Source organism: Rhinopithecus roxellana, chromosome 9 (genome assembly GCF_007565055.1).
Source record: "Rhinopithecus roxellana isolate Shanxi Qingling chromosome 9, ASM756505v1, whole genome shotgun sequence".
Taxonomy (NCBI): Eukaryota; Metazoa; Chordata; class Mammalia; order Primates; family Cercopithecidae; genus Rhinopithecus; species Rhinopithecus roxellana.
In genome coordinates, this window is record NC_044557.1 from 83,437,326 (window position 1) to 83,509,414 (window position 72,089).

The 72,089-nt window shown below is 38.0% G+C and overlaps 1 protein-coding gene across 1 annotated transcript; it reads right to left on the reverse strand.

Moving 5' to 3' along the window:
- Nucleotides 1–19,149: 19,149 nt before the first annotated feature.
- Nucleotides 19,150–47,580, reverse strand: TNFRSF11B (TNF receptor superfamily member 11b). Its single transcript, XM_030938252.1, has 5 exons — nucleotides 47,172–47,580; nucleotides 28,428–28,797; nucleotides 24,234–24,425; nucleotides 21,992–22,216; nucleotides 19,150–20,356 (listed from the first exon to the last, which is right to left on the reverse strand). The coding sequence occupies exons 1-5, from the start codon at nucleotides 47,280–47,282 to the stop codon at nucleotides 19,968–19,970; spliced, it is 1,287 nt and encodes a 428-aa protein (XP_030794112.1). The 5' UTR covers nucleotides 47,283–47,580; the 3' UTR covers nucleotides 19,150–19,967.
- Between the last annotated feature and the right edge of the window lie 24,509 nt (nucleotides 47,581–72,089).

Sequence of the window (72,089 nt, forward strand, 5' to 3'; positions counted from 1 at the left end):
GAAGAGCATATTATTTTGCTTAATTATGGGCTGTGAGGAGATGGCATAGAGCAGTGGAAAAAGCCTGGGCTCTGGAGTCAGAGAGACCTGGGTCTGAATCATGGCTCTGCCATCCACCAGCTACAGGACACTGGCCTGGTGGGCCTGTTTCCTTGTCCATAAACTGAGAATAATCTTGCAATAATTAACTATCTTGGAGGGAGGTTGTTAGGATAAGATAATAAATGCACATCAAGAATCTTGTTCTGCTGTTCAGATATTTAATCATCAGTCGCCATTATTAATAAAGTATCTGACTTTTAATACAGTAATATTTAGCATATTTCTCATTCACTCTAACAGTATGGGTATAGTGGTATACATAATCTCCTTTTGCTCGTGAATACTGCTAATATTAAATTCCCATTTCTCAAAGACATTTTCTTATATGGAGTCTTACTGATGACGATTTTCAGCACCCTGACAATTTGTTGTTTTTAAATACTTATAGTTTATTTTGTAATCATCTATGCCATAACTAATTACACTTTTTTTTTTCAAGGAAAGGGGCATATCCAGAAAGGAGATAAGATCGGAAGCCTTTATTTCCATCATTCAGTCACTCACTGCCTGAGACTTAACTTCATTTCAAGTAAAGGGATAATATTTGGCTCCTATGTGTCTTACAAGGGTTTTGTTTTCCCTAAGAAAAAAAATTAGGTAAGATCATAAGTGAGAAAGGAGTTTTTGAATTAAAAATATATTCAAATGCAAGTTATAACAATTTTTGTTCTGGATATTTTTGCAGTAGATAGAAAAGTTCTTTGTCCTGTGGCCACCTGCCTAATGCTGTTGACTGGCTGGTAATAGATGCCTGGGAGTCATTTTGAGGTTACTTAGAGCCTCTTTCCACCACCAGATGGAAGGAAATTGGGCAACTTCTTAAGTAATTGGCTCTTCTGACTCACGTTTCTTGCATTGTGACCTGGGTGCTACCCAGGATGAGCAAGGAATTTCCTCTCTGGAGTTGTTTAAGGAATAGCCCTAAACATTCAGCTTCATCTTTTTTTAATGCCTCCTCTAACACTACCTGAGCAGCCACAGAAAAGTATTTGCTGCTGCCATATTTCAGATCAGCTGAGATATATTTTGAGTATGTACTCTGGGAAAGGCACAGAATACCATTTCTTTACTGAGGTTCTCTTCAAGGATTTCCATCCCCCCTTCAAGACCTAATTGGGATGGAGCAATGTATTTAGAACATGATGTGAGTACCAACAAGGAGTCAGGAGACACCTTTTAGCTGTACTTCTTTATCTTTCCCTCCTTGCTTCCTCTGTCTCTGGTTTGCCCTTTTGCATCTCTTCTTTTTCCTTTCTTTTCTTGTATTACTTTCTCTTGATCAATAGACCTGCCATAGCCTTCCCAGACATAAATTATCAGCTTCCTTAGAAGTCCTCGGAATGTGAACAGTTGTAGCCAGTTAGTCCAGGTCTTAGATTCTCACCCCTTGCTGTGTATGTAATTATCCAGGGAGCTTAAAAGGTACTGAGCCATGGGCCCCAATGGAATCATTATTCCTGGGGGGTGGGATGGGCCCTAGACCTGGTATTTTCAAAAATTTTCAAAAATGATTCTAACACATATGCAGGTTAAACTGGTTGCAGACAGGAAGCAAAAATATGACAAAACTATCCTAAAAGTAAAATAAGATTTTTGGCTCAAAGTGCAGTAATCCTGTTATCTGGCCACCTTATTTGTGTCCTATTCATCAAATAAATGGATTTGTTTTGTTTTTTGAGAACCACAGAAAGAAGAATTGGTCATGCCCAGGCAAATCTTTCAGGTGAGTTCTACATTTAAGGCAAGTGGCCATAAAACACTTCTACAGCTAATACTTGTTGAGAGTATGTTCTGAGTCATGTGCTATGCAGAATATGTTTACCATACATTGTCTCATTTAATCCTCTCAACAACTCTGAGGCATTATTATTATTCTGGGTTTACAAATGAAGAAAGAAAGGTTCCAAGCAATTGCTTAACTCGCTCAGCACCTGACCACTAGTTAGAAGTGGAGCTGGGAGATTTGAGTACAAGCAGGTAGACTGCAGAATCTTCCTGTTAATCATCATGTTATATCTCCTTTACACTGTGACAATTAAGGTAAAATTACAAAAATTCATGAGAGCAATAGTTCTCAATCTTGCCTGCATAGTAGAATTGTTGGGAGAGTTTTGAGAAAAAAAAAAAAAATCCTTTGCTCAGGTCATGTGCTCAACCAATTTAATCCATATCTGATACGGTTCTGCTGTGTGCCCATTGAACTCTCATCTTGAATTGTAGCGCCCATAATTCCCACGTGTTGTGGGAGGGACCCAGTAGGAGATAACTGAATCACGGGGGCAGTTCCTCTCATACTGTTCCGGTGGTAGTGAATAAGTCTCACGAGATCTGATGGTTTTACAAGGGAAACCCCTTTCACTTGGTTCTTACTCTCTCTTGCCTGCTGCCACGGAAGACATGATATTTGCCTTCCGCCATGATTGTGAGGCCTCCCCAGCCACATGAAACCGTGAGTCCATTAAACCACTTTTTCTGTATAAATTACCCATTCTTGAGAATGTTTTTAGCAGCATGAAAACGGACTAATATTATATCTCTCAAGAATGTGACTCTTGGGAGGCTGAGGCAGATGGATCACTAGGTCAGGAGTTCTAGACCAGCCTGGCCAACATGGTGAAACTCTGTCTCTACTGAAAATACAAAACTTAGCTGGGCATGGTGGTGGGCGCCTGTAATCCCAGCTACTTGGGAGGCTGAGTCAGGATAATCGCTTGACCCCAGGAGGCAGAGCCTGCAGTGAGCCGAGATTGTGCTACTGCACTCCAGCCTGGGTGACAGAGTGAGATTCAGTCTCAAAAAGAAAAAAACAAAAAATTAGACCCAAGCATTTTAAAAGTGTGCCCCAGGTGACTCCATCTTACAATCAAGGTTGAAAATTACTGGATTAGAGGAATGAGAACAATACAGATGAGAATCATCAGGGAAAGCTTCATGGGTGAAGTGTTGCCAGAACTTGTCCTATGGCAGGCAGAATAATGTTCTCCCTGACCCAAGATGTCCACATCCTAATCCTTGTGACCTTTGAGTATGCTACCTTCCATGACAAATAGGAAGTAAGATTGCAGATGGAATGAAGGCTGTGAATTAGCTGACCTAAAATGGGAAAGTAGCTTGGGTTATCCAGGTGGACCCAATGTAATCTCATGGGCCCTTAATGGAAGAGGGAGACAGAAATGAGAGAATCAGAGTCAGTGGCCTCAGAAGGACTTGGCCCAATATTGCTGACTTTGAAAATGGAAGTGGACTCTAGGAATGCAGGTGGTCTCTAGAAAATGAAGAAGGTCAGGAAGCAGATTATCACCCAGAGAGAGTAACCAGAATGGACACGTTTTGGCCAACATGATTCTAATCCAGTGAGACCCATTTTGGGCTTCTGACCTGCAGAATTATATGGGAAAAAAAATTGTAGTGTTTCATGATGTTATTTGGTGTAGAAAATAAGTTGTATTTTTAAGAATTTGTATGAGACTGTTAGTGTTAATCAAGAATAACTGGTTGAAATAAAAATAATAAAGGTAGTAATGATTTTGAGAAAAAAGTATTGTTAAAGCCACTGTTCGTGGAAATTTGTTTCAGCAGGAAATTAGTACAGTGGCTTAATAAAAAGGGAGAATTTAGAGAAAATATATGGTGGGAATGAAAAATATGCATTTAGCTACAGATTAGATTTTTCTGTTGAAGCACAGTGTATATTTTGGAGAATTACATGAAGCCCTTGATAGCTAAGCAGAAAAATGTGGTTATAAGAACAGAGGAGGCAAATGTACTGGAGTTTACTAATAACAAGTTATGTTGTGGATCGTACATGTACTAGGCACCTACATATCTGCTCTATGAAATCCCTCTACAATGTAGACATTTGTAACTTGTAGCTGAACCATGATTCAAACTCAAGGCTTCTGGACTCCAGAATTAGTGTTCATTCCAGTTACCACACTGTGTGCCTTTCCTCCTTGCTAAGACCATTTGGAACGCTAGTGATTTTTCTTATCTCCCTGAAGCACATGGCAAGGAACTGTGATCTCACAGAGGACCTCATGGTGCAGAGACAAAGGGTTTTTGTACAAGTTTCTTAGAGGAACAAATAAGTGGTGATAACTAGGATGTTTAAAGAAAATTGACCTGACAGTTACGTGCAAGAAGGATTGTAGTTGGTGAAGCTAGAGGTAGGCAGAACAGTCAGGAAGTTGGACAATAACTTAGACTCCTGAGGGTTTGATCTCTGAGTGGCAGTGGATGTGGGAGTGAAGAGGAGATGAATTCAGGAAACCTTGGGAAGAAAATCAGTTGAAGGGAAGATAACCTGCTTGAGAAGGGCAAAAAAATGGCATAGTCAAAGACATTTCCAGGTTTTCAAGTCTGGCAAGATGAAAAGATGTTTGGTGGTGTCCCTGACAGAACTGGGAGTGTTGGAGAAGGTAAGAAGTTTGGGTGGGTCAGGTGGTGTAAGGTGGTATTACATAATAAAAGGTTTGCCTGACCTCTGTCCCTGGTTTCTGGCAGGGAGACTCTAAATCCTTGGACCATCCCAGGTGATGAAGAGTGTCTTTGTTATGCTAGTAAGATAACTTATGATAGACTGGTAGATGATTTTGAACAGGGACTGGTCAGCAGAAAGACCAATGACGTTGATTAGAATATTGGAACTCTGAGTTGGCCTGACTTCTGAGGAAAGAGAGGACTGGAAATTGAATTCAATCATGTGGTCAATGACTTAATCATGCTCATGTAATGAAACTCCGATAATAACTAAAAGGTGTAGCTTCCTGGTTGGTGCACACATTATTGCTGTGCTGTGGAGGTAATATGCTGATTCTATAGGAATAGGGGTATGGAAGCTTTACATTTGGGAGCCTCCCGGATCTTACCGCTATGGATATCCTTTATAATAGAATTGTAATCACAAGTATAATGCTGTTCTGAAGTCTGTAAGTCGTTCTCATGAATTATCAAACCTGATGGAATTGTGAGAACCCCCAATTTGTGGCCAGTCAAAACTGTGGTGGCCAGGGGACCTTCTGAAACCTGTGGCTGGCATCTGAAGTGCGGGCAGTCCTGTGAAGAATTTTGCCCTTACCTGGGAGATCTGCGCATACTCTGACTAGTTACTGTCAATTAAATTTTAGTTCACTCACTTCGGGGTGCAAACAGAATAGGTGGACGTTAAGATGACGTTAATTCCTGTCTGTGGGCAAAATACAGTTATGTGAAACCAGTTTCCACTTAATACTGAGGCAAAAAAAATCAGAGAAAATTAAATGCAACTTTTAAATACTCACTTCTTGATTTCTGATTGACCTCTCTCTGACTTCCCCAATGACTTTTTGGCCCAGTGTGATGGAATAAAATATCAGGGGTTTTAAAGACAGAATTGAGTTCAGATTCTTTGTCAGTTACTTGCTGTGAAATAGCGGGCATATAACTTATTCTTTTTGGATCATAGCCACTTATCCTAAAATGGGAATATTAATGCCTAATTTGTAAAGCTGTTAAGAGGATGAACATAAAAAGGTAAGCTCTTGGTACATAAGAGATGCACAAAGAATGTTATTTTCTGCTGTCCTTTAAGATTATTTCCAATTGCAATGGTTCTTTCTGAGAGAGATTCTTTTATCCAGATTTATCAGAAGGGAGTCAAAGTGATTGATGTGGTTTCACTGAGCTTTCAGCGAACTCTCTGACTTTGGGGGATATGCTAACTCATCCTCTCAAAAGTCGGTGGCTGTTAGAGAGTTTTGTTCTAAGAAGAGTTTTACAATAATTGAAGAATTTGTAATCTCTGCCATGCATGTGAAGAGAAAACATCTCTGCAATGCCTGTATCAGCTTGGCACCACATTTGTTACTGACTAGCTGAGCTACAGGTGTTTTGTTGAATGATCTCAATGGCACCATTGCAAGAGTCATACTATATACGTAAGTGATTTCTCCAAAGAGACCAAACAAGTCTGAAGCCCAGAACGACAGCCAGGCCCTTGGATTTGTCCTTGTATCCTCAGCTTTCCTCTCCTTACTTGCCTTTCTTCCACTTTGTGGTGAGGTGGTTACAGCTGTGAACCAAATAACTGGCATAGTTATCTTGAGGAATGCTCCTGAATCATCACCCTCAAAATGATTACATGAAATGGTTGGGCACCATCTCTTTTGTGAATTTATCTCTTGTGAAGAAATGTTAATACATGCTTTAACTATGAAATACTGTGATAGAAACTTGTAGGGAATGTCCAAATAGGCTTTTGAGGTTTTATTCCACCTATTAGGCAGATAGGGAGACTGAGCCCCAAAGTAATCACGTGACCTGCCCAAGCCGTACTAGTTAAGAGAAGAGACAGGATTTGAAATCAAATGTCTTACTCTGAAGCCGTTTTTGAAAGACTGTAACTTATTTCTAGGTGGAATCTGCTCCTGTTTTCTTTTTATTCTCAGACTCTATCCGATTTTATTTTTTCTAGACAATTTATTATGACTTTTTTTATTCTTTAAATATAGCTTAGTCAACAGAGCTTATTTTCAAATTGTTTGTAAATAATATAGTACTAGTTACACCAAAGTGCCAGTCTGCTGGCTTTAAGGTTTTTTGTTGTTTTTGTTGCTGTTTAATACCTAGTTTCAAATTCAGGGTTTGGGTTTAACTGAAATTTATTCTGGAGGTTTCAGCAAGATTTGCTTCTTTTGCCATCTCCTCTTAATAAGCAAATCCTGGAGACTTTCCTTGCCACAAGTGCTTAATGGCAGAGAACGTCTTCTCACCATCCAAGGCATATCCTTTTGAGTGATATATTCTTTTGGCTAGAGAGAAAAATCTGACCCAGACCCCACAAATAGCAAATTTATATTACATTTAAAACCATTACTCCTGGATTCCTGGCTAGTAGATTTCTGTTTTTCAGAATTTTTACTTTTTCTCTTTTGACTCTTGATGTCTTCACATTTCAGGGGTTATACTTGATTTCTGAAGCTTAAATCCAAAGGTATAATCAAAATAGATAATTGGTAGTATGTATAAAACTTGAGATGGTTGAGACTAAGAGATTAGGCAAATGTTGTGCCCAGTCTAAGCAGTAAACAGGTGTACAAGTCCCAATAAATGGGTGGTGGATGTCAGGGGAAGTCAGCTGCTGAAGCTGTTAGGATTTAATGAAGTGATAATGATGTAATAAATGAGCAGTGGAGGTCAGGGAGAGTCAGCTAATTGGGTCATTGAGATTTAATGAGATGATGTCTATAATTGTCTTAAGTGTAGGGCTGTGCTCCTTGCAAGTTCTCAATAAATGACATTTACTGTGAGTACCAAAGTCAATGAGGGAGCAATAGCAAATCAGTACAAGATGAATCGGTAATCTCTTATTTTTTGACTTTATAAAACATTGCTTTCTAGGAATCTAGCTGGGCCCAGAATATGGGGCTACAAGGAAAGCATTGAATAAATGATGTAATGATGATTATTTTCATTACCATACCAAAAGTATGGTAATGGTTATATACCAGTGGTAACCTTGGCATTTAATCAAAGTTATATACCATATACTGTTGGTATATTTAACTTTTGGTTAAATACCAAAAGTATGGTAATGGAAATAACATGGTATCAGGTAAACTGATAAGTACAATGTCAGATTATAAAGTGCAACAATAGATGCATACACCCAAATAGGAAAGACTAGTTTTTCACCACCTTTATTAAGAGAAGTGCAGAGTTAAGTGAATCTTAGTTGGACTAATGGGTTCTAAGTTCTACTGCTAGATGTGTAATTTAATTTCTTGCAGATTTATCTGGATCCTTAAAGATAATGCAAAATGATAGTTCCTGAAATTGCCCAGTGAGAATCCCAGCAACCCACTTCTGACCCATAGAATCAAAATCAGCTTGGAAGACAAATTAGTAACCTCTTGAACAAACATCCCAAATGGTTCATATGATCAGTTAAGTTTGAAAAACACTGGGCTAGTTTTAGCTAGAACTGGGCTAACATCTCCCCTGCCATGCTGTAAAATTTCAAGAGAGTGGAAGTTTTTACTAGTTAGGAAGCCATTTTCTCCCAGTCCCAGTTCCAGAGTAAGAGCTATGGGTTCCACCGGCACACACGCTCTGTTTCTCTCTCTCTGTCTGTCTCTCTCTCTGTGCACATCTATGTGCTTGTGTGTGTGTGTATGGAATCAATATAGTAATAAGATATTTAAAATTGTTAAATCCAAAGTTACCACCCTCCAAGATGGTTTTGGGTATGGCTGGAGCAAAGTAGGAGAAATGAACAGATGACCTCATTATCTCTTAGAAACCTATGATTCCATGAAAATGATACAGGTTTTATGCATGATTTGCCCTGTTTACCTTGAAATGTCTGAAGTCAATGAGTCATAAAAGACCAAAATTGCTATAGAAATGTCAATTTGGAAGACATCTTTGTTTTAGTTAGAAGGATTTTTGTGGAAATATGACTTAAGCCTTTGTGTTTCAAAAGATGAGGTATATTTCCCTGGGAAGAGACTCAAGAAAACACAAGGAAATGGAAGATTTATTTTCCATTAAATACTTGGAAAAAGACAGAAGTCTCAATCCATTAGTCACAACCAAATGCCCAGTGATGAAATTGCTCCTCTTATGACTCTTCTGGAATGATTAATGGCTGTTTAATCTGACCCTTCCTTTCCACTCTGTGCTTCCACCTCCAGTCTGAGTTGTCTGTTTACTCATGACAGCTCTAATAGTCAACCACCTGTTTTAATTGTCTCCAGCTTATTTCTGCTCCGATCCTTCGACACCCCTGTGCCAAAAGAATCTTTCAGAAAAGCTGCTTTACAACTAATATCAACTTCAATAGTTCCCATTGTGTTTATAGATAAATATTATAGAATTAAAGATTCTCAGGTGGATAGCACCTCACAAATCATGACAGTTAACTCCTCAAACCCAAAGATCTGTGTCTGACATTCAAGGCCTTCTTATGTACTCCGTATATTAGTCAAGACTCTTGTTTACAAGAGAGGGACAGAAACCATCTTGGGTAAAAAGGCAAATTCAAAATGATTCACAAAACTAAAAATGTGGAAGAAAAGATATGGCTAGAACCAAGGGCCTGAACATTAGGATTCTTTGCCTGTCTCTTCTCCCTAGTTTCAGATTTCTCTCTCTTTGGCTCTGGCATCTTTAGGTTGAACATCTTTACATCTTTTCATTAAACAGAAAAAAAAATCATTTTTAAGTAATTCCAAATGTACAGATCCTAAGAAAGTTCTCTGATTGAATATCTTGGGTTAGAGTTGGGGAAAAGTTGAGAATTATCAGTCCCCATTGGAAATATATGGTTAAGTTGAAAGGATGTGAGAGAGCAGTTTATTAAAAGACAAAGGTATTTAGCAAACAGAAATGAAGGTTTCTGGATAGATAAAGCAATTACTTTTATCTACTACAACCCGCAGTGTATTATCAATCAGCTTCTACAAGCTTATTTTATACTAGTCATTGAATTTTTTTTTTTTTTCTTTTTGAGACAGAGTTTTGCTCTTGTCGCCCAGGCTGGAGTACAATGGTGTGATCTTGGCTAACTGCAACTTCCGCCTCCTGTGTTCAAGTGATTATCCTGCCTCAGACTCCCAAGTAGCTGGGATTACAGGCACCTACCACCACGCCCAGCCAATTTTTGTATTTTTAGTAGAGACGGGGTTTCACCATGTTGGCCAGGCAGGTTTCCAACTCCTGACCTCGTGATCCACCCGTCTCGGCTTCCCAAAGTGCTGGGATTACAGACGTGAGCCACTGCACCCAGCCCTTATTGAATTTTTACACAAACCACATGGATCTAACGAGTGTTTCCCTAACATGTTATATATATTTTTCCTACAAAACCTAGCTGAAGTTACTGCTTCTTGGTCTGTCCTAAGGTTCAGAGATGACATTTGATGACTGTGCCCTGTTTATACAACTCAATTGGCACTAAGCACATACCATCTGGTATTAGTAAACATTCTTTCATGTGTATATCCTGTTTCCCCAGCTAGATTATAACCATCTTCAGAACAGATATATTTAAACTCAGGTAGAGAGAGAATTACTGCTGGCTATTATTAAGGTTAAATCCCTGTTTTATAATTTCCTAGTTTAGGAAAGAGAAATTTGAAACATAACAGCAAGGAAGTCATAAAAATTGGAGCATAGTTGTATTCAACACGAACAATTGGAATTACACTAATTGAACAAATAGTAGCCATTGGGAACCCTTGATCAAGGTAAGAGAATAGTACAAGTTTGTCCCTCAGATTGAGTTTAGGCATTAATTCAGGAAACAACTCTGAAGGTACTAAGTATTTTAGAAAGGAGATATTTCCAGGGCTATAGAGCTCCACATTGGTAAAGAAGGTCTTAGAATTCTCTCCTATCAGAGCGCTCGCTCTCTCGCTCTCATACACACAAAATCATCTCTATACCCATTTGTAAATAACTTCTGTTTGAGAATAATTTTACACATTACAAATTAAAGCAACCTAAAACTCAATGCTCTTGAATGTAGTAGTGGTTTGCAACTGTATCTCTTGCTTAGAACTACATTGTCTTGAATACTCAAAAAACCTTTTCTTTTCAATAATTAACAAATGAGATTTTCAATGTATGAATCAAAAACTGAAGATAGTCTATTGAATAAGATAATGAAAATAACAAATAAAAATAGTGGACTTCATAAAATGTTTTGCTAACACATCTAGAATAAAGACTTCAATATTGTTTCTTAGTTTTGATATTTTAGACTCTAATATTAATCCACAAAATATTTCACAACTTGCATAGGTTTCTAGATGAACGAGAGGACACAGTAGATCTGGACTCATGGAAATAATTTTAACTCCAAATCAATCTTTTACATCAAGTCTTTAAACAATGAAATTGACTTGATATGTTCTGGTTCCCACCCTGGTATGTATAAAACTGGAAAGCGTAGACAGCAAATATTAGTGATGTTCCAAAACTAATGACAGAAAAAATCAAATTCAAGTTCAAAATCATGACTTTCAAAAACTCATTGGAGAGCTGAGGTCACAGAACAAATAACAGTCCCCAAATCTATGGGACAGTGACTCTGGGGAGAGAGGAGGTAAAAATGTGTACCTATCTGAGGTTGATACAACTGGACACCAGTAGGAAGAATTCAGTAGACTAGCTGAAAAATCAATATAGACCTAGTATGGGTTGGTGGAACAGCATAGATATCCCTGGGTATTAGAAAAAATGTGGGAATCTGTAGCCTTTTGCAGGATCTTTCTCCATTAACCCATTAAGCACTCAAAATAAAGATCAGAAAGAGTCATGCCGTCTTGGAGAGCAGTCACCCTGCATGAGAGCAATAAATATCACTCGAAAGTGTTTATGGAGGGAAAGCAAACTACTGACTTTAGGATATTGGTGACCACTCATTGCAGCTGAGGAAAGGGAACAGGATGGAGGAAATAGAAGTGTATTCCTAGGAAGAGCAGCTAGATTAAGTGCGGAGCCCACAAATATAACCAAGAGAAAGGCAGGAGAGCTGAAAAGGCCACGCACCCCAGGGAAACAGATATAGTTAACCTTAATGAGAACAACAGAGACTGTACCTAACACCCTTTACTGTGAAGTTAAGAATCTTCGAATAACAAGTAACAGCATAATGCCATTGAGAGAGGGATAGAAGAACAAGAATGTACAAAGAGAACCTCTTTGATGCACAGTTCAAAGGTAGACCTAAAACTCAGAATCAAGCAAACATTGCTCTGGTATATATCCACCGCCCTAGAAATAAGTTGTGTATAGGAATTTGAAATCTGTAGTTCACTGAGTATAACCATAGCAACAACAACAAAATCATAAAACCTGTCCAATTTTCACTTGGATTAAGGCAAAGCCCTCCATTAAGGTTCTAGAAGGAGGAAAGAAAGGCATGCCCATTGCCAGGTATAAAAATTATCTCCCAGACTTTCCTAACCTGCCATACTTTTAACAACAACAACAAAATTATGAGGCATACTAAAAGGCAAGAAAAAACAACACATTCCCAAGTAACCAAGCAACCACTAAATACCTTCAAGACTTACTATAAAGCAAGTGTCATTGAGATAGTGTGGCATTGGTGAAAAATACAGACTTACTAAGTTAATGGAATACAAAACCCAGAAATATACCCGCACAAACATTTCAACCAATTTTTGACAAAAATGCAAAGGTAATTCAATGAAGAAATGCTAACCTTTTCAACAAATCACACTGGAACAATGGGCCATCCATGTGCAAAAAGAAAAGAGAAGAATTTCAACATATATTGTACAAAAATTAACTCAAAAAGGATGTTATACCTATATTTGAAATGTGAAGCTATGAAAAAACAGAAGGAAATCTGTGGGTCTGCTGATGAGTATGTAGATATGACACCAAAAGCACAATTCATTAAAAGAGAAAGATCAACTGTACCAACATCTAAAACTTTTGCTCTGTAGAACACACAGTAAGAGTATTAAAAGGTAAGCCCCAGATTAAGCAACTATGTTTGTAAATTGCACACTTGAAAAAGGTCTTGTACCCAGAATATGCAAAGTACTCTTAAAACTCAACAATTAGAAGAAAATAAACAATATAACTTAAAAAATGGGCAAAAGATCTTGACTGACATTTCACCAAAGAAGATATATAGATGGCAAATAAACATGGAAAGATGCTCAACATTATTAGTATTATATAATAAACTGTCCTCAAAATTTATATGTTAAAGCCCTAACCCTCTTCATGTATTTGGAGATGGAGGTTATATGGAGATAATTAATTTTAAGCAAAGTCATAAGGGTGGGATCCTAATCACATAGTACTGGTGCTCTTACGAGAAAGAGACATGACGGATCTCCCTCTGCATGTGCACAGAGGAAAGGCCATGGCCAGACACAATGCGAAGGCAGCCATCTATAAACCAGGAAAAGAGGCTCTGCCAGAAACCAAGCCTAAAGGAAACTTGACCTTGAACTTCTGGCCTCCAGAAATGTGGGAAGTAAATTTCTGTTGTTTCAGCACCCAGTCTGTGGTATTTTATTATGGCAGCCCCAGTAAACGAATTCAATTAGTCATTAGACAGATGCAAATTAGGAGCACAATAAGATCCCACGAAACAATGTAAGAATGGCTAAAAATAAATAATAAAACCTGACAAAATGAGGTTCCAGCAAGAATGTAAAACAATAAGAATTCTCATTTATTGTTAGAGGAAAAGCAAAATAGTACAGCCAAACTGGAAAAGAGTTTGGCAGTTTCTTATAATTAAACATAAACTTATCATATAACCCACCAATCTCATTCCTTGGTATTTACCCAAGTGGGTTGAAAATTTATGTTCACATAAAAATTAGTGTGCAAAATTGATAGTAACTTTATTCGTAATCATCTCAAATAGCAAATAACTACGATCTACTTCAACAGGTGAATGGAAAACCAAAACAATGGTCATCTAATGGAATGTTAGAAAGACAAAAGAGCAAACTATTAATTCACATAGCAATATAAATGGAATCTCTAATGCATTTTGCTATGTAAAAACAGTCACAAAAAAAGGCAATATATTGTATGATCCAGTTTATGTAACATTTTAGAAAAGGCAAAATTATAAGAATGGGAAACAGTTCAGTGGTTGCTAGAAGTTGATAGGGGGGCACAGACTAACTACAAAGGAACTACCCAGAGACCTTGTTAGGGTAATGGAACTGTGATGTATGGCAATATGTTGGAGAATACATGATTTTATGCTGTTGTCAAAACCATTGGTTTGCCACAAAAAGTATTTAATTGTATGCAAATTTAAAAAATCATTCAGGTTATAGGTGGATTCTCCAGGATAGAATGTAGACTGTAAGAATTAAGTATAACTATTTCAATATATGACATAACTTCACAGAAGGGGTGAGGACAAAAGAGCTGGCCCAAGTGACTTTGAAAAACGTTTTGAATGCATACTGTAATGCTGAAGATGAAAAGAACTGTAAAATAATACTGTATTCTAGTTGATAAATTTGTTTCTCACAGAGATACCTGTTAGAAAATCTGAAAATACTTTACATGCATCTGTGGTTAACAAATAAATAAATTACATATAATGTGAGCCATGTTATTCACTCTCAGAAGGATGACACAAAATATCAGGGGGAAGGAGAGTGAAGGCTGGAATGAACCCAGTGACTTATATAGTTGTGTGTATTACATAGAATATATATGTATATAGATATAGAAATAAGTATGTGTAAACATACATGGATTAACATACATATTATTTATTAGCTCTGTCTACTGAGATGGCCTAGAAGCAGTGATACCTCAGTAGCAAAGAGCACACCTAGCACCTGGATTGTGGTTTTTTAAATACCATTTTAGAATGAAAAGAAAAATGTCTGGTTCTAGAGTTGGGGAAGAAGAAGTGCAAGATAAGCATGGAGAATCTACTAGTGTCAGAAAACACGAAATGCCCAAGAAAATAAGGATGGGGAGGGCCATGTTGAAAGGGCACAAGAGTCAATGGCCAAAGCTGAAACAATTTGAGCAACATAAATAGTGATATTATTGGAATATAATCCAAAGAATAACATTAATATTCTTGAGTCCATAAGCATATAAATAAATGATTGACACAAATAGGAGGAAGAGAATGAAAACACTTAAATGTAGGGGGCATGAGGGAAATAAGAAAATCCCCATTAGAAATTCACAATAACAGTTGCTGCAGGCAAGATTGATTGATGAATGCTAAAATTAGTAGAAGAATCTTTAAGGAGAAATGGTATTTTCGGAGCCTCCAAGACTCTCTTCCCTAAAGTGACTAAATCTGTGGTAGTTTCAATACATTAACGCAAATTCCTTGATATCTCTTTCTCCAACATGAAGAGTTTAATTCTCCTTTCCTTGAGTGTGGGCTAGATCTAATGATCTAACAAATAATTCTAATGAATAGAGTATACAAAGGGAAAAATAGTAACTTTACAGTGGAAAAACCTGGCAAAGCCGTTTTAACCAAGTCATCACGTTTAAATTCACATCAACAGTAATTAGTCATGCTGATACGATTGGCCCCTGATCGGATGCAATGAGAAGAGTTATGGATTTCACAATATTCTTTCCCAAACTCATAATCTCAATCTATTCATGAATGTTAGACCTAATACCATAAAAACCCTAGAAGAAAACCTAGGTAGTACCATTCAGGACATAGGCATGGGCAAGGACTTCGTGTCTAAAACACCAAAAGCAACGGCAGCAAAAGCCAAAATTGACAAATGGGATCTAATTAAACTAAAAAGCTTCTGCACAGCAAAAGAAACTACCATCAGAGTGAACAGGCAACCTACAGAATGGAAGAAAATTTTTGCAATCTACTCATCTGACAAAGGGCTAATATCCAGAATCTACAAAGAACTCAAACAAATATACAAGAAAAAAACAAACAACCCCATCAAAAAGTGGGCAAAGGATATGAACAGACATTTCTCAAAAGACGACATTCATACAGCCAACAGACACATGAAAAAATGCTCATCATCACTGGCCATCAGAGAAATGCAAATCAAAACCACAATGAGATACCATCTCACACCAGTTAGAATGGCAATCATTAAAAAATCAGGAAACAACAGGTGCTGGAGAGGATGTGGATAAATAGGAACTTTTACACTGTTGGTGGGATTGTAAACTAGTTCAACCATTATGGAAAACAGTATGGCGATTCCTTAAGGATCTAGAACTAGATGTACCATATGACCCAGCCATCCCACTACTGGGTATATACCCAAAGGATTATAAATCATGCTGCTATAAAGACACATGCACACGTATGTTTATTGCGGCACTATTCACGATAGCAAAGTCTTGGAATCAACCCAAATGTCCCTCTGTGACAGACTGGATGAAGAAAATGTGGCACATATACACCATGGAATATTATGCAGCCATAAAAAAGGATGAGTTTGCATCCTTTGTAGGAACATGGATGCAGCTGGAAACCATCATTCTTAGCAAACTATCACAAGAACAGAAAACCAAACACCGCATGTTCTCACTCATAGGTGGGAACTGAACAATGAGATCACTTGGACTCGGGAAGGGGAACATCACACACTGGGGCCTATCATGGGGAGGGGGGAGGGGGGAGGGATTGCATTGGGAGTTATACCTGATATAAATGACGAATTGACGGGTGCTGACGAGTTGATGGGTACAGCACACCAACATGGCACAAGTATACATATGTAACAAACCTGCACGTTATGCACATGTACCCTAGAACTTAAAGTATAATAAAAATAAAAAATAAAATAAAATAAAATCAGGAAATAAAAAAAACACACACACACAAAAACAAAAATTGAAGGATATTTTACAAAAGAACTGACCGCTTCTCTTCAAAAAGTGCCAAGTTGAGGAAAGACAACATAGACTGAAAAACTGTCACAGATCACAGAAGACTAAGAAGAGATGATAACGAAATGCAACATGGGCTCTTTATTTGGTCTTAAAACAGAAGACGAACACCACTGGAAACACTGGGAAAATCTCAGTAAAGTTAGCAGTTTAGTTAATAGTATCAGACTAAGATTTTTTTTTTTAATAAGTGAATAATAGTTATGAAAAATGATAATTTTAGAGGAGGCCAGGTGAAGGGTATACTAGAAAACTACTATCTTTTCAGTCGTTCTGTAAATCCAAAATGAATCCAGAATTAAATTAAAAAAAAAAAATAGAGGCCAGGCATGGTGACTCACGCCTGTAATCCCAGCACTTTGGGAGGCCGAGGCGGACAAATCACGAGGTCAGGAGATCGAGACCATCCTGGCCAACGTGGTGAAACCCCGTCTCTACTAAAATACAAGAAATTAGCCAGGTGTGGTTGCACGTGCCTGTAGTCCCAGCTACTCAGGAGGCTGAGGCAGGAGAATCACTTGAACCTGGGAGGCGGAGGTTGAAGTGAGCCAAGATCGTGCTACTGCACTCCAACCTGGTGACAGAGCAAGACTCCATCTCAAAAAAAAAAAAAAAAAAAAAGCACTGGTACGATATTTACAAATTTTATCTCCCTAGGAAGAGAAGTTCAAGGTAAACTGAACCCAAAGGAGCATCCAGGGAGGCTGATCAAATAAGCATTTGAATAATTTAGCCTTGATGCCATGAATTTTCAAACTTTTCTTAAACTTCGTGGAGTTGCGTAGGCCATTTCATTTTCTGCAAAGAACTTTGAGGGAAGAACTAGAGCTGCTGAAGGGAAAATGAGGCCTAATAGTTAACTCTTGGCCTTCTGCTTCTACTATCAGCATGTAATTTCCACCACTTTTGTAATGTCCAGTATTGCAACATTGGGAGGCCTGTTACCCAGGTTGGAGCCTCTTGACTTCACTTTCACTTTTAAGTTTTCCAGGTTTATGAGTCTGTGATATTTACCTAGACATACTCTTCTATCAAGGTGGCCATAACTGATCTAATTTCACAAATCTGCTTTCACAGGGATGGTCTGTGTCAACTCTAAATTCTAAGTCATAGTAAAGTGAGGAAGGTGATAATACACTAGGAACCGATAGGAAGTAATTTCTGGGCCCCATTCACAATGATATCTTCTTCTCGGGAAGTACAACTGATAAACAATGACAGACACTCAATGGCCATGTCTTTACATCAATCAACCTAAGATTGTTAGAGTCTCCTTCCTGGGAAATTTGGAACTAAAAGATACAAAGATGTTTGACTAGGAGGAAGAGTTGGACCTTCTGCCCCAAAGGACCCAGAGTTCTAGAGAGGCCTGTTTTGCGCCTACTCATCTCCATCCTCTGGTGCCAGCCTCCTTACCATCTTTGCCTCATTGAGGCATAGCTAGGTTTTTCTTATAACAGTCTCTCCCCTCTTACTTCAACTTCCTCTTCTAGGGGTACGGGGAACCGGTGATATTGAAGATGACTAATTGCTATGTTATGGGTTTGAGTTGCATTTGGCTATAAAACAATCTTGTTTGGAAAAGTATATGGGGGAGAGGACCTCTTCCCACACACTTCTTGAGACAGATCCCAAATGATCTGTGATCTTGTTTGCAAGAGATTCTGCTGGCCAAATGCCTAAAGATAAAGGTGGGATGGCCTTCAGATTGTATCAGCTTAGCTAGCATTGCTAAGCAACTGTTGCCAGCTCTGAAAGTAAAAAATTTTGAGCCAACATGCCCCGGCCCCCTGCCACACACAAAAATTGATTCTGCTCTTTCTAAAGCTTGGATGCCATCTTTGTTAGTGTCCTGTGGCTGCTGCAGCAAATTACCACAGACCACATGGTTTCAAACAATAGAAAGTTATTCTCTGACAGTTCTGGTGGCCAGAATTGCAAAATCCAGATGTCAGCAGAACCCTACTCCCTACAGAGGCTCCAGCAGAGTGAGGGCAGCCCGTTACTGGCTGCTGTTAGCTTCCTCGACTTACAGCTATATGACTTCCACCTCCGCCTCTGTCTTCACTTCATCTTCTCTTCTGTTTGTCTACTCTGTGTGTCTCATAAAGACACTTGTCACTGGATTTATGGCCGACCTGAATAACCCAAAATGCTTTCTTCATCTAAAGATCTTCAACTTAATTACAATGACACTTTTTCTAAATAAGGAAATGTTCACAGCTTCTGCAAATTTTGAAAATATCTTTTGGGCGACCACCATTCAACTCAGTCAATATACTACTCTTCCAATTATTATTATTTTTTTTTCTTAAACTTAATAGTGCTAGTTTCTCTTATTTCCTACCAAAATAGCTTACATAGCTTGGTGTCTCAGGGTTAGTGGCAGCACTTATAAGTAGCTTGCACTATCTGTAATCTAAGGCTGACTTCAGAAGTACTCCAATTTTATTGTAATACGAATTACTTTGGAACTTGTTAAAAATGCAAGTTTCTGATCTCATTGCCAGAGTTTTTCAACAAATTGGTCCAGGAATCTGCATGTTTAACACTTCCCAGATGTTCCTGGTGATAACAGGGATATTATGAAAGCTCAGACCCATTAATGTCCCATTCAAATAAAAGCAATAGAAAAAGCAATAAAAAATAATTTGAAAACTTTAATAATGTCATTTATATAGTTATAAAACCATAAAATCTTTTAAATAAGGTACATTCAATTTCTCAGAGCATCTAATATTCAGATAATTTATATTTCATACGTTTTCTAACATTAAACAATTGACTAAATAATGCATTTTCTATAAAATGATATTACAGCTTATACAGATAAAATTATAAAAATACTCCACACAGAAAAAAATGGCAGTACCTATTAGAAAAATGCTACAAACTTTCCATTAAAAATATATTTTTTATCTCTTTCATTTGTCATAATAAACAGAATATAATTTTTTCTTTCTAAAATTAAGTCGTACCATTTCTTTATAGGATATGTACAAATCTTGTATCTGAATGAATATAAATAGCAATACTGTAATAGTGTTACAGATATATTAGTAACTTTTACGGAAAAAAAATATGGCTTTCTAATAAAAGCCTCTAGCATAGCTGAACTCTCAAAGCTATTTAAGTTAGACATTCCCATATTTAGTAAGGCACAATGGAGTCTAGTTTTTTTTTTTTTTAATTTCCAGTTGAATTACTGCAAGCAGTAATAAGGCAAAATATAGTCAGTAGATAACGGACCAGATCTGACAGTTGGATTAACCATTTGGGGTTTATTGGAGGAGATGTTAGTTCTTTCTCCACGTCATAGTTTCTTTTAGTACCCCGTGGCAAAATTAGTCATTGGTAATGAGAAAGATATCACCGAACGCCTCAAGTGCCTGAGAAACAGTTTACTCATCTATGGGATCTGGCCAATTGTGAGGAAACAGCTCAATGGCCATTTCCAGTTATAAGCAGCTTATTTTTACTGATTGGACCTGGTTCCCTATCATTTCTAAAAATAACTTCTGATACAATTTGTACATTGTGAAGCTGTGAAGGAACCGGATGGTCTTCTTCAGACTCTGAGTGACAGTTTTGGGAAAGTGGTACGTCTTCGAGTGCTTTAGTGCGTGCATTAGGCCCTTCAAGGTGTCTTGGTCGCCATTTTTTATTCTCCACAAGCTGAGCAGCTTCAGGATCTGGTCACTGGGTTTACATGCCTTTGTTGTTTTTTCAATGTCTTCTGCTCCCACTTTCTTTCCAGGTAAGCTTTCCATCAAGATACGAAGCTGCTCGAAGGTGAGGTTAGCATGTCCAATGTGCCGCTGCACACTGTTTTCACAGAGGTCAATATCTGCATAAAGCAAAAGCCCAAAGAAGTACTCACATCATTTATATTCATCCAATGCCATCATAAAACCAGCCTGAGGCAAAAGGTTCTCACAGAATTTCATAATTATATTTTAATGATAACCTTTTCTTTTTTTGAGAGGGGATTAAGTGACACCATTTATTTCTAAGAACTGAGATAAATATCTTTTGTTATAATAGGATAATATGCTATATATTCTTGGCATCCAACGAAACTTTGGAAGAAGCCCCTGAGTTTGAAAATTAACAGTAGAAAATAAGATACATCACTCTCAGTTTTCTAAGAAAAAGTTTGAGAAATTAAAACCATAACATTTCAGAAAAAAAGGAAAGTATTCAAGTTAGCTACTTCGTAATATAAAGTTTCATTCGTAGGCGCTAGTTGATAAGTTCATTGCTCTAACTAGTCCTTAAAGAATACACATAGCACCAGAAGACTACCTCCATGAGGAGGATATCTGAAAACCCAAAGACATGAGGTCAAGGAACTAAAGGAGACACACAGCCTAGAGAATATTTCAGTAATAAGCTAGGGTACAAACCTAAGAGGGAGGAACTAACATTTCTATTAATGATGTGAGTTATTTAGTATCTGTGAGCCCTAAGGCAAATCAGTTCATCTTTCTGGGTTAAAATGTCCTCATTTATATAATAGGGAATTTGGTCGCTTCCAATTCTAACTGTCTCTGATTTTCTCTTTTCTTTTGGCTTCAGGGCTAATTATACGTTCAAAGAATACTTTTGGTTTGCCTAAAACAATAAAAATTTACTCTTTGCATAAACAAAAGCATTCAGCTCTCAAAGATGTTGGTCTCCTGAAGTCTGTTACCTCGGTTTCAGACACTTGAAGTTTTTTAGGGTAGTGCAAGACTATACAGTCACTTAACTACTGGTGAGGACCAGAATGAATTTCTCATTGACCCTGTCTGCATTATGGAAACCCTCCCTCCTTTTTCTTCTAGCATGTCCTCCCAGTGCTTACTGAATTTAGAACTCTTTCCATCATGTGTCCTAAAACTTACAGTCCACACTGGATGGAACTGCTTTTCTTCAGATTCTTTCCCACTTCTCTCCCTATCTCTCTTTATTTCTCTCTTTCACCATTTCTAAAGGAGAATCTTTATATAAACCTATAAAATGTGAGAATGTTTTGCTTTAACTAGCTTTTTCCTACAAGAGTCTCATTTTTCAGACTTTATCTCATTAATTCTCATAACATATGCTATTAAAATAATTTTAATACAGGCCATATCATGAGGATTAATAAGAGGATATTTGCAAGCTACCTAGAGCCTACCTGGAGAAAATTACCAAGTGAATACGACAGAGCTGCTTGGTAGAGATGCAATGTAAGATTCAAAGTTGTTATAGAACTTCTCCTTGGTAGTCTAGAGGGACGGCTTACAGAAGAGTTAAGGGATCTGAAAGCAGATTCCCTGAGATATAGTCCTGCCTTCAAATGCATTTCTCTTCTCTTAGAGTGTTCAACATACTTTACAAGGAAACTGAGTTGCAGGGGTGAGAACAAAACCTTGTATAACTATTTTTGGAATCACATCTACATTATCAGTTGGTGGAAACCTTTTCAGATTGATCTTTTTATTTTAGATTATCATACCTTGGATGATCTTCTTGACTATATCTTGGTCTTTGTTTTGATGTTTCCATAACTTCAGCAGCTGGAAAGTCTGTTCCTGTGAGCTGTGTCGCCGTTTTATCCTCTCTACACTCTCTGCATTTACTTTGGTGCCAGGCAAATTGTCTACCAAGACACTAAGCCAGTTAGGTGTAAACTTTGTAGGAACAGCAAACCTGAAGAATGCCTCCTCACACAGGGTAACATCTAAAGAAAGGTTAGAAAACCAAGAAGACTTACTCAACAATTGGATTTCTGAAAGTCTATTCAATACCAACAAAAACAAAAAACCAACACAATTGAATTTTCCAAGATAAAATATGCTAAAATGCAAAGTTTGAATAAATCAAGCTTCTGTTGGCTGGTCTTAGTGGCAGAGACCAGCTAAGCTTATGTGCCTTCTAGTGTTCTTTGTTGGGTATCGTTTTCAAGAGAAAGTTTAGTAAATGTCTAATTAGAATGACATATTGCTGTAAATAAGTAACAGCCAAAAATTCTTATAAAGAATACAAATATTAACATTCTGTTAAAGGTTTACCTACTACCCACAGGGAACTTCACGATTAATGTCAAAACAAATATTATCACTGACTTAAAGAAATTTGAACAGTAATTTGGAATAGTATGTTATTTTATGCCCACATCTAGACATATAGTTTACCTTTGGAAATAAGGCAAGAGATAGATACAGATATATAAGTAGACATTACATAGGAAAGTAACCAAACATAAAACTATGTTATTTACATAGCCATTACAAAAGCCAGAGCATCTGGGTAGAGTAAGTATATCCCAGAAAACAGGAGTAATGGGGGTTTGTTTTTGGATTCATCAGACCTGGCTTTGAATACTAGTTCTGCCGTTCCACTACCTATATTCATCTGAAGCAACATCCACAGTGTTTTTGTAAATATTAAAGCCTCTATAGCACAGTACCACATAGTAACTGTGCAATACATGAAAAAAGTAAAATTAAAAATGAATTAAAGAGAATGTTAAAATTTGATCACTCCTTTTAATGCCCCTTCCTTCATTTTTTTTTTTTTTTTTTTTTTTTTAGATAAGAAAACAGGCTAAATGGCTTGTGTATGATTTCAATTACACAATGAAAAAATGTTGGAACTAGGTTAGAATCTCATATATATATCAATTCACGTTCCTATGCTTCATAAACTTCTTTGTAGTACAAAAAACTGTTTGGGGAGAGTCAAGCTGGTTTATACCATTGCTTAATTAAACACAAAAAAACAAATGATCTTTAGCGTGATGCGTCTTTGAGTGAAGGTCTGAGATTAGTCTAGCAGTGGGAGTGACAAGGTGAACACACACACTAGCCTGAAGAATTGTCATCACTACCGTGGAATGCATTCAAATAACCTGAGCTTAATACTAGTGACCTGTACCCAGTGAAGAGCTTAACACAACCAGAGTACCTTGGAACTTCCATGCAATTGATATACTAATACCGTAGGTAACAAAGCCAAGTACACATTTCTAATTTGTCTTTTTTTTTTTTTTTTTTTTTTTTTTTGAGATGAAATCTCACTCTGTTGCCCAGACTGGAGTGCAATGGTACAATCTCAGCTCACTGCAACCTCCACCTCCTGGGTTCAAGTGATTCTACTGCCTCAGCCCCGAGTAGCTGGTACTACAGGTGCCTGCCATCATGCCCAGCTAATTTTTGTATTTTTAGTAGAAATGGGGTTTTACCATTTTGGTCAGGCTGGTCTTGAACTCCTGACCTCAAGTGATCTGCCCACCTTGTCCCCCAAAAGTGTTGAGATTATAGGCATGAGCCACCACGCCTGGCCTGATTTGTCATCATTTTTATATCACTTTGCTTCTTAGTTGCCAATTTATACTTTAGCTAATAATACAGACATTCTTGAAAGTAATAACATGTAACTTGAATTCTACAATTTGGACTCTCCTAATTCCATCTCAGTGGCAAACTTGACACTGCCCATTGCTCATGGGTAAGATTTGATTTCAGTGTGAAAGGAGAGAAAGTCAAGCTTTGAGGTGTTATCTGTGAGAAGATGACTTTTTGAGAGATTCTGATTTGTAGCTTTAGCAGTGATCCATCAAGAATAGCCTTAGCTGGTTAAGGTTCAAGAAAGGGAAAATGTGAGTTTGACCAAGAATGTGGTCGGAGGCCTTGTGTTCAATTCAGAGAGAGATGATATACAAAATCGTACTAAGACATATTTTGGAATGTAATTACCTATTCCACACTTTTGAGTTGATTCACTGTTTCCAGAACATATATTGTCGTGTGTTGCATTTCCTTTCTGAGTTAGCAGGAGACCAAAGACACTGCAATTTGTGTGTTTTCTACAGGGTGCTTTAGATGACGTCTCATTTGAGAAGAATCCATCTGGACATCTTTTGCAAACTGTATTTCGCTCTGGGGTTCCTACAGAAAATACCAAGCAATTTAGTACCTTCTCCTCAAATCCTTTCCCAGCAGATGCCCTCTTTAACACAGTTTTGGAAAGGCTTTTCACTTGGTTTTTACTGCTACTATTATGTTGCACAAAACTCTAGGCATTTTCATTTTTCACTTCATTAGACAGAGAACAAAACTTCCACTGTCATCCCCTTTGGCAGTTTCTTCTCCTTGTAATACAAATGCAAGTCAGTTTTCTCGTTACCTACAAAACACTCATGAAATGTTAGAGGAAAGGAAAGAAGGGTAGGGTGTTCATTAGTCCAGCCTCTGCTGAGTGGCAGTGAGGGCTTGTTGTCAGCCATATTATTCATACAATTATTCCTAGAAAATCATCAAGATAACTGCTGTGTGTCTGCTGTAATATCATTCTTCGAAATTAGTACCCATTGAATGCTGCATCATTAAATTCCAATCAGTTCCTACTGAAGTTCTTTCTTTCCTGAATCCTAATTGTGAAGCAACTCATAAGTATGCTAACCTTGAGAAGTAAAAATTTACAACATTATAATAAACTTTTGAAGGTGGCAATAAAGTTGGCCGCTGACTCAAAAGCGTAAGCCTACAGTTAAGTTACATAGTAAACGGAAGATGATATACTATTTGCTTAAACTGTTTGAAAGAGCAGAGTCGTTAAAACTTCAGGAAGGGTGACTGCAAGGGCATTTTACTTCATGATGCAAAGATATTTGATAAATTTGAAGAAAGCTTTGGCAGAAAAACTTGAACCAGTCAACAACTAAAGATGCTATTAAAAATAAATACTTTCAAGCACTTGAGTCTATTACACATGGCTAGATCATACATTCCAGTGTATCTGAACATGAAAATATCTCCATCTAGTGTAAGCTAGTTGAACAGGTTTAGACTTCAATATTCAAATGTAGATTTTACAGGCCAATTCTGGCTTATGCAAGATAACAAATATGAAAGAGACAAATCAAAGCTACAGAAAGTTATTAAACTTCATTTATAAAAAATGTCAGCCTCCTACCTCATTGTATCTTTTACCAAAACCAGAAAATAAAAAGGGGGCAAAATGGATTGGTTCTAGTTTCATCTCCTGTCTCTTTCCTTTCTGCATGATTCATTGACCTGTAAAAATGACAAAGGGCTGGCAGGAAAAAAGAACAGGAGGGGAAACCACAGCCTAAAACCTTCACATATTAAATGTTATTTCCAGCATTACACTGACATTATCTTAGGAACCACCTTACAAAGCAAAGAGAGGTTTTTTGGTTGTGTGTTTGTTTTTAGTACTTTCCTGCTACATCCTACTCCTTAAATGGGATCCAACTCTACACCGAATTCTACCATATCATAAGCAGAGGTATTTGGGCAGGGATTCCATGGTGTTCTTTCATTGTTAATTTACTGGAAATAAGTGACTTGAACACCTGGACCCTGGTCTCCCTTTGTTGACTGCCATATGTTCTGCATGAAGAATAATCTTTTGGGGGAGGAAAGGGAGGGGGGACCACAGTGGGGACAGAGTTTCATCTCTGTCACCCAGACTGGAGCATAGTAGTGGGATCTCAGCTCACGACAACCTCCGCCCCCAGGGTTCTAAGCAATTCTCCTGTCTCAGCCTCCTGAATAGCTAGGATTACAGGCGTGCACCACCACGCCCGGCTAATTTTTGTATTTTTAGCAGAGACAGGGTTTCATCATGTTGGTCAGGCTGGTCTTGAACTCCTGAGCTCAGGTGATCCACCCGCCTTGGCCTCTCAAAGTGTTTAGATTACAGGTGTGAGCCACTGTGCCGAGCCTAAGAATCTTGTCATTCTTCAGATACATACCTGTCATGCATCCTAATGAAAAGTTCATATGTGTCAGAGATTTCTTTTAAGTAAGTTAGCTTTTAAAGTTATTTAACAAAAAGAATCTAAGAATGACAGAACTAATGTTTCATAATATATTCAGAAGCTTTATCTAATGACCTTCCTGAACATGACTTCCCTCTTTATAACTGATGGTACTTTTTATGAAAAAGATCTATCCATCTAAGCAATGATTTTACCTTATTACTATCAGTGGAAATATAAAAATTATAACCTGGCAGGCAAAATGTGAAATTATAATGATGGGAAATTTGGCTTTACAGTTGAGAATTCACCATGGTTGCTATAAGTAATTCCACAGGAATTAACAGAATGAAGTAAATAAAATATGGAGAGGAGACAATCTGATTTCAAAACAGCAACAGCAACAACAAAACGGTTATTAAATACTTTTTAGAGTAACACCGCATAGTCTTTCCTTCTCTTTGGGCTGGAAACCTCTTATTTCCCAAGAGGAACCACTGTGTGGGTTTTTAGGGAGGGAGAGGTAAATAAATCCCACTGTGGTGCCAGTGTACACAGAGTAAAATGTGTACTTTTGTTCTGAGTCTTCTGGCTGCCTGCTTGCTTTATTCTACAAACAGATTTTCATACTTATTTAAGAAAGATCCTTGTTATTTCCATTATTTTTCAAAATTTTCTAGTTTCCAAGCTGCATAGCCTACATTTAATTTTTCTACATATGCAACTTACTGAATGAATTACATGGATTTGCTTTTATCGGATGGGATTCCACACCCCCACAACACACACATGATTTAGCTTAGCTTTTGAGTCCCAAAGTACCATCCAATAAAAAGTAGGAAATAACACCAATTTCTCCCTCAAATACTCATACCAAGAGAAATTTTAAGAGACTCTGATGCAATTTGCATCTTCTGTGATTAATTTTATAAGATTCACTATTTGAGAAACTGAATAGATTTTGATTTTTGAATATGTTTCATTTGTATGCCTTTAAACCTAAAATATTGGTCATCTAATAATTTAGACTTTGTATATCACAAGTTTTGAGAGTTAAAATAGTTACAAATACTTAGCATTGATGACTCTGCTCAACCAGGAGTGATTTTGCCACCTGACGACATTTGACAATGTCTGAAGACATTTTTGGTTGTTGCATGGGGGAAAGATGGCTGTTATTGGTATCTAGTGGCTAGAGTCCAGGGATGCTGCTAAAATTCTACAATGCACAGGACAGCTATCCACAAAAGGGAGCCCAGCCCAGGAATCCAGATATTTCTTAAAATATCAGTAGGGCTGAAGTTGAGAAACACTGCTTCAAATTGAGTCATCAGAATCTATACTGACTACTTCCTCCATCTAAGTAAGTGGATACTCTTAATTTTCTCAAGCTATGAAAAGTTATAGACTGCACTGAAGCTTCACAAATGTGGTAGAAAAAAATGTGGGTTACTGGTTTAAAAGATTCAATACACATGAACCCTACCCTATGCTGTTCAAGATGCAAAAGAGAAAGCATTTTGTTTATAGACAAGTGCTTGCTCCTGGCTTGACAATCTGTTTTGTCTAAGATAAAGAATAAGCTCATTGAAGAGATGCTGCTATAGTCTTTATCCTCCCAGACACTAAGCTCCCATGCTAAAGGAAGAACTAGCCTTGTTTTTAATAATGAAATGCAATTCCCCTCACCATTCTCATTTTTACATAATTAATTATAACTGCTTATTGTTAGCACTCCAGAGTCTCATTAATATCAGCATAATTACTCTCTTGGTATAAATTAACATTTCTGATGTTTGTCAAAAAGCACTGCAGTTTGAAGGTGTCCATGCTGAAGTGAAACACAGAGGTATAGATCAACTATCAGCAGTGCAACTCGAGTTGGTTTCTTCAAAAAACAAACAAACAATCCATCATGCATCTCATGAGAGAATAATTTGCTGCATTTGAGATTTGTCACTAAATTGCCCTGTAGTGGCAAAGTATTCCTCTGAGCAGTGGTCCTTTGGAAGCACTCCAGACATATAGTACCTACCTGGCAGATTCCATTACCTTTGCAATTTGCTATCCTAGAATGTCATCAGAAGAAAAGTGTTCTCCTAAACTGTCACAATTATCTGACTTTGCACGATCCTAATTAATTTTGCTGCACATTGACACGTACCAGCTTGCATCACTCCAAATCCAGGAGGGCAGCTCCTATGTTTCAAGCAGAACTCTATCTCAAGGTAGCGCCCTTCCTTGCATTCGCACACACGGTTGTGGGTGCGATTGCACTCCTGCTTGACGTACTGGAGCTCCTTGCACACAGGGCTGCAGTATAGACACTCATCACTGGTGTGCCAGCTGTCTGTGTAGTAGTGGTCAGGGCAAGGGGCACACACGGTCTTCCACTTCGCTGTACAGTGTTGTTTCAGGTAGGTACCAGGAGGACATTTGTCACACAACAGCTGATGAGAAGTTTCTTGGTCATAATGAAGGTACTTTGGAGGAAATGTTTCCTGGGTGGTCCACTTAATGGAGATGTCCAGAAACTAGAAGGAGAAAGGAACACAGTGGCATCTTAGCATGAAAATAGGGTTGTTCTTATGTGCAATAGTATCATTTAACTCAAAAAGTCCTGTATTACCTTAAGCCTAATGAGATTTACCACAAAGTAAGCTTAGAAGCCATAATTTTTGCCTCCAGGAGCTTAATCTCAAAGACCAGGAATGCAGATAGCAGTGCTATCTGCTGGATTTTACATATTAAGTAAAATCCAGGCTCAAAGACGACTGGAGTAGAAAGCCCATCAAAATAGAACTATAACACTTAGGTGCACTGCTGAATTACCATGTGACCTGAAAGATACTGTCTTCTTGGGTTTCGGGATTATCTCTAGGTGAGTGAGTTGGATTAACTGGTTGTTCTCAGAACAGCTACACCAAAATCACCTATTAAAAATGTAGATTCCTGGGGTTCATATCCTTAAGTATTCTTATTCCACTGATGTGGGATTGGGCCTGGGGATTTAAAACACCTGCAGTGCTTTTGACGCCTGGGATGCATACTAAAAATTTATCTTTTCATTTATTCATTTGACAGATAATTACTGAGTCCTTAGTATGTGCCAGGCTTTGTTCTGGGCACTTGGGATACAACTCTGAATAAAAGAAGCAAGAAATCCTGACCTTATGGAGTTAATCCAATTAGAGGAGTAAAAATAATACATTATACTAAATTATGCAAGTATTGTTTTAAAAAAAAAGGAGAGAGAGTAGGTAAAGAAGCCTGGAAACATGGAGGGGAAAACAGGGAGATTAACATTTCTAAGTAGGGTGTTCATATTGGGGACTAAAGGATACCTCTTTCAGAAAGGATACCTCTTTTGGTTTTCCTATTCTAAGACTTTTTGATTCCAAGAAAATACTGAAGAGTTGGTGATATGTGAAGGTATATGATTACAACAGTCAGCCCTATCATCATTCATGCAACAGATATATGTTGAATGCCTTCCAGGTGTCAAGCACCAGGAATATGCTGGTGAGTCAGACATGACCCCTGTTCCCATAAGCTTGCAATTCATGGAAAAGTTTCCTCGAATGTAAGGTTGGTGTTTTCTCTAAACATCATATTGATCAGCAGTCTTGACTCTCATAGGTGAATGACATCTAAGAAAATATTAACTAAATTAAACCACCACATCTCTTCAGGGGTACTGGGATAAATTTCAGGGAGCAGGCAGGGTTCAGAAGTTTCCATACATAATGGCAGGAAGAGGCCTGTGCAGTAGGGGAAAGAGGATTTCATGGACAAGGGTGCCACTTGGAAGGACAGTTTCAACTGGGTATTCTATCTTGTATTTAGATCCCCAAAGGTCTTCCAGGGAGCACTGAAGTAGTTCTTCACACTAATTACAGGAATCACACGCTCAGAAGAAACTGTGTTATTTGTGTGTAGGGGGTGGTTTGTTTGTTTTTGGTACAGGGATCAACACTGACTATTTTCAGGCTTTGGGGAGGTGGTAAACCAAACAATATTTTTTTCCAAACTCTCTTTGCAGAATTCAGGAAATCTCACAGGAACCCCCTGACCTGGAAAAAGCATGCCAAGCTAGGGAAACAGCACACCCTTTTGAATTAGGGGTGGCAAAGATAAAGAATGGCCCTTTTCATAAGCATTTGAACATTTTAACTAAAGTAACTTCATTCACTTCTTACAGAAACATGGCAAGTGTTTGGGCTGATTTGACCTAATATGAGTTGATAAACCAGACGAGAAGAATGAAACATCTCATCCAGAGTCACTGACCTCTTCACAGAGACAATTTTCAAAGAGAGGGAGTGCTATAATGTAAGGAACTCCCAACCAACAATAAGCAAAATTCAGTGCAAGCTCAGAGGTGCTTCAGTGGTCTTTTCCGGACACTCCCTTGACCTGAGAGTTTCTAGTGAAAGCATCTTCTTGAATTTTCCTGGGGCTTTTAATTGTCTCAGGTGGAGTGGGTTGACACTAGATTAAAGAAATGGACCAGTAGTGAGTGGCAGCCCTGGTTTGATCTGAATCTTTCAGAAATAGATGGAACCTATTTCTTCATTCAACACACACTCATTGAGCATTCACTATGTACCAGGCATCATGGAGGGAACTTAGCATGTGGCAAGAATAAAACACAAATGGTCCTTGCCTTCAAGTTCACAGTTGAGTGAGCATGCAGACAATAATAAGGAATAATTACAGCAAATAATTGCAAATAATGATCAAAGTAATGCAAGAAAGCAAGATGACATGTCTGACTTTCTTGCTAGTTTGTCATTTGAATATATACTGGAACATCTTTCAGGGCTCCTATGATATAATTAATCCTCCTGTAATATATAGAATAATTATATATGATATGTAATTCAGGGCTCCTATAGTATAAATAATTCTCAATATTATAAAATGAGATTTCCTGATTCAACTTGCAAAAACATGTGAAAGTAATGAGAAATACTATTTTCTCTTGCTGTTCACATTCAGTTTCCTGGAAAGCCACTTTTGAGAGTTGTGTTTGCTTTCAAGAGGCCTGGCATAGAGATCCGGAGGGATTCCTTTATCTTGAGTGCCACTGCTAAGTGAGTCACATCCTGGTAGGTAGGAGTCCTGAAGTTTTCCCCAGCAGAACTTCTCACTGGTTTCCCTTTCCCATTGCAACATGGTTCAGGTGTGCCCATTTGTTCATCAACACACGGACTCTCCTTCCTTGCCAAAAAATGAGAACAGGATGAGAAAACTCCACAGATGGTGCTTGTGATCTTCATTACAAGAAGCCATATAAATACAGATATGACCAAGAACACTGATGCAATTTATATTTTTCTAGGTATTTGGACATAATATTGTTGGTTTCCAAAAACCATACTTCAGAAATTTGTTGCTCTTTCTTAAAGATACAGGGAGGTTGAGGTGAAGGGAACCCACAGAGAAAATGAAGAAATAAGGTCAACTTCAGAATTAGAGAGTATGTTAATGAAGGTAATGTCTCCAAGACTATCACGTGGAATAATCATACACATTTTTAAAACTCGGAAAGCCCTGAGAAATTACAAACTTGTTTTCAGCAAGGTCAGTTGGGCCTCTGTGTTTTAGTTGAAGATTTTTCCACTTTGGTAAAAAGACAGGCTCTGTGTGGCCAAAATTGGATGTTTAGGTCTCAATCTTTGGTTAGCCCCAATTCCCACACAGAATTTCTGGACTCAGTTACTGGACAGAGGATGGGCAAGATTAATAGAGCTCTTCATCTCAGTCCTTTCTCTCGGTTTCTTCTGCTTATTTCCTGGAAAAGCAATGAAAAAGATGCCACAGGACAGATCACCTTAACATTGGATACAGCCCCTTTGCCACTTGATAATATTTAAAACATAATTAGACCTTAAAAATTCATTTCTGTGTAAAATGCAGACCCCTGGTGAGCATCTGCCCAAGCTGGGACACATGCATAGGAGTGTCTGCTGAAGCATGAGGTGCTGTCTGTAGAAGAAGCTACTCCAAGATGGCCTCACTGCACTCCAGCCTGGCGACAGAGCGAGACTCTGTCTCAAAACAAAAACAAAACAAAACAAAAGGCTACTCTATTTTTTTGTGTTTTATGCTTGACTTTTAAAAAAGAAATGATTTTTTTCTGTGTTCTTTCTTTCATCCTCCTCCCATTCCCTGGCTACCCATCCTTTGGTATAGACCACTTATGCTTGAAGAGAACCTGAAAGTCTTCTAATCTAGTGCTTCTCATCAGTACAGAATTTCTTCCTGAAGCCTCCATTCCTTTTTTTCAAAGGACAGTTAAGGTTCCATCTCAGCTGACTTTGTCCCTCTCCTTGCCTTCCATTTTTAATGTTGAGCAATGTTAAAGAATTTTCCATTTTAAGCTTAAGCATCTTTTCTCATATATCAAATGCTAGCAGACGATGGTAGTGGGTGAAGATGGTGGGTGAATTGAATTAGCTGTTCTCTAATGCCTTTTCTAGCTCTATCATCGTGTTATCCTTTGGTTTCATAGTTTAATTACCCAGTAAACTTGGAAAAAAAGTCTTGCTCTAATCCCCTTCATGCTTCTTGTTCCACCTTGTTTTATTCGTGAAACCCCTCTTCATAGCAGAACTCTTTACCAACCTCCCCTTCTCAGATTCCCCCATGCCTTCCATTCCCCCTGTAAAATCACCAGATTTCCCAGCTTATCAGTTATGCCTTTCCTCTAGCAAGCCAGCTCATGTTTGATCCTACCAGTGGAGTTGTATGCTTTACAAAAGTCAGTTCTGAATCTGTTTATGCTAGTTGTAACTATAATTAGGAAATTCAATTAAACATTATGTAAACCAACAAACATGAGTGTGAAAAACATTTTTCTATGAAAAGTAAATGGAATGCTTTGGAATAACTTGAGAAAAATGAAGCCTTTCCTTTACCCTCAAAATAAAACCCACAAAAAACAACCTACTGCAGAATTTGGAATAGGTGAGATAACTGTTAAGACAGGGAAAACACCTAGAAGGATCATTTAATCAATTAGTTTCATAAATAGCTTTAAGTTCCAAAGCTGAATGAATGGGTAATACTTACAGAAGGGGGTTTTGTAAGAAAGGCAGCATGAGACTTAGCAAACACCGTCTCTAAGAAGGAGGTTAGTTGTATCTCAAAATACAGAGGAATGAATGTTTACTTAAATGTTTTAAGTCAAAATAAAATATTTAAGATATATGTATATAATTTTTATTAAATGCTCTGATTTTGCAATTAATCATTCAGCTGTTGGTCACAAATATACAAATTTCTAATGATAATTCCCCATATTTAAGAAGTAGGAAAGTATCATAATGGTATATGCAAGAAGAAAAAAATAAGTATTTTGAACATGGAATTTTATTTTGTCTATATCAATTTTATTTTATTTTTATTGAGATGGAGTCTCGGTATGTTGCCCAGGCTGGTCTTGAACTCCTGGGCTCAAGCAATCTGCCTGCTTCAGCCTTCCAAAGTGCTGAGAATATAGGTGTGAGCCACTATGGCTGGCCTGTTTTGTCTGTTTCATTCAAGCATACATGTATTAAAGCAACTCTGTGCCAGACAGTGGAAGAATAAACAATGTATATAATATTTTGGTTTGCACCTACTTAGAATGTTTAATCATTGTTGTTATCATTAAGTCTTCACCAACTATAAAAATGAGTCAGGGTAATTAACTTGTTTCACATCATAGTAGTTAGTGCAGGCAGAATTCAAACTTAGAGCATGTGTCATATAAAATGAATTTTTTGGTCAAATCCTTTAACATTTACCAAATGCTTTCCCTTACACTATTTCCTTCATACATAGTCCAAAAGTAAGCCCTAAAGTGCTTAGTTTTCATTCAGTCTCAAGGGCATAGAGTTAGAAGATCACCAATGTTAGGAGATCAATCACAACCTTCCTGAAGTCCAGATAAACTGACCTTGACTTTTCTTTGTGCTAAGACTAGCTCTTGTCCAAAGCTACTGAGTTGAAAATTTCTCAGATCACAATTGATTTGACTAGAGAATTCTACTGATGTATGCGTCTTCCTAAAAAAACAAAAGAATACACTTGATCCAGCATGTTTATTTTTGCATTATGCAATGTAGCCAGTCCCATACTACTCGGCTTGCTCTCTGTATGCAGAACCATGAGTGACACAGTGGGTTTCCATTTAGGGAAATTCATTAAAAGAAGCCCACAGAAAGTCTGAAATAACCAGTTGGTTTGGGAGTTCCTTTTGTGATCCCTCGTCATGATCTTTGCCACAAAGAACTATTTGAGGACTACCCAGAGTTAGCTAAACTTCTGGTCAGTTTGAAAACCATGTCAGTTTACAGTTCATCTTAGCCAAGAAAGGAAACATCCAGGATGTATACTATGGTGAATTTACTAAAGATCTCTTGTAGTATAAGTCATGAAAGTTATCAAAAACCATCTTCCTGTGAATGTCAGTTTATTTGATTTTTTATAGTCTTATATTACACCTCCTCTCCCCTTTTCCTCCATTCCTCAAATAATTCATGTATTCATTCAACAAGCACTTACTGAAACAATTGCTATGTTCTGAGAATATGGCTAAGTGGAGTTGAATAACTTAATGTTAGCATGCATCCAAAAGCCCATTCTGATATAAAATACTCACAAATCACTGCAAAACAATTGGAGGAATAAAAGGGGAGAAAGAAGAGCAAGAAAAGACTCAATAGAGAAAGAGGTTGGAAACTGTAAGGGTTACTGGTAATGGAGAAAGAGAGGAAGGAATAGGTATGACATGTTGGCTGGTCGCATTGGGAGGGGGTGGTGCTAAGAAGCAATTGAAGAGCACATCCATGAATTCTAGCCAGTAGGTATGTGGTGCTGCCATTAATTACTGACAGCAGGAAGAGCCAACAATTATGGAGAAAGAAAATGAATTTGATTTGGAACATCTTATCTGCCTTCTATAGGAGACTCAAGTGATGATGTCTGGTAGACAATTAGAAGTATGTATTGGGAACTCAGGACAGAAAAGCAGCTGAAGACACAGCTTTCATGGTTATGAGCACATAAATTGCTCTAGAAACAGAGAGACTGGAGTGACATTACCCAAGGAAATTGTGTACAAGCCAAAAAGGACAAAAGTGTTAACCCTTGAGACTTATAAACATTTGGTGAGGTAGGATGAAAAAGGGAAGGATAAAAAAAAAAAGATAGCACAGAGAATTTTTAAAAGGGTGCTAAATCTATATACACTATGGAATACTATGCAAGCCATAAAAAAGGATAAGTTCATGTCCTTTGCAGGGACATGGATGAAGCTGGAAACCATCATTTTCAGGAAACTATCACAAGGACAGAAAACCAAACACTGCATGTTCTTACTCACAGGTGGGAATTGAACAATGAGATCACTTGGACACGGGGCAGGAAACATCACACACCAGGGCCTGTTGGGGGTTGGGGACTGGGGGAGGGATAGCATTAGGAGAAATACCTAATGTAAATGAGTTGACGGGTGCAGCAAACCAACATGGCACATGTATACCTATGTAACAAACCTGCACGTTGTACACATGCACCCTAGATCTTAAAGTATTAAAGAAAAAAAAAGGTGCTAAATGGGTAAGTTCTTAAAAAGTGCACAACTTGGCAATTTGATCAATCAATTAACAAAAGCACTTTCAGCTGGGACACCTGCATTTAGACTCTGCATACCATAATTCCAAATTGAGCTCCACCACTACTTAGTAACCATGATCTCACCTCTACAATAAAAATAAGCCTTATTTTTACCTACCTCAGTACAATTGTTATATTTCAAATCAACGAAGGGACACAAACTTGGTAAGAAATATGGGTCAGACCATCATGAGACATTATTACACATACTAATCACACAGGAGGTAGGAAGTAGAAGACATTTCAAATCAGACTCATTTCTGGAGACATTTTGAAGGTTCTTGTTCTGTATGAAGTAATACACCTAAATTGTGCCATAAGTTCATTATCTACTCTATTCTTGTCTCCAGAAAAAAAGCACCTTGGATTTGTTGATAAAATTAGTTTCAGTATCTTCCCAATTGGCATCATTTTCTTGGTGTAAAACAAATGATTCAAGGCAGTGCCATGACTTTGTTTAGAAAACTCAGCTAGAAAATAATTTGTCTCTTATTTCTTAATAAGAGAATTTCTTAATAAGAGAATGTCTCGTATTTCTTAAATGCTTAGCATGGTGTCTTACACATGGCAAGTATTCAATATATCTAACTTTTTTCAAATCAATAAACATATAGATTATCTACTATGTATCATTAGGATCATTGGAATTATACAGATGCCAATAAATATTCACCATGTAAAGGATACATTCGCAAGGACAAGCACAAAGCCTGCAATTTTCTCATCTGTAAAATGATAGTGATGACCGAAAGTGCCTAAAGGAAGAGATTTTTTTAAAGCATCTTTCATCTCACATGGTGTTTTGTATGTACTGTTCCATTTGTTCTTAACTTCCATTTTAAAGGTAAATGTGTGAAAAGAGCAGATGACTCATGGGAGAGGTTTATCTACTGCTGCCAGTTCCCCACCTGAGAGTCTACCACTGCTTAATAGTTTTCACAATAGCCAGTTGTTTGGCCAAGGGTTATGTCTCTGGGTAAGGCAGGAAGGGCAAATGAATTAAATCTGTTCATCTATACAGACCTGATTTGCTTCCAACTGCTTTCCTAGGTGAACAGGGGAAAAGAAACACAAACAATTATGATTTATTAGATGAGTCACTGGGCCAGATTCCACATGATTTTGCTTCCCTTGAGGCTGAAGAACTGTCTTCAGGTAAAATTTAACTTTCAGTTAATTTTTATTCCCTCCAGAAGTTTCCTTTAGTTGTCTGAAGGCTTTTAAATTAATTAGTAATACCTTGTTTGTATTTGGAATCAATCATAATTGTTAGGTTGAATTTGCTTATGATTTTTTTTGCTTCTTCAAGGGGAATGTTATAGACAATATTTGATAGATAAATGAAAGCAAACAAACAAACAAACAAAAACAACAAAAATCTGAGAAAAGAGAACTTGTAATGCAGGGATATGCTTAAAACTTTCCCAAGAAGATATACAGAAATCGCACATATTTTTATCTCATAGATCTTAATATTTCTTCCTTTGGGCTTCTGTTAATCATCAGATTTGAGAATTAGCATCAATTTTGTAAAGCCAATTCAACAGCAGGCATGGCTGAATTTTTCATTGTAATTATCTCATTCAGGCCCACCTGACAAGCACAAGGGTAGCACCACTACCTCAGGGTCTTCCAGCTACAATCCCTGGCATTCTGGCTCAGAACTGGAAAAATATTTTTATACGTTGAGATTTTTGAGCATCAATTTTTAAGTTCCATTTTATTTCTACAGTTGCTTTTCTTTGAAGATAATGCATTGCTCACATTACCTTATGAATCCCTTTTGGTTTTTAATGACCTATATTAAAGCCCAATCAGTATATGACAATGGACAGCTGGTGAAAATTAGATATGAAAAGCCATGTGATGATGAAATGGAACAGAAACTAGAAGAAGAGATGGACTAAAACAGAATCCAAGCTAAACCTGCAGATATTGACTGCATGTCTATGATGAGCGAAACATCATATTAGAAGCCCTGGGTGATACGGCAAATATTAATAACTTAGTATACTACATTATTGTATAGTGGGCTCTATACTCAGCCCTTTTTTCACATGCTATTACCATCATCCCCTGCAACAATCTCTAATGAGATATGATTATCCCCATTTTACATATAAAGAAACCGAATCTCAAAGAAGTTGAGTGACTTTTCAAAGGTGTCAGAACTAGCACACATTCAAGGTAGGATTTAAATCCTATCCTGTCTGAACCTAAGCCTTTAACAACTGACTTTTCCCTCTGGGAACTTGCAGTTATAAAGAAGACAGACATATAAATGACCAGCTACAACACAAAATTCAATATGATTTACTATCTATCCATCTACCTACCTACCTACTTATTTGACCATTCATCCATCCATCCACCCACCCACCTATTCATCCATCCACCTATCTACTCATACTGATGAATAAATGCTTCTCCCTTCTTCTTTTGTCCTAAAATACAGTACTTTACACAACCTCTCTGGAAGACAGTCCTACGAGATTGAGTAATCAGTTGCAATTTATACTAAGCAATAGCTTCTCAGTAATTTGTTCCCTTGTTCTCCTTCCTTTTCTACATTACTCATCATACACTTACTCCTGCTTCCCCAGGACTGCACTTTCTAAAAGGTACTCAAAGTTTTTTGTTTTACGTTCTGTTACCTAGGGAATCTGGGCTTAGACTCATGTCCACTAAGGCTAGGGCGTTTAATTGCTGAAGAAAAGAAATATGGTAAACACCTGAAGCTTGAAGAAGGAGCTGAAAAAAGGATGAGAAATATTCTAAAATCACTTCACCCAAGGATTTGACCCTCATGAACCCCATCCTGGGCATTCTTAACCCCTGTGGAAAACTCTGAGTTCAGGGTATCCACAGAGGGTTTCCTCTAATTAATGGGTATTTTTTACTGGACTCAGCTAATATATGTACACTAGTATAGAACAGAAAAATTTCTCAGCTGGGTAACATTAGGGAAAGTTACGTAACTTCTCTGAACCTCAATTTCCTTATCTTTGAGACGGAGATACTAATCTCTGCATCATAGGCTTTTTGTGAAAATTAAGTGAAATATGGTATATAAGGTCCAAATACAGTACCTATTCTAAAAATGATTAGTGTCTTTCTATTTTATGGCTTCCTCCTTTTGGCTTGGCTTAAATGGGTAGAAGTTGTAGATGAAGATAACTGAACTTCTACAAAGGAAGGGTCAACTGGAAGCAAGGAAAAGCAGGATCCCTGTTTGCTTACTGTCACATAATAGGGTGTTTGATTTCGAGTCTATTGTTAAGTGTCTGTTGACCTTCCCACTTTGCAGCCCAGCTAACCCTTTATGTAATCTAAATTTTGAATTTTTGAATTTTCAGCAGCAGAAGGCGAAAGAGATCCTTCTTCATGAATCCTTCTAACAATAGCTTTGATGAAGAAGGGGTTGGAGAATCTAAAATCACAGATTTAGTCTTTTGGGTTATGTAAATGTTCTTTGCAGTTGCTTACCCCCAATGGTCAGGTATAACTGGGATTTGGCTACTGAATAAGTCAAGGATGGTTGGGTCTTATGTCAGGCCAATAAACAACTTCAACCATCTCACTGGCTTAAAAACAACAAAGGTTTATTTCTCAGACACAGTAAAGTCCCTAGTTGGTCTACTGAAGACTCTTAACATTGTCTTCTTTCCAGGACCTAGGATGATATAGCAACCAACACCTGAAATATTGCCGATTTGCTGTCAAGGAGGAAAAGGGAAAAAACAAAAATCTTTGGGAGGGCTGTATACATCAACTATTAAGTGCTCTAATTTGGAAGTGACTTACATCATTTTAACTCATGAATTACTGGCCAGAACTATTCACGTTCTCCTCGACCCCATCCTTATCAGGAAACTAGGATACACAATCCCACCAAGCTTCTGGAAGGCAGAAGAATCGGGAACAACTGGCAAAGAGCACTAACAAATACACCATCCTCATAAACATTGCTCATGGGGATCTATTGGCATTTATTTTAGCACAATCTAGTTGGTTTTTTTTTTTTTTTTTTTTTTTTTTTTTTTTTTTACATTTTTACTGGATATTAAAAGAAGAGACAGGAAACAGAGCGTGGGTGCAGAGGTTTCTGTCCATCATCCTGGTATATTATTCAAGTGTAGTTGTTAATGGTCATGCCAACATACCCATTATCATGCTTATTCTGCCTGAGGGTTTGACATTTATTCCAAAGAACGGTGTGCAGTTGTCAAGTACTTCCTTGTGAATACAAATTCAAAGAAAATTCCACTCAATGCATCTAAGGAGACTGCAAGTGACCATAATTACATCTCTTCAGTAAGTCCTGGGGGGATGTCTTGAACCTGCTTTTAACTAAATGGGATATGAAAAATACGCACATTCATAACTTCTATGCATACTGGCTAAAGACAAGAAGAATGTGTCTCAGAATGAGAAGATATTTTTTGGCTTAAAAGAATAATTTGTGACTCTAAAATATATAAGTAATACTACCTAACAGTAGGTAACATTTCAAAAGCTGCTTCATCTTGTGGTCTCACTGATTTAAATAGGATTTCTTATACATGAACCAATGGGGCAGAGTAAACTTTGACAAAGGCAACAAAATAGAATATTTTAAAACACTCCTATAATGTTTTTTATGGACAAGTCCGTTTGATATTTGCATGTTTTGAGCAGGAAATAATGCACAATCATGTGTGTGTGTGTGTGTGTGTGTGTGTGTTTAATTCAGATGGCAAATTTTTACATCAGACCTTCCACATATCACCTATTCTAACACCTCTATTTTAGCGATGCTGGAAGTAAGACCCATAGAAGTGGTGTTGCCCATTAGAGTTCAGAGACTAAATAGAACTGAGAAATTTGGAACCTGGCTTTTAACTAATTGGAATATGAAAAATACACACATTCATAACTTCTATGCATGTTGGCTAAAAGACAAGAAGAATGTGTCTCAGAATGAGAAACTCTTGCCTCTCACCACTGCCATTGCAAAACTATTGTCACCATGACCCACAACTGAATTGTTAAATTACATTCTTTGGTGATGGTGGTGGTGGTGAAATTGATGCAAATTGATGGTCAGGAGAATTTTTTAAGGAATAGAGTGCTGATATTCATATTTCTAAGAATAAAAGAAATCATTTTTTGGAACAAGAAAGTAGTATTACATGGCAAGAGAACTGAGGTTTCTGGATCAAAGACCAGAGAAGAAAATTGGATTTACTAAAGGCAGCCACAAAGCTTAGATGAGTCACTGTCTTGTCTTGAATCTAAATTCATCTTGACACCTATTTTCCTATTTTATTGGTGATTATTGAAGAGGTTGTTATAGAAAAGGTCCAGTCTGAATTGGAGTACAAATCTTAAAGCTATTCATTTTATTTTTAAAGAAGATGGCTTCAAGGAAATTAAATATTTTAATAAGTATTAAGACTATAAATCTAGAGAGGTGAATTTTTTAAAAACTCACAACAATAAAGTGGTAAATCAAAGCCATTATCAGCACATTACTTTTTTTGGAAGGGCTTTAGGAATTACATTTCATTTCCTCTTGCATCCTCTATCCAGTTATGGTCTGGCTGACTCAGGTGCTTCTGAAAAATTGGAGTGAAAAAAAAAAACTACTCAAGCCCCTCGGAAAGTATGTCAACTTGTAGCTGGAAAGAACCATTTTAGTGTGTCTGTAGACTGTTCTAGCCTCAGATCATTCATTTAGAGAGGCCAGGTAAATGTGAGAGAGAGTGGGTACCACTCAGTTTCTTACCTAATGTGTTGTAACACTATTTTTATCCCTTACAACTGTCTAAAATGATTCTTTTTTTAGACTTTCTATGCTAGTTACCCCAAAATATTCTGTGGTACTGAGTTCCAAAAACTAATTACATGTCACATAAAAACACCGTCCTTGTATCTATTTCAAGTTGGCCATACCTCACTCTTTCTTCTCGCGTAGATAGTTTTCGGATGTTGCTAGGATTTCCGATTCACTAGTTCCTGCTATTGTGGGTTGCTAAGTTTTATTTTGATTCTTGTTTTCTTTTCTAAACATGGCTGCTACTGCTGTTCATATTTGCATTTTGTTTACCAGACTATCAATATCAGAATTGTGCTCTGGGGGCAGCCTCATACTCTTCTGTCTTGGCATGTGAAGTCATCCTTCTCTAGGGCTCCAAAAGTCTTCTCTAGGCTGATGAGACACATTTTTTTTTTAATCTCCAGCCCAGCCTTCTCCTGCACTCTGAAATATTTTATGTCTAAATGCCTACTTGACATCTCTACTGAGACATGTTACAAACATAAAATTTATCAAACCAAAAATGAACAGTTGATGTCCAAACCCATCACCATTTGTTCTCCACTCAGTAGCTGTGTATACCCGTATTCTCTATTCAGTAGATAGCACACAGTCCCAGCTGGATGGGAAGACCAGAAAACCAGTCCTGCCAGGCTTAGATTGCACTCCAAATATCAATATATGAATCTGGTTCATTTTTGTTACTTGCTTAAGAATGGGCTTTCGTGAAGGTATTGATATGAACCTTTATAGTAGGAATGTACAAATGTATTTAAAATATTGGTCAGGTGGGTAGGATGTTATGTGTGTCTTTTCAAAAAGATCAAAGTCAACATTAGAAGTGAACTATCTGGCAGTAAGCTAAATTCTGTTAGAACATCCATGGAAGTTGCTAGTAGATTATCCAACACCCTAGCAGATCTCTTTATAGCTCCTTTGACTCAGGAAACACACCTTAGTGTCATGCACTATGGAGACCTTGGGGCTACAAATGAACAAGATGAAAATCTGTGCTTGCAAAGAGCTCATCCTTTGCCACAGAGGTGGTGCTATCCCTTAGGAGAAGTTCTAGGAATCTGTGGGGGCATTTCTCTGGTCATAATGACTGTATGTTGCTGGACATCCTGAACAATGAAGAAGAATCCCATATCCCACACATGTTCATGTCCTATTGACCCCGATATAAGTAATCTAAATAAAAAAGCTATTTATTTTTATCTGAGTCTAGATCAGAACTCAGAACTCCATTTTATATACACACAAAGTGTTTTTTGCATGATTGTTATCCATAATTTTTCAGGAATTTAACAAGATAAAATGTGATAGAAGATTATTAAAACTTGTTCTGTTTAAAACTCTAGCAACATTTGTTCACCATTTCAGAAAATCACAGTACCAAAGCCAATGCTGACCATGTTTTTGAGTCACCAATATTATACACGTTCCCCAGTCTTTATTCCTAGCGATGTGTCCATGGCAATTTTACAAAAAGATGCTAGCACATCACTACTTCTTTATGTCTTCTAGTGAAGCCTATTTTATTATAAATTACTTTCCTTTTCTTACTCTTTATAGTATAGTTATTGCCAGTATATTGATTTTTAAAAATTATATGTGCAGGTAAAATATATGCACTCTGAATTTCATTTCAGGAGAGCAAGGAGGTTGTTACAAAGGATTTATTGTAAAAGTGCATGGAAGAAATCTGATATAATTGAGAACTACTGTCCTACAGGGTAAACCACACAAATATCCTGATAATTTTGGCATCTCCGCTCCATTGTAGCAACAGAAGGAGCAGCTAGGCATCATCAGTCAAGTCTTTCATGCAAACATACATTTTTGTAAGATTACTGTTTCCCTTCAAAATATTCCCCAGTCTTTTTTTTTTTTTTCTTTTTCTTTTTTGGCTGCAAAGGAGAAACTCAAACTAAAGGAAATGTTGGTTAATGAGATCCTAGAGAAAATAATGCTTTTTACAAAAAGCTTTCACACAAAGGGAACATGCCAGCAGGGGGCTGAGGGTTGCCAAGAGCAAAACCCAGCAGGCAAGTTAGTGGCTAGGAGAGCAAAAATACCTGAGTATGTGTTTAGTTCCCTTTGATCAACACTGCCATAGCTGTCCTTCTAGAACTAACCGGATAAACCATCTGGTGCAGAACCCTTACTTCCCCGATCAATGGAATTTGACAGCTGTAGTTTCAGCTTAAGAAGTAAAATTTGAAACTAGATTGAAATGAGAAATTGTGCTGGAGGTTGCTAGGTGACCCAGGCCAGGAACGTTGCTATGGACAGGGATCAGGACTGTTTTGGACTGAGGGTTTGTCAGATTTTCCTAGAAACTACAGGGTATTCGTTCTCTTAAAACAAAACAAAAAAATACAAACAAACAACAACAAAAAAACCACTAGGGGGAGGGAGAGGAAACCAAAATAACTATAAAACAACAAAAAGCCCCCAAAAACATTATCCTACAGGAAAACAGACCAGACATTTTTCCTGAGAAAAAAATAAATCTATTGCCTCCCTGCCCACTTCTCTACCCCAACTCCTAGTATCATAACATTAATTCAGAACTTAGCTTTGAGAAGTTCAATGGATAGTTCTGATACTAAATGATGGGAAGTTTCAGCCATCAGTTAAAACCTAAGCCTGAGTGAAGCAGAGAAGGCCTCTGCTTTACTGCATTAAGGAACATTCCAGGAAAAACCATGTCTGTGACATTAGTACTAATGACAACATCCCATTCCTACCTCCTTCTCTGCTTACCTACCAGCATATCCTCTGCTCTCAGAAAAAGAATCTAGAATTTTATTTTGCTACACAATCTTGCCTTCTCTCACTTCTTTGGTCCAGGATGCCTGATTTTAAATCTCCAACAATGAAACGTCATACCCCTCCTCCAGGATGACAGTAGATGGCTATCTCTCCCTCCTCTGAGTATCATCAGCACTTCGTTTACATAATTCACTTGGCTCTAGATTGTCCTATAGTTAGTTATCTGTGAGCATCATGCTAGAAGCTAGTGTTGATATGCAGCAGAAACTTTACGTGGGTATCTTGGATATATGCATATCATTATTATCATTTTATAAAATACAAAACTAAAATTCAAGAAAGAAGTAACTTGGCCACAGTCATTTCTCAGGTAAATGGTGGTACTGGTATTTGAATCTTGGTCCACATGATAACACTGCACTAGGAACTTCCCTTATAAGATGTTATAGGCAGAATCTTTTATATTGCCAAGTCACCCATTAGTTTCTGTTTTGCAACTCTATATACACAATCACTTGCACAATATCTGCTTTCTCCATTACACTATGGGTCCATGGTGACAGGAATAGTGTCCATTTGCTTTTCACACTGTCCTGATGCCTAGTGCTAGTGGAATGCCCATTATAAAGAAATAAATATCTGTGGTGCTTCTAGTTCCTACAATGGCACCTTGGTTTTACAAAAGGGCATCTGGACTCTATGTGTAAATACGGTGTCCATTTGCAATCATTTTCAAAATAAAGTAACTCAGAAGCTAACGGGGAAGCAAAATAGTTCCTATATAAAGTATTTACTGTGTTCCCAACAAAAAGTCTTCTCTTCTGATAATGCTGTATCATCTAAAATTAGTATTATGTCTATCTTCCTGTACAGACCACATATAAAAATATTTTACTATCATTTATGGATACTTCTAAGTAGAAACCTATATTATTTAGTGGAAATCCTGAAATTGAACTCATTGCTAGTATTTTTATTATTAATTAAGTCTTTGAAACAATAAAAAGGGCTAGGAAGAATAAAAGTGTCCCCATATTAACAGCAGCATTATTTATACTACCCCAAAACTAGGATGATTAAATCAATCGTGGTGTGTCCATACAATGGAATACTATACAGCAGTGAAAATGGACAAATTATATATCCTATAGTAGAGATGAATCTCACAACAGAACTTTGAGTGAAAGAAGTCAAATGCAAAAAATTGAATAAATTCCATTTATAGAAAGTTCAAATACAAGCAAAATTCATCTATGGTGTTACAATCAGAATACTGATTGTTCTTGCCGTGGACATGGTAGTGATGGGAGTTCCTGAGGTGCTGATAATATATTTCTTAATCTGTGTGCTAGCTCACAAGTGCTCACTTAGAAAAACTGCATTAGGCACTTACGACTTGCACAATTCTCTATGTGTTATATTTCAATAAAGGTTCACTTTTTTAAAAGTTCTCCATAGTATCTATAGTGATGAAGATATACATACACACACACACACATACATATGTATTTTAACATACTTATAGGTAGATTCCTATCCAACTTACCTGTTCTTTAGTGTCTTTGCTATTTATTTACTTATTTATGTTTCTGTATCCTAGGAACTAAGTGGAAGACTACCTAGCCTTCTATTCATTATTTGTGGGTTGGAGGTTGAAAGTCAAACATTTACTCAAACACATCCAAAACACATATGTGGCTTAAATATGGCTTTTCCTAGCCTTGCATAAATGTCTGACTCATATCTTGATGTACTCTACACTCTAGTGACATAAAGAAAATAAGTCATTGGTCTTAGAAAAACTTACATGCAAATCTTATTAACTTGATCAAAACCTAAAAAAAAAAAAAAATCTATGTTACAGAGATTTCTTTCTTTTCCAAATAACATTTTAAAAACAATTTTTAGCCCTATTTAGGGAATTTCAATTATTTAGATATATTTTAGAACATAACATACTGCCAATATTTTCCACAGTATATTGAAGTTGAGAAGTGAAATAATTTTAACAATAAAATTTTATTAAAACATTAAATTGCACAGTTAAGTGTGTGTGTATGTGAAAGAGAGATCTTTTCTCCAAATTATTCTAAATATCCCATATTTGCATTAGAAAAATCTAATAATCTATCATGTCATATTCAATGTACCCAAATTATATTCTAATTATAATGGTTTTAAGAAGACCAACGTCTTCTTCCAACTTACTCTGAATCTAAGGGACCACTTCTTTGCCACTAATAATAATAAAAGTCCAAGTTCATTAAGCAAAGATAGTATGTACTACATGAGGGCGTTAATATTCTGAGATGAAGACAAAAGCTTAAAGACTAAAAAAACCTTCAAACAAAAAGTTCTCTCTCTTTTGTTCTCTTCTCTCTCTCTCTCTGTCTTTCTCTCTCTCTCTCTGTCTCTCTCTCACTCGCTGTCTGTCTCTCTCTCTCGCTGTCTTCCATAAAGTCAGCAGGAACTTTGCAGCGTAAAAAGACACCCTAGGGGAAGCATGGCATAACTTAAAAGCGGTTTCCTGCTCCAGCCTGACCCCAAGCCTCTCCTGGGAGGGAACGAGTGGAGCCTTCTCCCCGCCGGTCCGCTGGGAGGTCGGGAGACCAGGTGGCAGCAGCCTCCCCAGGCGCCGGGCACCCGTCGGCTGGCCCAGGGACTTACCACGAGCGCGCAGCACAGCAACTTGTTCATTGTGGTCCCAGGAAACCTCAGGCGCTTGGAGGCGGCGGCTGGGCGAGCGCTCCGGTGCGTCTCCGCAGCCCGTGCGCTCATCACGTTATATATAGCGTCCCAGCAACAGGAAGTATCGCCTGCTTTTGATCAGTCATTTTTCTATCCTGGACCAAACTTTGCACCTTTCTTTTTTAGGAAGCTTGGGTGGGAGCCGTCGGGGGGTGTGCAGAAAACTCCAGGGTTAACGCTTTCAGGGCTGGGGAGGAAAGGATCCCCCAGGGAGGTGGGGCCTGAGGGGTGGGGCGGTGGTGTCTGGCCCCTGGGAGAGCAGGGGAAAAAAAAGCCACCGGGCTGAGGAACAAGGCGGCTGCTGTCTCTGCGGGGCTCTGAGGTTTCCCGGCCCCTTCCCGCCAGCGGCCAGCCTCCTGGCAGACCAGATCAGCAGTGGGAGGGCTGGGCACACGCTGGGCAGCTGCCGTGCTTGTCTCCTCCACCCTGAGCGTCCGATTCAGCCAAGATCCGGACGCAGCTGGAGTGTGTCCCAGACCTTTGTCCCCTTGCTGGGCGAAAGCTGTGAATTTCCGCCGTTCCCAGCTGCCTGACTCCTTCACTTCTGGTTCTGAAACCTCAAATTACAGGGCCCCTCTTTATGCATGGCATTGTCCGAGCCCTGTTCGGGGAGTTCGCAATTATTCATCTTCAAGTTTACATAAACCATGTAGTAGGAATTTTTCTAACTCGTGTCTGATTGGCCCTAGAGCCCGTGCTATTCTGCATTCACTCCTTGTTATCTGGGGTAGTTACAGCCAGAGAGAATCCTGCGGAGTGAAAATTCAACTGCCTAGGGCAGAGAAAACCTTGCGGAGCACTATTTCCTTCACCAACACCATCATCATGAAAGGGCTATTGGTGCCAGAGCTTACTAGGTGCTGAACTTCTGGAGTTGTCTCCTGGAGGTCTTTCCACTAGCCTCAAGCTATTGACAGAAGTTTGGCACTTTGCTCTGGGGTTCGCTGTCTCCATCAATTCCCTAGTCTGGAAGTTAGACTTGATGACTTGTAAAGCTAGTTCTATTCATGGATTACAGTTCTGGGGTTGCCACTGAAACTGCTTGCAGATGGCTGAAAAAGTCCCTGCAGAACTGCTTCCCCATCAGGGCCAAGTGTTCAAGTTATAGGCCTCCAGAGAAGGGCAAATACTGCCTTTCACCAGATTCAAGGAAAGGAAGGTGAAGAATCAGGAGAGGAGACCCCCGGGGAGCAAGGATGGCCCACCGGGATCAGAGCATCTGCCCCTTCCAATGGACATCCTTCCACCACGAGTTCAAAGTGGATCCATAGACTGTTCCATGCTGCAAATTACAGAATATGGGGGTGTCATTCAGCTTTGTTACTCAAGGGCCAGAATATAACAGCATGCTGGTTTCTTAAGTGAACTAGTGAATAAATGTAGCTCAGTGAGTGTGGATAAAGTTGTATGACTCCAAATCACTCCTCATATTTTGAATTGTAGTTTTGACATCTATAACCTGAGATATCAACACTTAGACTTGCCACGGGACTAAGGTCAATCCAAGTGTTAGTAGTGAAGCACTATATAAATAGCAGTATTATTGTTTTTGTTAGAGTAATATTTGTCTAGGATATTATTTGAAGCTGTTTTTCTCAAAACATAAAATGATGCCAATATGTGGGTGTCAGACCGTAGAGAAAACTAATCAAGAATTGAGTCCTTCAGTGTTAACCCTGGGAAACGTTTATGTCTCCCTAAGCCTCATCTATAAGATAAAAAAAAAGCTGATATTGCAGAAATGTAAGAGAAAGCAAATGGAAGCATTTAAAAAACAATTATATAAATGATGGTGATCACTAATTATGAGCATTAAATAAAGTAATGCATGTAAAATAACTCAGCACAATGCCTGGCCCATAGGAATTATTTCCTATAGTTATGATTATTCTAGGGTGATACCTAAGATACTGGCCTTTGTAACCTAGATTTGAGCCCCAACTCCAGTTTTTCCTAGCTCTGTGACCTCAGACTGGTTGCCTAACCTATTTGTGTTTCCATATTTTTTTATTCCTATAATGAGGATAATAATCACATCTACCTCAAAGTATCACAAAGGTTATTGTAAAGATTGAATTAGATAAAATATGTAAAACACTAAAAATAGTGTCCAGCACATAGTGAGTGCTCATTGAGTGTTATTATCTGAGGTTCTCATGTGGACATTTGTATGAGCACAAGGCAAATCTAGATTGTAAGCTCCTGAGGGCAGGAACTACATATTTTTCCATGGTATTCACTGAAGCTTTTAGCTCAAATTCTGGCTCTCCCTGTAAAGGAGCGATGGTGGTGATCTGGGGATTCAGGGGATTGGTAATTAGGTGTAATCTGGAGACAGGTTGGGGCACCATTTATCTAGAATCACAAAATAGACTGTGTATTGATTGTGCATTTCATTTCAGGGTCTAACTGTGGGCCTTTTATTCATCACCCACTGACAGGAAACTGACAGAGACCGTGAGTTATCAGTCATTTCATTTGTTATATTCTTGGAGCAATCTGGCCCATCCCCTAGGGTATTCCTGAGTAATCCACTACTGTGGGCTGCAGGCTCTGAACACTCTGAGCTGGAGTTCATTTTAAGATTTAATTGGAATGGACCCAGGGATTCTAGGTTGAACCCAAAGGGGGACATTCGAACAGTAACTGGAAGACTACATTCATCTTCCTGTGACAGATCCCTCATTGACAGAGGCTATTGGTGACATTAAACAGAATGTTCCATCAATTTAACCTTCTGTTTCTAGGCACCAGATATATATGATGCTGACTTTCTAGGGGATACCTCATCAGATATTCCTCATCTCTTATATCCTAAACTCTTCTGAGTTAGGTCCCATGTTGAACAGATTTTGGATTGGCCCCCAATGACATACTGTCTACTCCCCCAGAACCCCATTTCAGCCACTTTTAAAGCTTAGAGAAATGGTACCTGAATATTAGGAGTTCCTACAGGGAAAACACTTTATCTCTAGCACAGTAGCACAGGCCCTGATCCAGACAGTCATTTATAATCATCATCATAATGGAAATACTTGAGACTCAGGAAAGCAGTTGACTTAGGTGATTTGGGAGACAAGCCACACAGCCCTAACGTCTAAAACATCTTGTGCCTATGCTTCCTCACCTGAAAATTGTAAATAATAGTTCTGGTTATGTAGACAAAAGGATATTAACTTGAAGAACAAGAACAAATTCCTTGTTATTTCATTGTTATTAAAAAGAATTTTTATTCTTATTTTATAAAAGGAACAGAGAAAAAGGAGGAGAAAAACAGCAGATAGCCCATTGATTTATTTTATTAATGTTTGTCAATTTCCTCCTTTAAAAACACAATTTTAACCATATTAATATTTGAGACACAAACTATTTACCTTTATAGGTCTAGACTATGTTTTAAAACATATATATTTAAAAAATAATGTACAGAAAGCTAAAGGTAAAGTTATCCAGCTGACTTACTTTCTGATGAAGCAAGTCACCAGTAGCTCAAGAGTTTGCCTGAACGAGTTGGACTAGGGGTCAGTAGTTGCTACTTATGGTTCACTACTCACCTATAATGTGATTCTGGCATTGCTAGCCATGCATTAACATAGCCCTTTCTTTGAAAATTGGCCTTAATCAATCACACAAATATAGAAATATAAACAAGACTGTGTATTACATGAAAAGAAATAAGTGGCAATAGAAGGCCCTGACCCGGTTTGACTTTTAACAAGAACTCTGAAAACTGCGTATATTAACAAATGATGAACACATGGTGAAGAGGTGGGGAGGGAGAGCCTTTGGGCAAGGAGGACAGGGTGTCAGTAGGTCTCCCAGTGGGAGGAAGCAAGGTGGGATTTCAAGGAACTAGAAATATTCCAGTATGGTTGCTGCATGGAGAGCAAGGCATTGTGTGGATCAGGAGAGGCTGAAGAGGTAAGTGGACAGTGGCCAGGTTGCAGGTGGAAGTGTTTCCAGTCTTTCTTCAAAGAACCATACAAAGTACTAGAGAGTTTTAAGCATAGGAGTGTGTCTTAATCACTTTGGACTATTACAACAAAATACCATAAACTGAGTGGCAAATTTAAGCAACAAAAATTTATTTCTCACAGTTTTGGAGGCTGGAAGTTGGAGGTCCAGAAACCAGCATGATTGAGTTCTGATGAGGGCCTTCTTCTGGTTTGCAGACTGCCAACTTTGTCTTGCAACCTCACATGGCAGAAAGGGTTAGAGAGTTCTCTTGGGTCTCTTTTATAAGGGTACTAATCCTATTTGTTAAGGCTCCACCTGCATGGCCTAATCACCACCCAAAGGCCCCCTCTCCTAATAGCATCACCTTGAGGGTTAGGATTTCAACATCTGAATGTTTGAGGAATGCAACATTCAGTCCATAACAAAATGACATGATCATTTAAGGTGCTGAAGGGTGTAATTCTCTGAACCTCACCCTGCTCATGGCCATAAATACAAATATAGACATGTAAGAGAAAACTCTCTTAAACTGCAAATCACAGTCAAATTGATGACACCTCTGGGTAGGCAAGTTGGGAAATAAGGAACAATGACCTCAACAGTCCATAACGGGGATCTGTTGTTGTGATCAGCTCAAGGAAGAGATACAACCTCTTGCTTATAAACTTTTGCCAGTTCACTCCAGTCACTTCAACTGGAGTTTCCAGAAACTCAGATAGTCATCTAGTGCCTACTCAGTCCTAAGAAATCAGTTTCTTAGTTAACTGATGCATATTCCAAATAACCACTCATCAGATGGCTTCTGAACAAATAAATGTTTATATCAACAGAGTAGTAAAGAATACTGTACACCTACTCAGGGTTCCTTCTCAAAAAGTATTGATGTAATTTGGTCATCTCTAGCATTAATTCAGAAATGCTCCCCACTTCCCTGATGCCCATGCAATTTGTCTGTACCTGGCTAATGGAGATGTCTTCCTTAGATAAAAACTCTTAAAATGATTTTCTTAACAGTCAATAAAATGCTTCTATCTGGGAAAGTCCAGACCTGGAACTAAAATAAATTTTTAGAAACAGAGGTTTTGATGAGATAGTTTTCAGAGAAACTAGCCTGCAAGAGTGAATTGCTTCCTGAAACAAGGGTTTGCCTGTAAAAGCCTTACCGTAAAGGAACCTTTTCAAATAAATATTAAACCAAAGAGGGGAGTTAAGTGCCTTAACATTTAACGAAGGGATACCATTAACAAATCAGGAAAGAAAGTGTGTCTCAGCACGAAAAACATATTCATTTATTCAGCCAAGATTTACTTCGTATCTACTAGTGACAAGCACTGTGTTAAGTACCCTGATACAAATCAAAAGTCCCCATACTTCTGAAGCTTACAATCAAGCTGGAGAGAAAGAGTCACCAACTAAACCTAGAAATAAACTCTTTGGATGGTGATAGGTCAATTTTAGAGCGGTGATGTCTATGACACAAGTTAAGATAATGTAATGGTGACTGGCTGTGAAGGTCTACTTTAGCTGAACTTTTTAGGGAAGGGCTTTCTGAAGAAGCCCCTTTTGATCAGACAATGGAAGTAGAGAAAAGAGCACATGAGGTGACCCAAGGGAGCAAAGTCAATGAGGCTAGGGCCAAGGGAACTGGAGAGAGATACACCTTATGTGTCCAGAGAGGTGAACAGCGCCAGTCCATGCAGTGTCTAGAGGGTCAGGGTAAGGGCTTGTCAGTTGAATCTATGGACAGTAGGAAGTCATGGCATGTCTTAAATGTGAGTGAAGTGATTTGACATATATGCTAACAGATAATGTGGCTAGAGTGGAAGCAGGAGGAACACTGGATCATTGTCTCCAGGACAATCATCACTGAATGCTTAGAATACATTAAGAATGAATTCTCTAGTCAATCTTGCACCTTGCATAACCAAAATTTCACCCACCGGAGCTTCTTTTACCACCATTATGTTAGGTAACAAAGCCTCTGGTGTTGCTGGGAGATGGACAGGGTTGAATCCCTGGAATGGGAAACTTCTAATGAAATACTAGTTCCTCTCCCGGGAAGTGGGAATCCCAGTAAAGTCAATTGCCTGCCTGGAGAGAGTAGCTCAACCTGAAGAATGTGTACATAAGGTCACGCTGCCTGTGCTGAAGTATTTTGAAATAAATTACAGATATAATAACAGCAATCCAGAGCAAGCGAGTAGGCGGAGGAAAGAGTTGTGGGCAGGGAATAGCTCAGACGACAGTGGGAGAGAAAGAATAGGACTTTGCTCCAGAGGAATATGAACAATGCATAAACAAAAAGCAGCCCTACTTTCATCACTGCAGTTTCTTCTCAGGTGCGTGAAATGGCCTTTAAGGGTTCATATTTCTGTACGCTCCACATAGCATTTGGTGAGACTTAGGGAGGTGAGAGCAGTGGAACTTGAAAACAGTCGAAGTCATCCTTTTGGTTTGGGTCGGAAAGATGTTGTCTGTGCTTTAGGTTCTTTTCTCCAAAGACATACTGCTTCTGCTGGGAGGAGTTCCACTAAAGCCTAAGGCACACTTGCATTTATAAACCAGACCACTTAACAGAGTTTTGCACAGTGGCTCCAGAGGCTGCATCTAGAAATTATGACTTACTTGTTCTAACTTCAGTAAGTGTATGGCAGGAATGCCTCCTTGGCAAGAAAAAGCCTCATGGCTGAAGCTTTCAAATTCATGAACACTATGGGTCTTCTGCCCAGGAAAAAAAAAAAAAAAAAAAAAAAAAGTGTATCTAGGTTTACACAAATTTAGCATTCAATTTCAAAAAGTTCAAGGCCTATGGCTCCAGTGGGGAAATTGATTTGGAATATGATGAGACCTTTCGCTGCTCAGTTTCAAAAAGATGTTTGTACATTCGTTTATAATAATATTGTTGTATCATCATTTGTCATATTTCAATATTTATCTTTCCAGGGTTCTTGACTAGGATACCAATTCTGAATTTTCAATGAGGGTTACATAAATGAGGGTTTTCTCCTCACTAGTGCATCATTATACTAACCAAGTCTATAAATGGGCTTGTCCTTTGAAATTAGGTACCCTCAACAGCTCAGATCTCAAGGCAGCTGATTCTGCCTGGCAGGTGTGGGATGTGAGATTGAGTCATTCTAGAATCTCAAAGAGATATTTGTTGGAGGGAGCAGCAAACAGAGACTGATTCAGTAGCTCCTTGACTTCCAAACAACCTGGTACTTACCACAGTTTACATTTGAAGGAAGCTCTGCCCCTTCTTTAGTGGTTGTTAGATGTAGGGAGATGAAAGGTAGACAAAAGCAGAAGTTCCAGCAGGCAAGCACAGTGGGAAGTGTGAAAGAGGGGATTTCTTTTCACGGTCTTTTTAAAGAACAACAAAAAATACCAATGTCAGATAAGGCTTAGAGAGCATAGGATGAAGATCTGGAAGTTCAGTAGCAAATGTGGTCAAGTCATTCGGGGCCCTTGTAGACTGAAAACAATAGAGCACAGTGATTAGAGCTCAGGCTCTGAGGCTAGACTCTTGTATTTGAATCCTTATTCATTTGCTAGTTTTGTCTTTTCATTGCTCTGTGCCTCAGTTTCTCTAGGCAATAAAGAACCATATAATAGTATCCACCTCCTAGGATTGTTCTGAGTATTCAATGAGAAAATATATACAAGGCACTTAGAACAATGCCTGGCAAGCCATAAACTCGCCACAAATATTAGCTCCTATTTGCAATCAAATTCACTGCTGAGTTACTTGAGAGTGATTGTACCTTGTGCTGTGTGGAGACAGCTATTAGGTCGTTGCATGAGGAGATTTTATAATTTTAAAGAATGTTCATGCTACTGCTACTACCTATTTGAAACTGTAAACTAGTATACAAAACTGAAAACCTGGCAATCATGTCAGCTGGGACATGTGTCCCCAAGTTCTCGCAATGTGTTCAGCCCCATACCAGACACTATGAAACCTACTGAAATTGGCTATCCATGCGTCTTCCTTGACTTCTATCTAGTCTCTTGATCAAATCTTGTTCTATACTTTTTCACATGGATTTTAAAAAGCTTCAGTAAAGAAGTGACGCAGAAGGTCAGAAGGCATAACGATGTGAGTGTGATATGAAGTCCTTAGAAGTTTAGAGATAGGAAGGATATATTTGAAAAGAGATGTAATGGTATTTGGAAAGGCTTCTTGAAAGAGAAGGTGTTTCAAACATTAGCAGTGCTTTGAGATGCAGATATGAGAAGGGAATGGATTCCAGATAGGAGAAACAAGGCTACTGAAGACCCAGAGGTGGATAAGAGTGGGGGATGGGGATGTTGATGGTAGTGGTAGAACGGGTACTATAGCATGTGTGGCTCCAGCAGAGGGAATCTGGGCAGCGACGGTAAGAGAGGACCTAGTCTCAGTGCTAAAGCTGCAGAGAAGGAAAGGGCTAAGAAAAAGCATGGATAATTTTGAATTCCATGTGCTATTGTTTTACAGGCAGTAAAGGCTGAAGAGATTTTTGAGCATGATCAGACCTAAGCTTCTTTTGTACTTACTTTCTTTAAAATACTTTTGCACACTTTATTTCATTTTGTCCTGATAGCAAGGTTATGCAATGTGTAAGGGAGCCATCATAAGTCTCATTTTACCTAGCTGTGTCATACTCATTGCTCATAAAGCAGAATGATCAAGAGATTGTGCTGTAATCCCAGCACTTTTGGGGGGCTGAGGCAGGCGGATCACCAGGTCAGGAGATCGAGACCATCCTGGATAACACAGTGAAGCCCCATCTCTACCAAAAATACAAAAAATTAGCCCAGTGTGGTGGCACGTGCCTGTAGTCCCAGCTACTCAGGAGGCTGAGGCAGGAGAATCGCTTGAACCTGGGGGGTGGAGGTTGCAGTGAGCTGAGATCATGCCACAGCACTCCAGCCTGGGGGAACAGAGCAAGACTGTTAAAAAAAAAAAAAAAAAATGTGCTGTTCACATGCAGGAGAAGGATTAGGAGGAAGGAGACCAGACAATTGGGATCACCTGCGAACCAGGACTTCTTCCACTCTGCAGAACTACTTGTTTGGAAACAGAATCTGCTTCTGTTCCAAACTGTGACAAAAGTTTAAATAAGAATAATGTCTTTATTCATAAAACATATATATTGTCATGTCATGATATCTTTAAATAGGCATTATCAATTTATATTTTAAGTCATACAACAAAATATAACATTTGTATGGTGCTTTTAACCAACAAAACATTATTTGATCCTTTATTTGACCTTCCCAATAACTAAAATGTAGATAGGCTAAAATGTGATTAATATTCCTACTATAGTGATAAGGAAACTAAAACTCAGAGAGGACTAGTGACCAGTCCAAGGTGGTCCAGTTAGAAAGAGACAGAATCAAAATTAAAGCAAGAACTTGAACTCTACATTCTTTCAAAACTCCCAAGGTTCATTATATTTTGTTAGCTGTTTCTGTGTAATGCAACTCAAACCATTATCCATTATTTATTTGATAGTAAGCTCCAGCAGGCTAACAGGTATTTTTGACTATTAGTAGATTTCTTTCTTTGCTATGCCTGATGTATTGGAAACCTGTGGGTGGGTGCCAAGATGGAAGACTACAAGTGGCTCATCAGATTCAGGCGCTGGCCCTCTCTGCATGAGGCAGAAACTGGTCAGCAGCACCAAGGGACACTGCCACGCTGACTTTGCTATGAGACATGCTGCACTTTGCTGATTTCTTGGCCTGCCTCCCTCCTCCCATCTCTTACTCCTTTCACTCAGGCCAGAGGAGCAGGGAGAGTCTGACACTGGAGCCCTACCTTTTCTGGCCAGCTACCCATCTGCGTCAAAGTGGTGTTGGCTTTGGCGCCTGGGTGGCTGGATTGGAGACCATTCTTGGGCAGTTATTATTTCTTTCTAATGGTTTCTTGACCTTTGAAGTCAAGGAAGGTTATTTTTGCTTAGAAAGACCTTAAGATTTCAATGGGAATTTTGGTTTTGGATATTTTTTAATGCCCTACTCTGTTCCGAAGAAATTAAAAGAGGCTTTCAAAGAAGTATTTTGCAAGTTGGCATGTCAGCTAGTGGGCCTGCAGCTGAGCTCATGTTCTCCAAGACCTACTTGTCTAAATGAGTCAGGGAAACCAATCACCCTCCTGTTGTTTTATGTGACCTAAAAGCCAACACTCCCGTGGGGCAGTGGTGGATGTAATTTCTGGCACCCATACAAAAATGTTGAGAAACATTTGCAGTCTCTTTAGAATCTTGTAAGGTAAACAGCATACCATGGTCTGCTGGGGCAGCACGTTGAAGTCCAACTGAGAGGAATAACTGACTGTGGTAGAGGTTTATTAGTATGATGAGGAAAGTCCAAGGTGAGTACCAACCTATGCGTTCTACAGACTATTCCTGTGTATTCCAGGGAGCAGTAGTGTTCTCTGAAACTATTGCCAGTTAGTGTTTTAAGAAGTTTTGTTGAGTGCATAGATAAATATCTGGTGTATTCATCACCAAGGCTTTAATGAAACCATTCCCTTTACCTGGAAGGTCCTTTATCCAACAAATACTTTATTTTTCACAGCTTTATTGAGTTGTATCAATAAAGTGTATCTCTTTATAAGAAAGGGATAGAATCAAAATTAAAGCAAGAACTTGAACTCTACATTCTTTCAAAAATCCCATGGTTCATCATATTTTGTCAGCTGTTTCTGTTTAATGCAATTCAAACCATTATCCATTATTTATTTGACAGTAAGCTTCAACGGGCTAACTGGTATTTTCGACTATTAGTAGAATTCTTTCTTTCCTATGTCTGATGTATTTGAAACCTGTGGGTGGGTGCCAAGGTGGAAGACTGAAAAAAATTCATATTCAATGAACAATAAATATGTAAGCTGTACAATTTGATGACTTTGGACATATGTGAACACCTGTGGTACCATCACCACAATCAAGGTAACAGGCATAATCAATACCTCCCAACCATTCCTTCATTTCTTTTTGTTTTTGAGGCAAGAACACTTAACATGAGATTTAGTCTCTTAAGAAATTTTGAGCTTATTTGAATTTATAATATTGTTAATTATAAATACTGTGTTATCAATAGCAAAGACTTGGAATCAACCCAAATGTCCATCTGTGACAGACTGGATTAAGAAAATGTGGCACATATACACCATGGAATACTATGCAGCCATAAAAAAGGATGAGTTTGCGTCCTTTGTAGGGACATGGATGCAGCTGGAAACCATCATTCTTAGCAAACTATCACAAGAACAGAAAACCAAACACCACATGTTCTCACTCATAGGTGGGAACTGAACAATGAGATCACTTGGACTCGGGAAGGGGAACATCACACACTGGGGCCTATCATGGGGAGGGGGGAGGAGGGAGGGATTGCATTGGGGAGTTATACATGATATAAATGATGAATTGATGGGTGCTGACGAGTTGATGGGTGCAGCACACCAACATGGCACAAGTATACATATGTAACAAACCTGCACGTTATGCACATGTACCCTAGAACTTAAAGTATAATAAAAAAAAAAAGAAAAATACTGTGTTATACAGTAAATTTCTAGAATTTATTAATCTAGCATAATTAGAACTTAAGACAAATTGAACAATGCCTTCCCATTTTCCACACCCCTCAGCCCTCAGCAAATGCTATTGTATTCTCTGCTTTTATGATTTTGACTGTTATAGATATCTCATAAGAGTGGAATCTTCAATATTTATTTTCCTGTGACTGGCTTGCCCCAATTCATTCTCATATTCAGTCAACAAATATTGTAAGAACATTCATGGTGCCAGGCACTGGATATGAGTAAATCTGGGTTTTCATGTTCAAGGGATTAATAATCTACTTGGGGAGACAGATTAGTGATAAGTTGAAACTGAGTGTGTAAAAGAAAAACACAGAGTGCCATGGAAGTATGCAGAGGGGGCAGGGGGCCGGGGTCTGGCAAGTCAGGGTGGAAGCTCTGACAGTTACAACAAACAATTAAACAATACATCAGCTAAAGTTCAGTTCAGGAGTTACCAAATAAAGTGATAAAGGTAATAACAACTACCATTTACAGAATATCCATTAACTTTAGTCTTTTGCATACATCACCCATTTTCCAAATTAGGAAATTGAGACTCAGCAACTTGCTCAAGTTTACTCAACAAATAATTATCAGGGCTGAGGTTAGGATATATCTGCCACTAGCGTTACTACATAACATGTGAATACACACTTGGTTCTTGACTAATATTTCTATTCTTTATGACTAGTCACTTGTTTGATATTACACTCTCCCTCCATACCTAATTCCAGCTTCATTCGACTCAGGGAGCTCTCTCTTGACACAACCTGTCTACTTTTATATTTCACTTTAGCACTTCTCATCATCTAACGTGAAATATCCTATTTCATCAATTCTAAGATGCCCATTTTTCATATTTTTACATCTCTGAAGTTAGGATGCATTAAAACATTAATGGCATAGAAGAGTTTGAGATATCCTTTTCATAGTCTACACATAAAAACAGCAGAGCATGCTTGAATTGATAGCTCTAAAATTCCTCAAATATGTAGCATTTTATTTATGTCATATTGCTTTTTTTTCTTTCTTTCCCCAGTAGAGTATAAGCTCCAAGAGGTTAGGGTTTTTGTCTGCCTTTTTCACCTTTGCATTCCCTATCGATTGGAATGTTGTTGAACAAATTAATAACTGGATAGACACAGAGTGCCTACTACATGTTGGACACTGTGTGAGATGCTGGACATGGAGCGAGCAATGAAATGGATATGAGCCTTGCCCTCCTGTGGGGGATGCACGTTGAACAAACAGACAAACAAATGAATGCATACACCAATGTGCAATTTTATGTGGGGAGATGGAAAAAGTGAAAACATTGAAAGTGCTATGGAGCAAATAAATGGGGACTGAGGTGTTTTCCAAATTTTGATTAAAAAGTCAAGGAGGACCTCTTTAAGGAAATGACATCAAAGCTGACACCAGAGGGATGAAAGTAATAAGTCTAGGAAGCCAGACTGTTTTGTTCCCTGGCACACCTAATAGCCAATCTTGATCATCCTAGTCCAAAATATTTTCTCCCTTCTTGCCACAATGTCTGATACTTGTATCTGCATGCACTTTTAGTTATATTTTTGCAGATGTCCTTTCATCCTCCTAGATTACAAATACATTGATCCCTTCTCACAGAATAGAGCACTACATTAGAAGACAGTAGGTCTGGGTGGTAGTTCCAACTTTGCCCCTCCTTTACAAATTGAGGAAGTTAGATAAACTCTCTGGTCCTCAGTATCTTGCCTGTACAATTAGGTTATATTAGAGAATCTCTAAGGTGTCAATGAGCGTTAACATTTAAATTCGGTATTATTAGTCCACTTTAACAAACAGTTTTGAGGAACTACTATGTACTAAGCTGGTAAACTTTCTGTAGGGCACTGAAGAAATTAAGATGAAATAAAAAGAAAGATATGATCTGTTTATTTAAGGTGCTTATGATCTTGAGAAGGATATTGATACTTTGATGACTTCAATATAATGTAGCACAGAATCTCCTCTGCTTCTGAATTTTCAACTATTATAATTGTCTTTCCAAGGAGTGACCAAAGTCAGCCCTGTACCCTGAACTTCTAAGTAAAGGCATTTAACTCTGCTTGCCACCAGCAAATGGTACAAGTGGTCACATCGACTAGATACTGTTGCATTAAGTTTTAGAACTAATGGATGAGAGGCAGGTCTGATAACCTAAGTTATTTGTAGGAAAATAAGTATAAGCCAGGGTACCATGGGAATTGAAAGCAAAGGGTCACCTTGTTCTACCTAGGTGAAGGTGGCAGTGCTGTAGAGAGGTCAAAGAGAGAGACATCATAGGGCATTGATGTCTCAGCTGAATGTTAAGGGAAGAGAAGGGATTAATCAGGTATCTTTCTTGGGATGCTTTCAACTTCAGAATACAGACTACCCATCTAAAGGTGGATTTGATAAGAAGTGCAGTGACTATTCTATTATTTAAGACTATTCTACTATTATAAGATACAGAGGCAGGGAAATTCTCTGTATTGTAAGATACAGAGGCAGGGAAATTCCAAGCTCAAATGGAATCTCAATAACTCAAAATATCGTAGAAAACTCAGGCTCTTTCTACCTTTCCTAGGAATGCTGGGTTTTATTAAGTTTTTCCCTAGTGGTTGCAAGATGACTGTCAAATCTCTTGGCATAATACTTTTATACTTTATTTTTTAAAAGGCTCAAAGGTGGCAACTTTTCTCAAAGTTCTCTTTACCAAAAATAATAACCATGCTCTTCTTGCTCCATTTTCCTCATTTTTCACCCCAGTCTCAACAAGATTCCTGGTAGGTTCTGGTGACCAGGCTGAGCCACATACCCATGCTCTAAATGCAAATGAGGTTGGGAAAGTGTGTACCTGGCATTTCCAGTCTCCATGTGAGATGGCAAATTCTGTCTGCTAGGAAGAAGTGTGGATAAAGAGCGGGGAAGAAGTAAGTTGAGTGATTGCTGGGTAGGCCTCCAACACAGTCTTTCAAAACAAGAAGAGAAGAAAAGGGGAGTTATTCATGGATTTCATGTTCAGGACCTGGCACGGTGCTTTGCTTTCTGCATTGCAGGCATTCAATTGATATTTTTTGATTTTGGAATCATTATCATGGAAATAGAAAATCAATGTCAGGTCAGGCAAGTGAGTAGTTAAATTAATTATTCTTTCCAGGCCATGACTAGATGACAGAAAATTAATTCTGTTATTTGAAAGGGTGGCTGTTGGTATTTCTAATGAGGGGTTAAACTGAAATACTAATTCAACATCAAGAGAGGTAGTGGTGGCATTTTCTTAAACCATGTCTAATTTGGCAATGGTTTTATAAACTAAAAGCAAATCAGGGGAAAATCTAAGTTAAATGGAAAAAGACCAGATCCTAGCAGATGAAAGTTTACTGAAAACACCATGTGGAGGGTTTTAATGGAAACAATAGAGTTTAAAATGTTCCCAGGAATATGGAAAAAATTTAGTAGGTCCTTATAAAGGATTGTTTGTTGACTATACATGGAAACTCACAAGAAGGAAGCAAAAGAGGACACCACATTAGTTCATTTTTTTTTTAAAAAAAACAACTATATACAAAGCAGACACTAATATTTTTTGGAAAAATTTCCTTTGCCTTTTCCACAACTACAGAAAAAACAGAAAGCTGTGAAGTTTTTTCCTACTGTAACAACAACAAAAAGAATATTACATTCAGAAAGAAGAAACGAGTCATTCTTTTGGAAGGGGTGAATTATTTTAATAATTTGTATGAAGTAATGCAGGGAGATTTCAGTATCAAAATGAACTTGCTGTAGCACACTGATCCTTTGAAATATATTTTCTTCATGTCTTTTAAGCCTGTCAAATCCTTTTGCAGAATTGTGAGAGCTTGCCTAAAGAATTGAAAACAATACAGATGAAAAAAAGATATAGATTATTTTCCACCGCTCTTTCTTGGATGAAATTGTTCCATGGTTTTTTAAATGACTGGGACTATTTAACTGCAACCATAATGTATTTTCTGTGGTTTCTTAATTTGGAATTTTACTCTTCAGCTCCACTTCATCCTGTCTTTCTTCTTACTGAATGCCAAGGCATTTAAACACAGGAAAAGGGGCCACAAAGGATCATAGGAGGTTGGCTTATGTTTAAGCCTTTCTAATTGCATAGCATCTGCTGTGATGTGTCAAGCCAGGTACCATATTTCTATTATAAATCAGTCTTTCTGCCCAGACTAGATTCACAATCTTTTTGGAGTTATTATATACTTTTGTTGATCAACTTTTTAAACACCACTTGGAGTCCTTAGATTCCTCCAATTCTTTAAAGGTAATGATGCGGTTTCTGTACCACTTTCAGTATTTAATAAAACACAGGAAAATGGTTTTACCCCAGGAATCCATATTACAATAACACAGGGAGATTTTATATCTATACAGGGTCTACTTGGCTTGGCATGCCAAATTAAAATCTCTAGGGTAGAGGTCTGGCAAAAGTGTTTGGAAACACTTGTTTGATTTATTCTGTTGTACAAGTCTGGTTCAGAGACATTGGCATATTTGAAGTAATAAATTTACCATCAAAAAAGAAAAGAAAAAAAATGGAAAGAAAAACCAAAGTCTGCATAGGGAGCTCTTGCCTCTAATGTGCCACCTTCATAGTATGGTAATACTGAAAATTGACACAGTATCATGCTTAGGATACAAATGCCCTAGATTCAAGTTTCTGCTCTGCTTTGTCACCTGAATCAAAGTAAACTTATAGCTGTTCTATGCCTTAGTTTACTTACTTGTATAATAAGTACAATAATAATGTCTGAAGTAATTTTGAAATTAAGTTATATATCATGTATAAGATTAAATACTTATAAAGTACCTTCTGACTGGCATAAATTAATTGCTCAAACAATGTCAATTGTTATTTCAGGCTGCTCAGAGGCTCAGATTGGAAGTTAAATAATATGTTTTATTAGAAAATAAAAACATACATAATTGTAAACAAAGAAATTTTGTTTAGTAGCTGGAACATTTAAAAACCTAAGATCCACATGGGATTTTGTTTTAGGTTCTTGGTATAAATGTTAAGTCCATATTTTCATTAAAATAATCATATTAGCATTGAGAATGCCAGAGCAGTCCCCTTTAATGGCATTAGTAAAACCCTAAAGTATCACAACGTGATAGAAATTACTGGGGTGGATAATTAAGGACGGTGTTATTTCCTGCAGGCTAGGGGTATTTTGGACTGGATTATCCAATAAGAAGATTAAGAATGCATTTAGTGCAAGAAGAGGACGTGACAAGAAAATGACAGTCCTTTAAATGAAATTATTCAATATAGATGTTTCAGAAATGCATTTAATTAGTCATTAAAATAAAATTAGATATTTGTGTTAGCTATTTATATTTACTTTGTGTTTAGAGGTTTTTTTTAAATACAAATAAGAGTAGGACACAAAATGTTTTTTCAGTTCTTGGGGGTCTCTGATATCTTTTAGTCTGGGCCTGAGTCAGATTCACTTCTAGGAATTCTGAGTGTGAATTCCGTGTAAGCAATTTCTTTAGACAGTGTTTTCTTGCAGTGATGTCATTTGGGAGTGGAGTTAGTAGAAACTCTGTAATTAAAATCTTTGCTCTTATCCCTAAATATATGGCATAGATGCTAAACCATCTGGTTATACAATAGACAGGAGTCACTTCACAAAAATTCTCTTTCAGCAACTCTGAGTTGCCATAGAACTCCTTTACTAACTTCATAATAGATTGTAAGCTCCACAGCAACAGGACCAGGCACTCTCCATGGTCCCTAGGCTCCACATCAGCAGTGGGAGCATCCCACATTTCAGAACCAAAGGAGTCTTTGTGTGTGTGTGTGTGTGTGTGTGTGTGTGTGTGTGTGTGTATACACACACTTTAAATTCTGGAGAACATGTGCAGAATGCGTGCAGGTTTGTTACAAAGGTGTACATGTGCCATGGTGGTTTACTGCACCCATCAACCCGTCATCTGCATTAGGTATTTCTCCTAATGCTCTCCCTCCCCTAGCCCCCCACCCCCAACAGGCACCAGTGTGTCATGTTCCCCTCCCTGTGTCCATGTGTTCTCATATTTCAACTCCCACTTATGAGTGAGAACATGCGGTGTTTGGTTTTCTACTCTTGTGTTAGTTTCCTGAGAATGATGGTTTCGAACGAATACTGTTCCCTCAAAGATGTCCACATTCTAATACCCAGAAACTGTGAATGTGTTAACTTACATAGCAAAAGAAGTTTCACAAATTTGATTACATTAAGGATCTTGAGTTAGGGGAATTATCCTGAATTATCTGGCAGGCCCGATTCAATGACAAGGATCTCTGTAAGAGGAAGGCAACAGGATCAGTCAGTAGAAGGAATTATGACAAGGGAAGTAGAGTTTGGAGTGATGGGGCCAAGAGCCAAGCCAGCAACCTCTGGAAGCGAATAAAGGAAGGAACAGATTTTCCCCTGAAGTCTCCAGAAGGAACCAGCACTGACAGTATTTTGATTGTAGACCCATAAGACTTATTTTGAACTTGTGGCCTCCAGAATGATAATAAATTCATGTTTCTTTAAGCCACTAAATGTGTGATAATATTGCAGCAAACATAGGCAACTAATGGAGACTCGTGGATCATCACATTCAATCTACTCATTTTTGATTAAGTGATATAAGGTCCAGAGAGTTTGGGTGTGCATTTATTCACTCATTCAATAATTTATTCAGTTGCTAACATCTGCCAGGCACTGTTAGCAGTAAACATCTGATCTATACTATGCCTTTTTCTGAATCTTTCGCTCAGGACCCTGGGAATTAGAATCTGGAATGGAGAGTCCCCCAGAAGCAAGATGTTTGGAGCTGATGAATTGTAATGATGGTTCACCCAATCCCCAGAGCTGTACTCTTTCCATTCCCTCCAGAGGCTGGATAATTGGTTTCTTTCTTTTATTTTATTTTATTTTATTTTCTTCAGCTCCTTATAATAAATTCCTTCATTTGTGCAAGTTGGATAGAGTAGATCTCTGTATTTATTATACTCACTGTAGAAAATTATCTAAATAATCAGTTAATGGTGTCCTCTGATCACTTCAAAGGTTTATGAGAGTTTTAGATCAATGATTTATTTTTACAAAGGGCATTTTATTCCACAGAAATAATTGGCAGGTCACTAACCAACTGATGTTGTCATCCCCAACAAACCAAGACCACACCCTCATCTCAGCATTTGGGAAATATTTTTCTCTGTCTATGTGGAAAGAAGAATGTGAGCCACAGACTGCATTTGCAATCCTCTGGTGTCTGAGCTGCTAAAATGTGTTGTGGATAGAATCTTTTCATTATAAATATGAATTTCTTAATAATTTCAGTAAGCATTACCTGTCATCTACAAATAAGAAGGTTGTTTTTATTGGATAAGTTTTAAAAATAGCTAAGAAAGGTGTGATGGCAGATATATCTTGAGTTTAATAAGTAGCCATAATCCTATTTAAGGAGTAGCAAGTTATTGTAGGGAGGAGAAAGGACAAATCAGAGAGCAGAGCCACTGCCTGTATGGGCACAGGTCTGTGGGGGTACATCCAATGACTCCGCAAATAGTCTCTTGATGACTGTAGTTCCAGACACACTTGAGACTTTACTCTGTCTCCCCCTTTCTGACTTTGACAGTCTCTGATAGTAGCAAGATTCAACAGGTTGGTTAAAAGATTAAAACTGAATCCAGGTTCCACTATTTGATTTCCTTGATCAACTTAACTGTAAATGGTAATATTAACATCTATTTTCTGGGTAGTGTTCAAAGAATCAAATGAGATAATAGCTGTCAAGTATTTAGCAGTGTCTGATGCATAGTGGAATCTCAATATATGTTTTTGCCTTTTTTTTTTTTCAAATGCAAGTGTGACTAAGTACATGCTTTTGCTTTTGTATCTCTGGGAGATCATTAGAAAGCATTGTGACTCTTTGAATGATATAATACCCTTTCACACACATCATACTTTTTCGTCATACCAATAATTTAATGAGTAAGTACTATAATTATGTCCATTTTATAGATAAGGAAAATGAGGCTCAAAGAGAGTAGGCAACTTGATCAATGAGTACGAGCATAATACTTGTCACAAATACGGCTTGCATTCAAGTCATTGAACTCAGAGCCCCTTCATTTCACAGTCCATGCTTTTTCTTTGAAATTTGCAGGGAGCCTGACTTTGTAATGGCCAAAGATCAAGCCAGGTTAGGACTATCTCTGTCTAGTAGTCTTCCTATTTTCACTGTCAGTAAAAACACATGACTTAAGGTCAACCCTAGGTATGCTGAATCTTCACCAAGGAAGGGGGAGTTGGGTTAGTGTTAGTTTGAGTGTGGCCTCTTTATTCTGTAGGAGTGGGAAACCATGTTTTCATCTTGGTAGGGTTTCAGACAAGCAACCAAAAGGAGAAAAAAAAAACAACAACAACAAACTGTGCTTGCTATCATTTCATCCTTCACTCCCAAACTCCACCCCCATCCTTGGCATGCTAGTTGGCATAGACTACACTCTTTCTTTCTAGGTCATCTCTGGATGATTGAATTTCTATGCTGAAAGTCATAGGTGGGTTTAAGGCATGATTCTCTTTTTCTGGGTTCCAATAACCATATCATCTCAATTTTTGGAAGATGGCAGGGGGAATTAGGAGTGGTAACACACTCAGGGTACCACACACCATTGTAAACAATAGCTTATTAAATCTTCCTCAATTTAGCCTACTTTTTAAATGGGAACATGAGTGATAAAATAGGTAGCTCCAAATCGTTCTAAGAAGACCTACCCTAGGTAGATAATGGCTGTTTATATCAGTTCGTTTCTTGTCTCCAAATCAAAGTCCTCAATTGCACAGTGTCCTTTTATGACTGTTTTCTCTTTCAAGGGTATCCTATGCAGTCATTTTAATTTGGTTTTCCTTATACATAAAAAATGTTGAAGTCTGGTTACGTGGACATTGTAAGGAATATTTAATACACAACCTCATAAAGGAGTCTAGTTGGATTTCAGAGGTAGCAGAAGATAATATAGTGAGAGTAGTGGTGTCAGATCACTTGGCTAAAAATCTCAGTTTTACCATCTGCTAACTATTTGATCCCAGTTTGCTTAAACTCTTTTTATTTCAGTAGCATCAGGAGAATTGTATCAGGAGCTTTTGACAGCTCTGCGCCACACTCCCATCTGCAATCAGACTTCTAACCTCTATCATTTTAAGATTAATCCGTACTTTACTGCTTCCCACTCCTACTCCAAGCTCATCCCCTTATTAGAGTCAAACTGAATGAATTTGTTTGCTGCTAACACATATGTGGCTCCTTCCTAAGTTTTGTCTTAAAAAATAGCACCTAGTGTGATTTGAAAACTCTAATTTTTCTCTTGATGGCCATATGTGCCTTGAGTAGAAAAAGTTATGTTGGGCTTATAACCATTTTTCTGATCCTGCAATTCATTTATTTGTTTAACTTCATTTCCACAAGCCCAGGTCTCTAGAAGGAAGCAGAGACCCTGAGCAATGGAATTTCAGGGCTTACATGTAACAACTTCTGGTTTTACTCCATTCTTGGCTCTGAGAGAGTCAAATAAAGAGCTACTTCCATGTTCTTCTTTCTCCTTTGTCCTCTAGGTCTGGGGGTACCTGCTTTTACCATCTCCCAGGGAGAAGGTGAGAGTAAATCATGTGATTTCTAAATTTGTATATCCAACCTGGGCTTTCCACCTGAACTCTAGATGTAATGTCTACTTGGGAATGCCTGATAGGAGTCTCAAATGTGGCAATCCAAGGTAGAACGCCAATTTCCAACCTGTACCCTCACCTCTCCCTAAAAAGTAAAACAAACTGACAAAATTTTCTCCTAGTCTTCCCTGGTAACCTGAGTTGCTGTGGCTAAGAAGCTCAACACTACCCCTGACTTCTTACTTTCTCCCATAGTCCACATTCAATACATCCGCAAAACTATGAGCTATGCCTTTAAAATCCGTCTACCTTTTAGTATAATCATTATTGTACCCCTACTCCAGGTGTATTAGTTCGTCTTCACACTGCTGATAAAGACATACCTGAGACTGGGTAATTTATAAAGGAAAGAGGCTTAAATGACTCACAGTTCAGCATGGCTAGAGAGGCCTCAAGAAACTTACAACCATGGCAGAAAGGGAAGCTAACATATTTTTCTTCACATGACGTCAGCAAGAAGTGCTGGGCAAAAGAGAGAAAAGCCCCTTTTAAAGCCATCAGATCTCGTGAGAACTCACTCACTATCAGGAGAACAGCAGCATGAGGGTAACCACCCCCATAATTCAATTACCTCCCACTGGATCCCTCCCATGACATGTGGGGATTGTGGGAACTACAATTCAAGATGAGATTTGGGTGAGGACATAGCTAGACCATATCACCAGGTAACTGATACTTCTCACCAGAATCATGGCTTGAGCTTCTTAACTATTCTCTCAGCTTCTGCCTTTATTCCGTTTTAGTTATGTATTAATGCATAATAGTTCACCACAATATTAGCAACTTAAAATAGCATTCATTTATTATCTTATAACTTCTATGGGTCAGGAGTCTTGGCACAGCTTCTCTCAGGGTCTCCTATAAGACTGCAATCAAAGTGCAACCTGGGTCTAAGGTTTTATCTGAAGGCATGACTGGGGAAAGATTCACTTCCTCAAAGACTGTTGGCCTGAACGGGTCTCAGTTCCTTTTTGGCTGTTGGTCAGAGGCTACCCTCACTTCTTTGACATGTACATTTCTCCACTATGGCTTCTTGCTTCATCAAAGTACACAAGTCAAAAAGACAAGAGAATCTACTAGCAAGACAGAAGTTACAGTCTTATGCAACCTAATCACAGAAGCAACATCCCATTACATTTTCTACATTTTATTGGTTATAAGCAAGTCATAGATCTTGCTCACACTCAAGTGGAAGGCATTAAACAAGAGCATGAGTAGCAAGAAACAGGAATCATTGAGAAGTTGCCTGCTACATTCTCTTACTCTTTCTTGTTTATGTCGCAGTTGGAGAAATCCTTTAAAGCATGAGTCAGGTCATGCCATACATATATTCCAAACCTTCCAGCTATTACATATTTAACTCACAATAGACTCCAAATTTTTCACAATATCCTTGCATCATCCCCATCTCATATTACTCTTCTGATACTCACTTTGGTCTGGAAGTACTGACTTTCTTCTTATTCCTCAAACCCACCTGGCCCTGTCCCATTTCAGGACCTTTGCACTGTAATTCACTTTACTTGGAACCCTCTTGCCCCATGTACATTTATGGTCTGTCTTTCATTTAATTCAGGCTTTTGCTCCAATGTCACCTTTCTAAGAGGCCTTTCTAGACTATGCTATCTAAAACAGCAATTCCTTCCTTGCTTTCTGCCTCCTTACTCTTCTCTATTTTTATTCTTATTATTTTAACTGCATAAAATATTATATACCATATTTAATTCTGTGGGTTGGTGGTGGTGGTTGTTTTTTTTTTTTTTTTTTTTTTTTTTTTTTTTTTTTTTTTTTTTTTTTTTTTCCACTAAAAGGAAAGCTGGAGCAAAGACTGCCTGTTTTATTCATGCAATACATGGAGACCTATTTGTCAAAATACAGGGGAAGTATGATAGGACAAATGTAAGCACTAAAGAAGTAGAAAAAGGAGAGTGCTGATTTCTTCTAATAATTATACTGTAATCATACAAAAGGGTACACCAAAGTACTATGCTCTGACCCTAAGGAAGAGATGTGTTTTCCCTTAATTAAGATAAGAATTCCTTCAAGGACATTCAGTTACTTTTACTGCTGTCTTATCAAGCAACTTTGTGTCACTAACTCAGTTTTGTAATTGTCTTGTTCTGGGAACAACTGTGAACGGAAGGGTATTGGCATGAGGGTTTTGATGACTACAGTTGTTCATTCTCACTGTTCTCAACTTTATAGTGGCATTTCTCCCTAAATTTACATCAACTTATAAAGTCAAGATTCCAAATCTGTAAAGCCAAGGACTCAACTCTATACTGTGATCTTTTATGGAAGAAGCGGCAGCCATCATAGAACACATCTAAAAAAGTTATCCAACCTTATCCATTACTATCATCTGGTGTTCCAAGGAGGTCATATTTGTTTAAATGCAATAATTGCAGGTTTTTCAAAGTAATAAGCTTAAAGTTTATGGTTTGTTGCTGGGGGAAAAGGGAGACATTTCTGTGGCGTTGGCCATGAAGGTTACTTTTAAAGGACAGATTTTCATTTGATGAACTGCACAAAACAAAATAAAAATGCTACAGAAATTTTTCTCTAAGTAGCTACTTAATAAAGCCTAAACTGGACAACTTCCATGCCCTTCAGGGTTTCAGAAATACAAACAGGAAGTTAACATTTCCATAGCAATAATGATTCAGTAATAAAATCTGAGGAGAAACAATAAAACAGAAGGTCAGGATGAAAGCAATCTACATTTTATTAACATCCTAACACTACATCAGAATAGATATTAAATATTTAAATGGAGTCAGAGTATAATTAGAAAAGCATCTGTAATCAAATGACTTTTTTTTTTGTTTTTGGGCATGGCTTTGCTATGGTCTTATGTTAAAGTGCAAACTTATACAGCATTTCTAAATTCCCTCAACTTGTAAATTCTGCTTTGTTATCTTATGGACAATTTTTGCAGACTAAGTTTCTTGTGTAAATGTTCTTTTCAAGGAAAAGGCATATAACTCATAATGTCATTCACATCATTATTGTCAGACACTGTGTATTTTAATGAATGTGATGAAATTCAGTTATTGGAAATGAGTCAAATGAATTATTTCAGAATTTCAGACACTCTTTTAAGCCAATAGTGAGACAGATTGTCCTTTAGGCATGGACAGATCCTATAACTGGTAAAGTCTCCTGGGTTTTCCAGTGGCTTGGATTTTTCTTTTCCAAACTATTAATCTTGCCTTCTCTCTATTAGAGGAGAGAGTTGATATCCTGAGAGAGTGATAAGATACTTCAACATTGTATTAGGAAGGAAGAACTGAATGTCAAGGAGAGAGAAAAGTGAACTTTCCAACCCTGAACTAGAGGAACAATGACCAGGTGATGGTGAACCACTGTTAAGAATAGAAGGAAAGAAGGTGGTGTTAATTCTGTAAACCACGCATTCCTTACTGTGACCTTGAGCTGACCAGGCTTCTGGCATCTTCTGTCTTTGTCGGGTGTTGAGCTTCTAAGGTAGAAAAAGTAGCTAAGAATTGGGAAACTGATTCAAAAAATTTGGACTCCCTCTCATTATAAAGATAA

What these genes read in the sequence shown, in the direction of transcription:
- TNFRSF11B (XM_030938252.1), bottom strand. Translation starts at nt 47,282, where the DNA reads ATGAGCGCACGGGCTGCGGAGACGCACCGGAGCGCTCGCCCAGCCGCC. An exon ending in ATTTGGAGTGATGCAAGCTG is followed by an intron (nt 24,426 to 28,427) that starts GTACGTGTCAAT and finishes TATTTTCTGTAG; the next exon opens with GAACCCCAGAGCGAAATACA. An exon ending in AGTCAAGAAGATCATCCAAG is followed by an intron (nt 20,357 to 21,991) that starts GTATGATAATCT and finishes TGCTTTATGCAG; the next exon opens with ATATTGACCTCTGTGAAAAC.